Source organism: Nerophis ophidion, linkage group LG13 (assembly GCF_033978795.1).
Source record: "Nerophis ophidion isolate RoL-2023_Sa linkage group LG13, RoL_Noph_v1.0, whole genome shotgun sequence".
NCBI lineage: Eukaryota > Metazoa > Chordata > Actinopteri > Syngnathiformes > Syngnathidae > Nerophis > Nerophis ophidion.
Window position 1 is genome coordinate 47,249,287 of NC_084623.1, and position 72,089 is coordinate 47,321,375.

Genomic DNA, 72,089 nt, shown 5'->3' on the forward strand with positions numbered 1-72,089 from the left:
ACGACACCGTAGTCGATAAGCTTCTTAATTTTCATTATCTTCTTGTTATGGGACAGTTATCCTCCGCTGTTGCCATTTCTAATATAAAGTAGTGTAAAGTTCTTACTTATATCTGCCAGTAAACTCGTCATGAAAGCGCTAAAACATACCGGTGTAGTGAATTTACATTATTCACCCAAGGAACTTTAGTTATTAGAGAGTTTCCGTTGGACGGTTTGTCACGGGACAAATTTCCGGCATAGTTTTTGCACTAGTGAGCCACGGATGAGGAGATGCTGCTCCGTTATTGATTGAATTAAAGTCTGAATGTTATCAAAACAGTTAGCTCCATCTTTTGACACTTCTTCCACTCCTGTCCTTGCACGCTACACCGCTACAACAAAGATGACGGGGAGAAGACGCTGCCGAAGGTGAGCCACGTAAATAAGACCGCCCACAAAACGGCGCATCCTGAAGCGACTGTCAGAAAGCAGCTTGAAGATGCTCAGTAAAACATAATCTATTCAACATTTTGACCAAAGAATATCCATTACATGTTATGTAGACCACAAGGAACTTTAAAATCGTTTAATTTTCTAAAGAATCCACAGTGCGCCTTACAGTACGGTGCGCCTAAAGTACAGATTAATTCTGGTTGTGCTTACCGACCTCCAAGCAATTTTATTTTGTACTTGGTGAAAGGATAAGTGTCATCAGTAGATGGCAGCCACACATAAGATACGTGCAGGCTGCAGGACGACTGTTTAATTAATGACAAGAGCAATTAGCCGTAAGCAAGCAACACCAATACGTTGATGTTTCATTGAGAATATAGAGCAATCTGTCAAAATGTTTTAGTACGACTTTGATAAGTTAAAACAGTTAGCTCCATCTTTTGACACGTCTTCCACTCCAGTCCTTGCACGCTACACCACTACAACAAAGATGACGGGGGAGGAAGGAAACGCTGCGGAAGGTGAGCCACGTAAATAAGACCGCCCACAAAAACGGCGCATCCTAAAGCGACTGTCAGAAAGCAGCTTGAAGATGATCTGTAAAACATAATCTATACAACATTTTGACCAATATACCACCATTACATGTTATGTAGACCACAAGGAAGTTGTTTTACATTTAGAAAAAAAAAAAAATGTTTTGACCGCTTTAGTGGCGCCCTATAATCCGGTGCACGTATGAAAATAGACCTGACTAGACCTATTTAAGAGTAGCTCAAATGTAACACAGTGGTAAAAATGTCCCTGTGCCAACTTTTTTGCAATGTGTTGCTGCCAATAAATTCTAAGTTAATGATTATTTGCCAAAAAAAAAATGTTTCTCAGTTCGAACATTAAATATCATGTCCTTTGCAGTCTATTCAACTGAATATAGGTTGAAAATGATTAGCAAATTATTGTATTCCGTTCTTGTTTGACGATTTACACAATGTGCCAACTTCACTGGGTTTTGGTTTTTGTTTGACACAGGCTCATAACATGCAACCCGGGATATTTCAAGCCTTTTTTTCATATACAATTTTGATGATTGTGGCTTAAAACTTATGAAAACTTTGAATTAAAATGTGGGTTTTTCAAAAACTGTAAGCCATGATCATCAAATGATAACAAATGAAGGATTTGTGTCACGCCCATAGGATCATGTTTTGTTTTGTCATGTTATTTTTTTGACACTTGTATCCTGTTTTGGCACTTCCTTGTTTTCTTTATCTCCATGCCAACTCATTGATTTTCACCTTGCCCTCAAGTCACGCCCTTGTCCTCAGCCCTCACACCTGTTTGTAATGATCACTGGTATTATTTAAACCTGTAGTTGCCAAGTATTCAGCCTGGCAACTTTACCCAGATTCCTCATCTGCTTCATGCCTTGCTATGCTGTTCATTTTGTCCACGCCACGTAAGTTTTGTTATTTATGCCACAGTGCAAGTTTTGTTATTCATGCCACAGTGCAAGTGTTTTTCTTTCATGTTTGTAGTTTGCAGCCTTTATGCTAGTCTTTTGTTTTTTGTAACCAAGTATCGCGTACCTTCCTTGTGAGCGCCCTTTGTTTGCCCGTTTTAGTTTTTAGTGTACAAATAAAAGAATGTACTCACATTCACGTCTCGCTCGTGCCAACTATCCTTTGCATCGAAGAAACAATCCAAGTCCAAGTCCACGTTTGACAATTTGCAAGTAGGGTGTGTATAAAAAAACATTAGTTTCACATTTGAAACGGAACTGATGACATGAATGCACTTTTGATACTCATTTTTTTTGTTTCATCTGAATATAACTTTCCTGGTAGAGTTAAAGTACAATATCAAATATGCATTTTTTGCTTTTGTTAGTCAAATAGATCATTTTTACAATAGAATAGAATAGAATAGAATATATCTTTATTGTCATTGTACATTGAACAACGAAATTGTAAGAAAAAAGGAATTTAGTGCAAATTCATAAGAACATAGATTTTGGCATAGGAACCATGCACGAAAATTGAAATAAAGTTAACGTGGGTGGGCCAATACATTTTTAGTGGTTCAATGTGTGCATTGTTACATTTAGAGTTAAAAAAAGACAGAAATGTAAGTTTATTTTGGGAGTCAGTGGAATTACTATAGTTTAACAAATGTCTAGTAATTTCAAATTGCATAACCTCTCCTTTGTTTTCATTGTGCACATGCAAATGCAAGTCAAATTTAACCCAAATCAACCTCCAGTTGTGACGAACATTTGCAGCAGGGTAATTTCCATCCTACTGTACCGTACGGTTAATTTGACTTTGTATTTATAACTCAACCCAATGAATTGCCTCTAACAAAGTTGTCCTTGGAGGTAATTCATTATGAGTCACACACTGCAAATAAAACAATGAGTCATCCAAAGCACAGTTAATATCAAGTCACTTGAGTTGGAAGATAAAACATAATGTCACAGAAGCAGTTGTGGTATTGAAACGAGTGAGGAAGCCGACAGCAGGTTTTTAATTGTGATAAAAACAGACTTTCCGGAAAAATATGCCAAAGCGGACTTATTGTATCTCACAGCAGGAAGAAGACTATATTGTTCAGCGGCGACGGAGTATGGATGTATTTGGTTTGAAACCTTACGATAAAGTGCTGATCTGCAAGTGGTGCTTTTAAGCATAGCTAGCCAATAGCTAACTAGCGGCTAACGTCTTTCTGTAGTGTTTTAGTCACTTCTGAATCACTACAGTAGGGGGATAAAATAGCTAACCGCCAAACGGGTGGATCTACACAGATATCGATTGTAACGGTGCCAAGTACAAGAGCCGTATCTGGTCGATACTACAATGACTACATAGAGATTTTTTTAGCATCACAAATCTTTTTTCTGGTTAAATTGTTTTCATTATGTTTATAAACTCAGGAAATACGTCCCTGGCCACGAGGACTACTTGGTATCGGATCGATACCCAAATTTATGGTATCACCCAAAATGTATGTGAATTATTCAAACAACAGAAGAGTAAGTCTTATTACACATAGTTGCCAACCTTGAGACCTCCGATTTCGGGAGGTGGGGGGGCGTGGTTAAGAGGGGAGGAGCTAGAATTCACCAAGTCAAGTATTTCATATCTATCTATATATATATAGATAGATAAAAAATACTTGAATTTCAGTGTTCATTTATTTACACATATACACACACATAACACTCATCTACTCATTGTTGAGTTAAGGAATGAATTGTCAATCCTTGTTCTATTCTCCGTCACTATTTTTCTAACCATGCTGAACACCCTCTCTGATGATGCATTGCTGTGTGGCACGCAGAAAAGTGCTTCCATCAAATGCACTAGAGTCTGGAATCTTCCATCTCTCCCTAGCATGGCCCAAAACCGATCAATCTTTGCTTCCTGAGGAAGATCTTCACTGCACTCTCTAAAAGCCGTAGATGTTATTGTCACATATGCATGTACAGTAGATGGCAGTATTGTCCTGTTTAAGAGAGTCACAACATTGCTGTTTACGGCAGACGAACTGCTTAACGGTAGACGAAAACGTGACTGCTGTTGTTGTGTGTTGTTACCGCGCTGGGAGGACGTTTAATGAAACTGCCTAACAATAAACCCAGATAAGAAACCAAGAACTCGCCCTCGATCATTCTACAATTATAATGTCATTGGGCAGACACGCTGTTTATATTGTGGGAAAGCGGATGTGAAAACAGGCTGTCTTCACTCAGGTCCGCATGGAGCTGAAAGGGGCGTGGTCTCCAGCGCCGCCTGAATTTCAGGAGAACATTTTTCGGGAGAGCCGCTGAATTTCGGGAGTCTCCCGGAAAATCCGGGAGGGTTGGCAAGTATGTTATTACATTTTAACATAAGTTTAATTAAAACATGTTAAAACAGAAAATAACCAGATTTTGTATTACATTTTGACAAAATAATGGAATGGGAAATGACACAATAAGTTCCTGCGTATGTCAGCAGCCAAATTAGGAGCTTGTGTAACCTGTTTGCTTACTTACTGAAAGGAGTTGTCTAGTATGTTTTAACAATATTATTTAATGGCAAAATTGTTATTTGATCATGATAAGAAACGTATGTTTAATGTAGATTAATATTTTTGTTATAATAAAACCAAAAATGCAATTTTTTGCAGCCCCCTTTATTGCAAAATAGTGGTATCGAGACAACCCTAGCACACACTTACACATACACACACGCACGCACACACACACAAACACACACACACATACGCACACACACACATACGCACGGTATAGCTCGGTTGGTAGAGCGGCCGTCTCAGCAACTTGAGGGTTGCAGGTTTGATTCCCGCTTCCGCCATCCTAGTCACTGCCGTTGTGTCCTTTAGCAAGACACTTTACCCATGTGCTCCCAGTGCCACCCACACTGGTTTAAAAAAAATGTAACTTAGATATTGGGTTTCACTATGTAAAGTGCTTTGAGTCACTAGAGAAAAGCGCTATAGAAATATAATTCACTTCACACTTCACACACACACACACAACACACACACACACAAGCTTCTTGTTTGATTGCATTATTATCATTTTTATTTACTTTCATTAGGCCATTATTAGTATTGTAAGATTATTGCAAGTTTCAGCAGGGGTCTTCAACATGTGCTTCTTTTCTACGCCAAAAGATTGAGCATGGACCGCCTATTTATATTTCCTGTATCTAATTGTTTTAAATAAATTAATCTAGCGCACTTTTTGCCAGCTGGAAGCTTGCGCCATTAATGGGTAGCTGGCAACTAAAGCAAGCTATTGTAAATGCTAACATGATTATAATATAACCATTTAGATATTAGGGGTTAGTGCGTCTGCCTCACAATACGAAGGTCCTGCAGTACTGGGTTCAAATCCAGGCTCGGAATCTTTCTGTGTGGAGTTTGCATGTTCTCCCCGTGAATGTGTGGGTTCCCTCCGGGTACTCCGGCTTCCTCCCACTTCCAAAGACATGCACCTGGGGATAGGTTGATTGGCAACACTAAAATTGGCCCTAGTGTGTGAATGTGAGTGTGAATGTTGTCTGTCTATCTGTGTTGGCCCTGTGATGAGGTGGCGACTTGTCCAGGGTGTACCCCGCCTTCCGCCCGATTGTAGCTGAGATAGGCGCCAGCGCCCCCCGCGACCCCACAAGGGAATAAGCGGTAGAAAATGGATGGATGGATGGCATTTAGATATGTCAATTATAACCAATTAATTCATGTGATTAATTACAAAAAATATATTTTATTGACACACATTTTTTCCAGGCTTTCTCGGGCCACAGAAAATGAGGTGGCCCATGGGCCTTGAGTTTGACACGTAGCGCTTCCTCAGTCGTTTTGTAAAAAAGCAAAGCGGTTTCGCCTTCAGGTGTGATTGCATCAGATGGTGTGGGCTACTGTAAACAAAATCCTGTGACCACAGGACTTTGATAACAATGTGATATAATACTGACAATAAAAAAAATCCAATTATATCTATTCATACTAATCTTATCTCGTCACATCAAGTGTATTCATCACTATGTATGTACATCACTGTTGCTGTCTTTGTACTGTCACCAAACAAAACATCTGGTCTTACTCACTAGCATTATCTTATAGATAGAGATCGACATAACTTTGTTTTCTAACCATGGGGAGGAAGAAAGTGAGTGTGAAGGACAGTGCTGACAAGAAGAAATAGATGATATTCATTGAATTAAAGAAAGGAATCATCAAAAACATGCCCACTCATGTCATAGTGAAGCAGTTTCAGTGTTTCACTGTTAGTCTGCACCATACTGAAGCAGAATGAGTCTAATACCGGCCAAGAATGTTTAAATTGTATCTAAACGGTGGACATTTATCCATGAAAGTATGGTGAAGCTGTTGATGGTGTGTTTGACAGAGAAGCAGTTGGAAGGAGAAAAAAAAAACATTATTACATTACTTAATAAAACTACTGTGGTTGTTATCCACCTAGAACTGCTACCCTCGGGCAGACGCTATAGGGTGCTAAAAGCGTGCGAAAATAGACTAAAAAAATGTTTTTACCCAAGACCCATAGTAGCATTAAACAGGCATGAGTGAGCACAATGTGTCCGTCATGTCCTCATGTGTTTATGTCTTTTTAATTTTTTTTTGGACTATAATGTGCAATAATGTTGTATGTGTATATGTATATGTATAAATATATGCATATGTATGGATATATGCATGTGTGTGGAAATATACATATATATACATACACATCTTCTTTTGTATCTTTTTTTTTTTTTTACTATTTATATTACTAAATTATTGTGTATGCACCTTAGGGGATCTGCTCCCATTGTGTTGTTCTTTGAACCTGTTCACTGTAATAATGACAAATACAACTATTGTATTCTATTATACGCATACAATACAATGTAATTCATCACATAGTTCCAGTTGTTACATTACGGCACATACGAAAAGGGGTAGGTAGAAGCTTATTTGGGACGGCGCGGCGCGGTGGGAGAGTGCCCGTGCGCAACCCGAGGGTCCCTGGTTCAAATCCCACCTAGTACCAACCTCGTCACGTCCGTTGTGTCCTGAGCAAGACACTTCACCCTTGCTCCTGATGGGTGCTGGTTGGGGCCTTGCATGGCAGCTCCCTCCATCAGTGTGTGAATGTGTGTGTGAATGGGTAAATGTGGAAGTAGTGTCAAAGCGCTTTGAGTACCTTGAAGGTAGAAAAGCGCTATACAAGTATAACCCATTTATCATTTATCATTTATTTAACCCTACCATAGCAATTTTATCCTATTTCCTTGTTCTCTGTAACATATCAGTGAACAAATAATGAAAAAATAATATACCATAGTAAGTAAGCAAATATTACATACATAAATAATCTTTGTTTCAATTTAAAAAAAAAAGGGTTCAAGATGTTCATCATACTGCGATGAGGTGGCGACTTGTCCAGGGTGTACGCCGCCTTCTGCTCGATTGTAGCTGAGATAGGCACCAGCGCCCCCCGCGACCCCAAAGGGAATAAGCGGTAGAAAATGGATGGATGGATGTTCATCATGATTCTTGTTCTGTGTACTTGGTGAACACCTGTAGTTTGAACATTCTCTTAAACCGAATCATATTGGTGCTTTAATTGATTTCTTTGATTAATCCATTCCATAATTTGATTCCACATACTAATATGCTAAAGGTTCTAAGTGTTGTGCGCGCATACAAATGTTTTAAAAGTGATTTTACTCTACATGAGAAAAATATGTAAACATAACAGGTTATTATGAATGTGCCTGTTACTACATTATATATATATACTGACAGCATGTATATAAACAATAATGAAACAACTTTTGGATGCTTTTAGAGCTATTCATAGGCAGCAGAGAGCGAACCCTATTACTTCCATTGTTAGCTGACCTTTGCTAGCGTTTATTTACGAGTTAGAATGCATAAAAAAACAAAAACAAAATATGTATTCTTGTCTTACATAGGAAAGACAAAAATATTTTAAAAAAAGTCCAGTCTTAACCCTCTAAGACACACAGTGATATATTTACAACATTTTTATTTTATATAAAAAATTGTGAAAAGTTTTTTTCATTTTGCCCCCCCCCCTTCCCCAACCACCACATTAACATAGTCATTGGGGTCTATTGTTCAGTCTAACCATGACTTTACATTCTAAATTTGTATTTAAGGACCGCCCACAGGCTATAGAATCTCCCACAACTTGAAAATCTTCACAGACTGACAACCCTTTTCTTTACTGGGCCAAATTGATCAAATCAATGTAAATAGAATGCATCTAATATTTTTTACTGTGATCTTTCATGTACCTATGTTATTATTGTGAAATACCTCCAAAAAATATGATTTAGATGATGTTTTATATTGGTTGTATATGTACAACCATGGGTCAATGTGGTAGCAAATATTCCCTTGTGACTAGTTTACCTACCAGGACACTGTGTAGTCTAAAGAGATATGTTTTGTCAGGAATCTACAATATATTTTATATTATATTACCATGAATTGATTTACGTGGACCCCGACTTAAACAAGTTGAAAAACGTATTCGGGTGTTACCATTTAGTGGTCAATTGTACGGAATATGTACTGAGCTGTGCAATCTACAAATAAAAGTATCAATCAATCAATCAATCAAATTTTAATTTACACACACTTATTCCTTCTGTCTGTGCACATTTGCACTTTAATATTGCAAACTAAAAGTAAAAAAAAAACATTTACTTAGGCAGAAGGCTAAACTAAACTCTGCATATTTGCTAAGTGCTGCTAACTTAGTAAAAGTTTGTTGTTCTACGACAGGAGTCGGGAACCTTCTTGGCTGAGAGAGTCATCCATCCATCCATTTTCTACCGCTTATTCCCTTTCGGGATCGCGGGGGGCGCTGGCGCCTATCTCAGCTACAATCGGGCGGAAGGCAGGGTACACCCTGGACAAGTCGCCACCTCATCGCAGGGCCAACACAGATAGACAGACAACACTCACACTCACATTCACACACTAGGGCCAATTTAGTGTTGCCAATCAACCTATCCCCAGGTGCATGTCTTTGGAGGTGGGAGGAAGCCGGAGTACCCGGAGGGAACCCACGCATTCACGGGGAGAACATGCAAACTCCACACAGAAAGATCCGAGCCTGGATTTGAACCCAGGACTGCAGGAACTTCGTATTGTGAGGCAGACGCACTAACCCCTCTGCCACCGTGAAGCCCTGAGAGAGTCATGAAACCAAATATTTTAAAATGTATTTCCATGAGAGCCACATAATATTTTGGTAACACTTTAGTATGGAGAACATAGTCACCATTAATTAGTTGCTTATTAACATGCAAATTAGTAACATATTTGCTCTTAATTAGTCATTATTAAGGCCTTATTCTGCATGGCCTTATTATACAAGCAGTAAGTCATTAATTAAGAGTCTTCCCTCAATAACTTCAGAATTATTGCCTATTAGTAACCCTAACCCTTATATGTTCCCCTAGTGTCTAATTAAGTCTCTGTTACTTAGAATGTGTTCCCCATACTAAAGTGTTACCAATATTTTTCAACACTGAATACAACTAAATGTGTGCATTTTTAAGTAAGACTAACATTTTTAGAGTATAATAATTTTCTTATTATTTTTAATAACATTGTTATTCTAAAGCTAACTAATAAAAAATAAAAAATAAACTTCTTACCATTAATGTGACTTCTTGGATTGATGGATTAAAACGCATGAGAATGTTTTTAATTTTGAACGTTATTTTTAACACTGATTACCAGTGGAATTATTCATTACTTATTGTGTTAAGCAATGTCAGCTAAGATTTATCCGAGAGCCAGATGCAGTCATCAAAAGAACCTCATCTGGCTCGAAAGTCATAGGTTCCCTACCCCTGTTCTAGGATGATAATGGTATTCATGATAAGCATATAGAAGGGTAGGTTCATGTTTTTCTTCTCTTTGCGCACATTTGTATATTACTTTTGCAAACTAAAAGTTAAGAACAGTTTTTATTAGAAGGCTTCTGCAACTTTAGAAAACAGGTTCTTTTGTTCAATGATGGTGTTGGGAATATAGATTGGTAATTCACCACCAGAACAGGTTCCTTTGTGTACAGGTGAATGAATTCCTTTTAGGATGATAATAAGGTCAGCCAGACAGTATTGTTTGGTTTGTGAATAGGGTACTTGGGTATTAATAGGGTACTAATGGGATATCAGTTTGCCATCCAGCCAACCCCCATGCAATGGTCAATCACTGACTGACTGAAGACGTGACCACACCACGCACACCACTGGAATACTTCCGTCAGTTTGTGTCCACAGACATGATTCAATCTCTGGCATCACAGACGAATGAATACAACCATCAAACAAAGGGGACACCACTAAACACCGTACAGATGCCAGGAAGTCGCATGTACTGTGAGACAGATTCACAGTAACCCCCTGTTGCTGATGTGATGTCCCGCAACAGATTCCAGGCTCTGTTGGCATCCTTACATCTAGTCAACAACTTGACAGTGTCTGAGACAGAGAAGAAGGATCGACTCTGGAAAATCAGACCATGGCTTGATTTATTCAGAGAGAAGTGCCTGAAGGTGGTCCCAGAAGAGCACAACTCAGTGGATGAGATGATGATTGCTTTCAAAGGAAGATACAGCAGCATCAAACAATACATGCGGGGCAAACCACACCCATGGGGCTTCAAAGTATGGGTGAGAACTGGAATCTCTCTATGATGTGTGACTATGATGTGTGACTTTGATATATACCAAGGGAGCAACAATGGCATGACACATTACCAAAATCATACGCAAAGCCAACTTGTATATACAGCATAGAAGTTCCTGAAAATGTGTGTTTTTCATTGATTCAAATAAAATTGACTGTTCATAAAAATGTTGTATTATAATTATTATTTTACAGTGTTCTGAGTCAAGGTGATGAGCAATAAGCATTCAATGAAAGTGAAAACATGTGGAACATGTTCAGAAAATGAATACAAAAGGCTTATGGAAAATGTTGCTAACCTTTTCACCCAACGTTGTATCTTTACAACGGTTCCATAAAACCTTATCAAAATATGAAAAATTTGCCAACACTTCATTTTAATTCCCAAATGCCCCCTACAATGCCCCTTTTTTTCCATAACATGGTTATTACTGCCTACTTTCTCTTGTTATATTCTTATTTTACTGTTAAATTTAAACCCCCATTATTTACTTTTTACTTTATTTTTTTTAATTGATCTCAACTCTGTACACTGCTGCTGGAATTTTTATTTTCCTGAAGGAACTCTCCTGAAGGAATCAATAAAGTACTATCTATCTATCTATCTATCTATCTATCTATCTATCTATCTATCTATCTATCTATCTATCTATCTATCTATCTATCTATCTATCTATCTATCTATCTATCTATCTATCTATCTATCTATCTATCTATCTATCTATCTATCTATCCATCTATCTATCTATCTATCTATCTATCTATCTATCTATCTATCTATCTATCTATCTATCTATCTATCTATCTATCCATCCATCTATCTATCCATCTATCCATCTATCTATCTATCTATCTATCTATCTATATTTTTATTCCCATTGTTGCTTTTTATTTTTTTATTCTTATTGTAATATTTCTTTATTTTGTTTTCATTTAAACCCCCATTATTTACTTTTTACTTTTTTTTAAATTGATCTCAACTCTGTACACTGCTGCTGGAATTTTAATTTTCCTGAAGGAACTCTCTTGAAGGAATCAATAAAGTACTATCTATCTATCTATCTATCTATCTATCTATCTATCTATCTATCTATCTATCTATCTATCTATCTATCTATCTATCTATCTATCTATCTATCTATCTATCTATCTATCTATCTATCTATCTATCTATCTGTCTGTCTGTCTGTCTGTCTGTCTGTCTGTCTGTCTATCTATCTATCTATCTATCTATCTATCTATCTATCTATCTATCTATCTATCTATCTATCTACAACACCATTCATTGTATCATAATATAATTGAAAGAAATATTGGGACGCAAGAAACAGCATTGCTGCTAGTTAGAGTGCAACGTCATCATGGAGGCGGCGGCGGCATCCCCCCAGGGGCGGGGAGCTCCGGGCTTTACGAGGTGTACGTAAATGCATCACAGGGAGGTGTTTCCGCTGAAGCGTCGCCCGTCTGAAGATCCGCGGAGCCGGATTTCTACCGTGTCCCTCCCTCCCTTACACCGCCCACTCCTCCTGCTCTTTTTTCTCGCCGCATCCTCTTTCGACTGCGGGGATGGAGAAGTGCTACAAACTAGACGGGGAACACTGAAGACCCGAGTCGCAAGAAGAACGCGAAGGGGAGAGGACCGTGAAGCGGCCGTGAAGCGGAAGCTCAGTAACCATATGCTCGGTGTAAAAAAAAAAAAAAGCGGCTGCTGACATTTAACTGAAACTTATTTCCAACTAAACCACACCTTCGACGGTTCCTTTTTTTTTATTTTTATTATTTTTTTTTTTAACGGCGTGCCTTCACCTGTTTGGCCAGTTAGTCGCGGACTGCAGCAGCCTGAAGACGCATCACGTGACGCGCTGCAGGTTGGGAGCACAATTCAATTACATTGTCAACTTGTTCAAACAGAAGAACCGCAGTACCGACCTTTCCCCCGATTCCCCCGGTACTCAGCCATGTCTGGACGGACCGTGACCATCCCGGACGACCGGGCGTTCGCCAGCTTCAAGTCGGAGTGTCTGTGCGAGGAGGGCTGGAGTGGGACCTACGACAAGGCGGGCATCACCGTGTGGAGCCAGGCGCTGGAGGAGGGCAAGTCGGTGCACAAAATAAAAGTCAGTATTTACAACTTAAACATTGCCAGAATATAGTAAGTGCTGTCAAAAATACGTGCGATTAATTCATTATGATTAAAGGCCTACTGAAATGAGATTTTCCTACTTAAACAGGGATAGCAGGTCCATTCTATGTGTCATACTTTGATCATTTCGCGATATTGCCATATTTTTGCTGAAAGGATTTAGTAGAGAACATCGACGATAAAGTTCGCAACTTTTGGTCGCCAATAAAAAAGCATTGCCTGTACCGGAAGTAGCAGACGATGTGCGCGTGGCGTCACGGGTTGTGGAGCTCCTCACATCCTCACAGTGTTTACAATCATGGCCACCAGCAGCGAGAGCGATTCGGACAGAGAAAACGACGATTTCCCCATTAATTTGAGCGAGGATGAAAGATTCGTGGATGAGGAAATTTAGAATGAAGGACTAAAAAAAAAAGGCGGTTGCAGTGGAAGCAATTCAGATGTTATTAGACACATTTACAAGGATAATTCTGGAAAATCCCTTTTCTGCCTATTGTGTTGTTAGTGTTTTAGTGAGATTAAATAGTACCTGAAAGTCGGAGGGGTGTGGCCACGGGTGTGGTGACCGCGAGTGTCTCTGAGGGAAGTCACGCAGTCCGCTGATGTCTCCGGTAAGAGCAGATTTACTATCACAATTTTTTCTCACCGAAAACTCCCGGTTGACATGTGGTCGAGATCCATGTTCGCTTGACCGGACCGCTCTGTTCCATAGTAAAGCTTCACCTTCGGGAATTTTAAACATCGAAACACCGGCTGTGTTTGTGTGGCTAAAGGATAAAAGCTTCCCACCTCCATCTTTCTACTTTGACTTCTCCAATATTAATTGAACAAATTGCAAAAAATTCAGCAACACAGATGTCCAGAATACTGTGTAATTATGCTACTGAAACCCACTACTACCGACCACGCAGTCTTATAGTTTATATATCAATGATGAAATATTAACATTGAAACACATGGCAATACGCCCGGGTTAGTTTACTAAATTGTTATTTTAAATTTCGCGCGAAGTATCCTGTTGAAAACGTTGCGGTATGATGACGCTTGCGCGTGATGTCACAGATTGTAGCAGACATTTTGATCCAGCACCGATCACAGCTATAAGTGTCTACTTTAAAGGCCTACTGAAATTAGATTTTCTTATTTAAACGGGGATAGCAGGTCCATTCTATGTGTCATACCTGATCATTTCGCAATATTGCCATATTTTTGCTGAAAGGATTAAGTAGAGAACATCGACGATAAAGTTCGCAACTTTTGGTCGTTAATAAAAAAGCCTTGCCTGTACCGGAAGTAGCAGACGATGTGCGCGTGACGTCACGGGTTGTGGAGCTCCTCACATCCTCACATTGTTGACTGTGGCTCCGAAATGACAACACAGGCTCGGCTTCCTAAACACAGGCTCTTTACTTTGGGTTTATGCCGTGAAAACTACAGGACAAGACATGAAATACAATAGTTTTAGACATAGTTCAGTCACAGGCAAATAAAGTGCTAAACAAAATAGCTACCTCGTGGCCGCCTGCCACTTCGGAGGTTCTTGGGCAGCAAATATTTCAGTCTTGTGCAACTAAATGAGCGTACAATAATTAAACCAATGCTCTTCACGAATATACAGAACAATTCGACACAATATGACAAATACCTTGTTCAGCTTGCCAAATGTTCTTGCTGCTGCTGATGGCTCAAAGTCTTTTGCATGTCAGGGCGAATGCAGATCTCGCAACCCCTAATACTACACCAAAACCTCGCGCGAATAGCGGTGTAACAAAGGAAATGAATTGCCCTTTTAATAGTAAACAAAATGTGTCTTATTTACAAGAAATGTAACATGAATTCACAACCATAATAATTTTCAACAAAAAATATTAACTCTTAAAACAAAAAATATTAAGTGTAAGTTTCAACCACACTTACATTGACAATCATGGCCACCAGCAGCGAGAGCTATTCGGACTGAGAAAGCGACGAGTTCCCCATTAATTTGAGAGAGGATGAAAGATTCTTGGATGAGGAAAGTGAGAGTGAAGGACTAGAAAAGAAAGAAAAAAAGACGAGGGCAGTGGGAGCGATTCAGATGTTATTAGACACATTTACTAGGATAATTCTGGAAAATCCCTCATCTTCTTATTGTGTTGCTAGTGTTTGAGTGAGATTAAATAGTACCTGAGGCGAGTGTCTCTGAGGGAAGTCACGCAGCTGCAGCAGGACGGAAGCTCCGCTGATGTCTCCGGTAAGAGCAGAATTATTACCACAATTTTCTCACCGAAAAGTCCCGGTTGACATGTGGTCGAGATCCATGTTCGCTTGACCGGACCGCTCTGTTCCATAGTAAAGCTTCACCTTCGGGAATTTTAAACAACGAAACACCGGCTGTGTTTGTGTGGCTAAACGCTAAAAGCTTCCCACCTCCATCTTTCTACTTTGACTTCTCCAATATTAATTGAACAAATTGCAAAAGATTCAGCAACACAGATGTCCAGAATACTGTGTAATTATGCGATTAAAGGCCTACGGAAACCCACTACTACCGACCACGCAGTCTTATAGTTTATACATCAATAATGAACTCTTAACATTGCAACACATGCCAATACGGCCTGGTTAGTTCACTAAATTGCAATTTTAAATTTTGCGCGAAGTATCCTGTTGAAAACGTTGCGGTATGATGACGCTTGTGCGTGACGTCACGGATTGTAGCGGACATTTTGATCCAGCACCGATCACAGCTATAAGTGGTCTGCTTTGAAGGCCTACTGAAATGAGATTTTCTTATTTAAACGGGGATAGCAGGTCCATTCTATGTGTCATACTTGATCATTTCGCTATATTGCCATATTTTTGCTGAAAGGATTTAGTAAAGAACATCGACGATAAAGTTCGCAACTTTTGGTCGCAAATAAAAAAGCCTTGCTTGTACCGGAAGTAGCAGACAATGTGCGCGTGACGTCACGGGTTGTGGAGCTCCTCACATCCTCACATTGTTTACAATCCTGGCCACCGGCAGCGAGAGCGATTCGGACCGAGAAAGTGACAATTTCCCCATTAATTGGAGCGAGGATGAAAGATTCGTGGATGAGGAAAGTGAGAGTGAAGGACTAGAGCAGTGTTTTTCAACCACTGTTTGCCGTGGAACGCAGTCTGGTGTGCCGTGGGTGATTATCTAGTTTCACCTATTTGGGTTAAAAATATTTTTGCAAACCAGTGATTATAGTCTGCAAATTATGTGTTGTTGTGTGGTCGGTGCTGTCTCGAGCTCGGGAGAGTAACCGTGTATCAGTAGGTGGCAGCAGGTAGATAATTGCTTTGTAGATGTCGGAAACAGCGGGAGGCAGCGTCCAGGTTAAAAGGTGTCTTATGCTTAAACCAAAAATGGCGTAGTGGGTAGAGCGGCCGTGCCAGAAACCTGAGGGTTGCAGGTTCGCTTCCCACCTATTGACATCCAAATCGCTGCCGTTGTGTCCTTGGGCAGGACACTTCACCCTTTGCCCCCGGTGCCGCTCACACCGGTGAATGAATGATGAATGAATGATTGGTGGTGGTCGGAGGGGCCGTAGGCGCAAACTGGCAGCCACGCTTCCGTCAGTCTACCCCAGGGCAGCTGTGGCTACAGATGTAGCTTACCACCACCAGGTGTGAATGAATGATGGGTTCCCACTTCTCTGTGAGCGCTTTGAGTATATAACAATAGAAAAGCGCGATATAAATCTAATCCATTATTATTATTATTATTATTATTATTATTATTATAAAAGGCGAGTGAGAAGCTTAGGGAAGGCTATGAAGAACGAAACTAAGAATGAACTGGCTACAAAGTAAACAAAAACAGAATGCTGGACGACAGCAAAGACTTACTGTGGAGCAAAGGTGGCGTCCACAATATATATCCGAACATGACATGACAATGAACAATGTCCCCACAAAGAAGGATAAAAACAATAAAATATTCTTAATTGCTAAAATCAAGTAAATGCTGGAAATATTGCTAAAGGAAGACATGAAACTGCTACAGGAAAATACCAAAAAAAGAAAAAAAGCCACCAAAATAGGAGCGCAAGACAAAAACTAAAACACTACACACAGGAAAACAGCAAACAACTCAAAATAAGTCACGGCGTGATGTGACAGGTGGTGACAGTCCACCTACTTTGAGACAAGAGCTATATTGATGCATGGTTGGTTAAGGTTTAAAATCATCCAACAATTGCAACAACAACTTTTTACTGTCAACTTAGTTTCGTTTTTTAATGATTTCTGCTGGTGGTGTGCCTCCGGATTTTTTCAACGCAAAAAATGTGCTTTGGCTCAAAAAAGTTGAAAAACACTGATCTAGAAGGCCTCACAGACAACAACGCATGATCTGATTGGCTATTGCAATTGTCGATCACTGTTTGTCTTGCTGAATCTAAAGGCTTCTGGCAGATTTGGTACAGCATGGCAACATAAGCGAGCTGAATTCTGATTGGATAAACACTATAAGCTAAAAACAACAGCTGGAAGGAGCATTATATGACATGAAGAAAACATGAATACTTTTAGATATTTAGGGAAAGTAAATTAAAAATTTCATTTATGTTTAATTATGATTATGATTTATGGTTATGTTAGGCCATAGGGATGCGCGGTTTGCGGTCTCATCCGCGGTGTTCGCTGATAAACCGCGGGTCGGACGGTTGACATGACGAAAACATAGACGTTAATTAGATTCGGGCGGGTGGCGGTTAAACCATCTGGAAATATTTGATATACATGCTTCTAGGATCGGTGTTATTTGCCATTCAAAGAGCCATTTAAGACCCGTGTCATAAAGCGAAGAAGACAATAGGAGAGGCTATTATTCTCTTAAATGACTGCCGGCAGTCACGCAGATAATAAGAATTAGGGCGTGCTATGAAGCTATTGGCTGTGTCGCCTTATACAACATGTACGATCTGTTTGTCAGTCCGGCATCATGTTGTTTGTGGCTTCCGCAGCAACAGGCACACGACTGCAAGGCATACTGGGTGACACAGAGTACACTAATGGTTGTGATATAAACAATTTTAACACTCTTAGTAATATGCACCACGCTGTGAAGCCACACCAATTAAGAACGACAAACACATTTCGGGAGAACATCCTCACAGTAACACAACATAAACGCAACACAACAAATACCCAGAATCCTTTGTATTCATGAGATTTCCTGACTATTTTATACACCCCGCTAACAGCAAACCCTGCCACCCCCGTGCGCCGGTAAGGTGGGCGGAGTTGCGGGCGCGGGGGTGTAAAATATATTCAGGAATTATCACGGATACAAAGAATTCTGGGTATTTGTTGTGTTGCGTTTATGTTGTGTTACTGTGAGGATGTTGTCCCGAAATATGTTTGTCAATCTTGTATTGTGTGGCTTCACAGCGTGGCGCATATTAGTAAGTGTTAAAGTTGTTTATATCACAACCATCAGTGTACTCTGTATCACCCAGTATGCCTTTCAATCTTGTTCGTGCAATTGCGGAAGCTGCACACAACATGTTGCCGGACCAACAATCGGTTCGCACATGTTGTTGAAGGTGTTTAAGGCAATGGTTTCACAACACGCCCATATTCTTGTCATCAGGATGAACGCTATTGGATAGTCGCCAATTGTTTTCATTACTCTGTGAAACAGGTTTAAATAGCTCTGTGAGTGGTAAAGACGGCCGACATCTTATATATATCAGTGGGCGGTTGGCGGGCGGGTACGGTCCTGATAAAATGTTGGTTTGGGTGGACGGCGGGTGGATGATATAATTGCCTATCCGCGCATCTCTATTAGGCCAGCACAGAATGCCTTGCAAACACACAGCTAGAATGTGTCATCAGCATGCATTATCATCATATAATGATAGTATTAAAAGCTCTATTTTCGGCCACAATTATATCATCCGTATCGCGCAACCCAAGTATAAAGTTAGTTTAATGCGGGTCACGACACACCCGGAAGTGACGCCATTTCTCTACAGCTCGTGTTATATATAATCGGCAAATCGTGGCTAAAAGCAAGGCATCATTCCAACTAATACAAAACCATAAACACACTTCTAAAAGGTCTTTAAGTCACTCACATTCACCCTCCCCCACTACTTAAAGCTGCTAACATCAGTCTCGTGACAGAGTGAGTCCTTCTTTTCACCGTTACTTTGTATGATCTTTGCTACTGTTGTTGCTTTCAGTCAAGCACAAACAGTGACATTTACTGTTTACTGTAGCCTAGCGAGGTGGGGCAGGGTTATTTATAGAGCACAATTGGTACGCACGGGAATCTAAAGTGCTTTACAGATGCATTCAATTACAAGAAGGGGAATACAAATAAAATAATAAACAAAATCATTAATTAATTCAACTAAAATCAAATAATGTCGATAAATACTTGAATGTGCTCAGAAAGAATCATTATACACACTTAAGAGCTTTATCAAATAAATAGACACACTATATACTTTCTAAGGAGACATTGAATTATGTTACAAAATGAGGATAGGAAGTAATAATGTGCTACTAAATTGCTATGAATTGGAAAAGTGGTAGGATTAAATAAGCTTGGCTTCTTCCTACTCCTTTTCGAGAACATGTTTTAAAGAGATCTAAATGTGTAAACTATATGACATATCATGCATTCATGTTCGAAATCAATTTAAACCAACCAACTTTATAAGTTAGAGTGTTCAAATATCTATATTTTTTCTTGACCCCGTAAGGGACAAGCGGTAGAAAATGGATTTTGTAAATCTGATTTCTTATTGACTTCCTGTTGTTGACACCTTTGCGTTTTGCTCACACGTTAATGTGTTTTTTGTACAAGTTTAGATTGGGTTAGGGCAGGGGTGTCAAACTCAAATGCAGAGTGGGCCAAAATTTAAAACTGAACAAAGCCGCAGGCCAAAGTTGAACAAATTAACCTTTTTTTTTGGGACCCAAACAAGTTTTGCATTGAAAATTGAACAAGCAAGGCTTATATAACTATAGTGACATGCAAAATCGAGCTTCTAATAATAAATAAAAATCAATGGCATATCAAATAAAACTTGAATGCCTCTTTTCTTTTTAGAGCCTTCTGAGGTAAATATCAAAATTAACTTTTTCCAGGGATAATAATATTGAAAATAAAATAACAACAAATGAATCAAACATTCAAGCCTTGAGATAGTGCATGAATTAAACTTTAATTATTGCTCAGTCTGTCTATCTGTGTTGGCCCTGCGATAAGGTGGCGACTTGTCCAGGGTGTACGCTGCCTTCCGCCCGATTGTAGCTGAGATAGGCGCCAGCGCCCCCCGTGACCCCAAAAGGGAGTAAGCGGTAGGAAATGGATGGATGGATGGATATTGCTCAGTTTGCTACACTGATTTGCTTTAACACTGAATATGGAACAAGCAACGCTTATATAACTTAATAGTGCAAAATCAACTTTCAAAAAACAAACGAAAAAACATCAATGGTATATTAAATAATTTTTTAATAAAAACATGTAATGCCTCTTTTCTATTTACAGCCTTCTGAGGTAAATATCAACATTAACTTTTTCCACAGGCTGATACATTTGAAAATAAAATAATGAAGTGGGCGGGGTTCGGTGGTAGCAGGGGTGTATATTGTAGCATCCCGGAAGAGTTAGTGCTGCAAGGTTCTGGGTATTTATTCTGTTTGTTGTGGTTACGGTGCGGATGTTCTCCCGAAATGTGTTTGTCATTCTTGTTTGGGGTGGGTTCACAGTGTGGCGCATATTTGTAACGGTGTTAAAGTTGTTTATACGGCCACCCCTCAGTGTGACCTGTATGGCTGTTGACCAAGTATGCGTTGCATCCACTTGTGTGTGTCTGTGTGTGTGTGTGTTAAAGCCCATATATTATGTGACTTGGCCGGCACGCTGTTAATAAGCAGGAAAAGCGGACGTGACGACAGGTTGTAGAGGACGTTAAAGGCAGTGCCTTTAAGGCACGCCCCTAATATTGTTGTCCGGATGGAAATCGGGAGAAATTCGGGCTAATGGTTGCCCCGGGAGATTTACGGGAGGGGCACTGAACTTCAGGAGTCTCCCAGGAAAATCGGGAGGGTTGGCAAGTATGAGTATTAGCGGTGAATGCCGCTGTATAATACCGGCGGGCCAGCTCTAATGTTAATTTTATATTGCCTCAAGGGCCACATTTAATTACACGGCGGGCCAGAGTTTGACATCCATGGGTTAGGGTGTTTGTAATGGGGAAAGACGTTAATGTCTCACAATAACATTTAAGATAGCTAGTCATTAGCCCATTAGCTTGTTACTCAAATAAATGGGTTGTATTAGCGGGCCGTGAGTTTTTGGAGGTATGGTTATCCATCACGGTTTAAAGGCCTACTGAAATGAGATTTTCTTATTCAAACGGGGATAGCAGGTCCATTCTATGTGTCATACTTGATCATTTTGCGATATTGCCATATTTCTGCTGAAAGGATTTAGTAGAGAACATCGACGATAAAGTTTGCAACTGTCGGTGTTAAGAGAAAAAACCTGCCTCTACTGGAAGTCGCAGACGATGACGTCGCAAGTGTGGGGGCTCCTCACATATTCACATTGTTTATAATGGGAGCCTCCAACAAAAAGTGCTATTCGGACTGAGAAAACGACAATTTCCCCATTCATTTGAGCAATGATGAAAGATTCGTGTTTGAGGATATTGATAGCGACGGACTAGAAAAGAAAAAAAAAAGAGTTAAAAAAAAAGCGCAAATGCATTGGGACGGATTCCGATGTTTTTAAACACATTTACTGGGATAATTCTGAGAAATCCCTTAACTTTCTATTGTGTTGCTAGTGTTTTAGTGAGTTTAATAGTACCTGATAGTCGGAAGGGTGTCTCCACGGGTGTGTTGACGCCAATGTCTCAGGGAAGTCGACGGCAGCTTCATGGACGGCCCAAGCTCATCTTTTCTCCGGTAAGAAGCGACTTTTTAACCACAATTTTCTCACCGAAACCTGCTGGTTGACATTCGGTAGGATCCATGTTCGCTTGACCGCGCTCTGATCCATAGGAAATTTTCACCTCCGGGAATTTTAAACAAGGAATCACCGTGTGTTTGTGTGGCTTAAGCTTCCCAAGTCCATCTTTCTACTTTGACTTCTCCAATATTAATTGAACAAATTGCAAAAGATTCAGCAACACAGATCTCCAAAATTCTGTGTAATTATGCCGTTAAAGCAGACGACATTTAGCTGTGTGTGTGCGTAGCGCTCATACTTCCTAAAAACGCGTGACGTCTTGCGTACACGTCATCATTACACGACGTTTTCAAGACGTAACTACCGGGAAATTTAAAATTGTAATAAGTAAACTAAAAAGGCCGTATTGGCATGTGTTGCAATGTTAATATTTCATCATTGATATATAAACTATCAGACTGCGTGGTGGGTAGTAGTGGGTTTCAGTAAACCTTTAATGATCATTTTTATTTAAAACAGTTACCCCAGTTTATCATTAATGCCGCTAATCGTTAAATTTCTTGTTGTTACGAGCAATTGGGGTGTTTATGATAACTTTTACGAAACTCCAGACGGTTAGTATTACCGTTTTAAATTTAAAATGACCAAAAAAACATGATCGTAATCTGAGCTTTAACTAAATCAGACTGACTTGCGCTAGCTCGCTAGTAAAAATGCTAACATGAAAACAAGAGACACTAATATCTTTCCCCATTAAGAATCTACATACCCCAATCCAAATGTATATAAGCACATTGCTATTTGAGCAAGTAAGCTGTTCATTTGTGCACCTTTAACCTACAAGAATACAGGCCAAGTTGTTTTTACGGTACGTTCAGGGACTGCTGAACAGGATGCCACAATGCCTGCCAGAAAGAACAAATAATAATAATATATAAATATTTTTTTTACACACTTCTCATTTAAGTTTATAATAATGCTACAGAACAAACCAATATTTAAAACAATAAAAGCCATTGAAACATAAGATACTGAGACTAAAATACTATCAGTGAAGCAAAAGAAACCCAAAATATGCAATGTAGTTTTTTCTAACAGTGTGTCGATTTGTTTTAGTTATTTAAAAAAACTCGGTCAAAATATTTTAGTGTGTGTATAAGTGTCAGGTTTAAACACTGATGACATCTATTAAACAAGAATTAAACAGAGACAGAATTAAATTTGGCTCAATGGAGGAGAGACGTCTGGGCTGTACTCTTGTACAGTCTCCATCACGCTCTGGCGAAAGATTGTACGCCACCTCTTTTATTTGGACTTTCCCTGATTACATGGCAACAGCTGTTTCTAAAGGTACATGGGTCGTAAACAGCCATCGCCTTGGGTTACAGAAGAGTTCAAAGAAAAGGTCGGGGACGTGGGTCGTAAACAGCCATCGCTTTTTGGTTACAGAACAGTTAAAATAGTCGAAAAAACGGAAAATAACAGAGCTGAGACCCGGTGTTTGTAATGTGTTGAAAATGAAAATGGCGGCTGTATTACCTCAAAGACGTCACGTTCTGACGTCATCACCACATGAGTGATAAACAGAAAGGCGTTTAATTCGCCAAAATTCACCCATTTAGAGTTCGGAAATCGGTTAAAAAAATATATGGTCTTTTTTCTGCACCATCAAGGTATATATTGACGCTTACATAGGTCTGGTGATAATGTTCCCCTTTAAGCGATTCAACAGATTACGCATGTATTGAAACAGATGGTCGGAGTATGGAGGCAGATAGCGAAAACGAAATTGAAGAAGAAATTGAAGCTATTGAGCGAATAGCTATTGACGCTATTTGGCCATAGCGTGGGTGTACCTAATGAAGTGGCCCATAGCATGGCTGCCTTAATAGCATCGCCAGTAAAATGTGCACACCAAACGATCAGGACTTTCGCATCTTGTGACACTGGAGCAACTTAAATCCGTCGATTGGTAAGTGTTTGTTTCGCATTAAATGTGGGTATCTAGTTTCAAATGTACATACAGCTAGCGTAAATAGCATGTTAGCATCGATTAGTGTAGCATGTTAGCATCGATTAGCTAGCAGTCATGCCGTGACCAAATATGTCTGATTAGCACATAAGTCAACAACATCAACAAAACTCACCTTTGTGATTTCGTTGACTTAATCGTTGCAAATGCATCTGCAGGTTATCCATACATCTCTGTGCCATGTCTGTCTTAGCATCGCCGGTAAAATGTGAAGACACTCTAGTACATTCTATGGGGGTCTGGCGGCAGATTTTTTGCCAGTGGTGCAACTTGAATCCCTCCCTGTTAGTGTTGTTACACCCTCCGACAACACACCGACGAGGCATGATGGTTCCAAAAAATAGTCGAAAAAACGGAAATTAACAGAGCTGAGACCCGGTGTTTGTAATGTGTAAATGAATATGGCGGGTGTGTTACCTCGGTGACGTCACGTTCTGACGTCATCGCGAAAAGAACGATAAGCAGAAAGGCGTTTAATTTGCCAAAATTCACCCATTTAGAGATCGGAAATCGGTTAAAAAAATACATGGTCTTTTTTCTGCAACATCAAGGTATATATTGACGCTTGCATAGGTTTGTTGATAATGTTCCCCTTTAAAAGAAATGGTCGTAAAACATTTCGAAAAAGAGGTCGCCCTGAGGGGAGTCAGGCCCTGCTTCCTCTCCGCTTTGTAGTTCTTGGGTCATGCAAATATCTTTCTGTGGATTACAATACATGAAAGAAACAGAACACCTTCATGTTGCTTACCAGTCTACACAGTGGAGTAGGTTCAAAGACAGCTTTTGTCTTCTCGCCGGGAACTTATTGACACACAAAGTTTTGTGACAACTTAGATACAATTATTCTGACAATAAGTACTTTATGAGCACTTTCAATAATACTGCAATCATAATGATAACACAATACCTGTGATTTGAAATATTCATACCAAGAGAGGTACCTGGGGTACCATTTTATCTGTTAAGAAAACTGAAAGTTTATTTAATAGTAGCGTCATTTTGGAGCAATTCTTCAGTCTGTGTTCCTTTTTTAATACAGACGTGTTTAAAACCAAGTCACAACAAACACACAAGGTGGCACGGTTTTATGACCATGATCCTCCATAGTAAGGAAATGATGTAACAAACTGCATCTAATAAATAAATCCTCTTATCTGGTAAAATAAGTGAGTTGTGATGTGTCTAAAGCACAAATGTTCGTTTTGGGAGGCGATGTGACAAATTGTGATGCCACTCCAAATGATTGTAGCAACTGTAAGGCGCCATCTGACACATTATTTTAGAACTCACTTATTACCATTTCGTTCTAAGAGAACAACCCAAATGATGCAAAATAGTTAGATGGAGATAGAGCTGTGAACAGGTTAGACAGGACTCACATACTGGCTTACTTGATGAAAACGTCACACACTCATTAGTGTTGGATTTAAGGTTAAATACCGCGTGCACTTTCTTATGGGTGTATCCGGGTGTGAACTCGTTTACCTTGTTAAATAAAGTGTGTGTGCACGCAGGGGCGTGTGTTTGTGTGCAAGGGTGTTATCTATGTGTGCAAGGGCAGGATTTTCCCAGCGTCCTCTTTCCTTCTAGAATCTGCAGTGTAAGAGCCAGTCAGGGTTGTATAGTGTTCTCATTAGCCTTGATGATTCCTCCAGGTACTGTACATCCTGATGGTGCTTCAGCTGAATCTTGTTTGCATCAGGACTGTGTGTGCGTGAGAGAGAGTGTACTGTAAGCAGAGGTCGGTAGTGACGCGCTACATTTACTCCGTTACATCTACTTGAGTAACTTTTGGGATAAATTGAACTTCTAAGAGTAGTTTTAATGCAACATACTTTTACTTGAGTATATTTATTTATAGAGAAGAAACGCAACTTTTACTCCGCTCCATTTATCTACATTCAGCTCGCTACTCGCTACTGATTTTTATTGATCTGTTACTGCACACTTTGTTTTGTTTTGTCAGAAGGACCTTCAAAGTAGGCTCTTATCACATGCCTGCATTTCACCAATCAAATGCAGTCACTGGTGACGTTTGACTCCCGTTTCACCAATCAAATGCAGTCACTGGTGACGTTTGACTACGTTTCACCAATCAAATGCAGTCACTGGTGACGTTTGACAATCAAACAGAGCCAGGCGGTCACATGATTAACCGCACCTTTTTTTTTATTATAAACCTTTATTTATAAATCTCAACATTTACAAACAGTTGAAAATAATAATCAAAGTAAGTACAAAAACAGTATAAAAACCGTACAAAACAGCGCCAGGGGGTTGTATATTCAAAGTAACTAAAATAGAATGCAAAAAAAAAAAAAAAAAAAATATATATATATATATATATATCTATTAAATAAACAAAGTGCAAAGCCATAGGCTCACTCAATCTCAGTAAATAACTCACATTTGGAACACAGCATCATCATTTTCACAGCTTTTTGGTTGTTAGGGTTAGAGTGTTTTAAGGGTTAGAGTGTTTTAATGTAGAGTTCAAAATCTTTTTTAAAGGCACAAAAAACAAGTCGGTATTGAGAAACTTACATTTATGAATATAAAAGTTAGACAATAGTATAATGAGGTTGCAAAGGTAAAATTTATTTTCAATTTTGTTTTCAATCCATGTAAAACCAAATATATATTATTTAATGTATATTATTGTTTTAGTTGCTTAAGAGATATTCATTGCTATTTTTATGTTTTTGTGCATTTCTTGTTGCCGTCATCATTAAACAAACAGGTTACTCATCAGTTACTCAGTACTTGAGTAGTTTTTTCACAACGTACTTTTTACTTTTACTCAAGTAAATATTTGGGTCCCTACTCCTTACTTTCACTTGAGTAATACATCTCTAAAGTAACAGTGCTCTTACTTGAGTACAATATCTGGCTACTCTACCCACCTCTGACTGTAAGGTGCTATTTATCCATACTTTTATAGAGGACAGGCTCAGCAAACAAAGAGAAGCATAAAGTACATTAAAAGTGCAAACAAAGGCACATGGGCAGTGTTTCTATTGTTAACTGGCACTTTAATGAAAGCTTGCATTTTTCAAGATCACTCAATCTGCTGTTTGTTTTGCCATCACAAAGATGAGCTTAACTCCGTCGCTGGTTGTATTGTTTACCTTACGTTTATACACAATCCATCGTGTGATGCTACTGTTTGTTGTCTTCCAGAAGGAACGGATGTACAAGTAAATGTGAATTAATTTGTTCCGGGCTGTGGTCAGGGTAATCGTTAGGGCTGCAACGATTAGTTGATTAAATCGATAAATTTTATTATAAAAAAGCTCTGAGTTGTATTTTATTGCGTTTATTAACAAAATAAAATAAAATCATGCCTGCATTAAGGAGGGTAAAACAAGCTAATGGAAGGTAAAAAATTATAAAACCATGTCCAATGTAGATAGAAGTTTAAATAACTGTAAAAGAGGATAACAATGAAAATACAAGGTCATTAAAATGGAAATAAAAGGTGAAGAAAAGGTAAAAGTAAGTACCAAAAAGTAAAATAGAAGATACAAAGGTAAAACTATATTGAAGGTAAAAAAAAAAAAAAAGGTTAAGAGAAGGTAAATACATGGTGAAATGAAGTAAAATGTAAATAGAAAGTAAATAAAATGTAAATGGAGCTAAAACAAGTTAAAGAGAGGGTAAACAAGTTAAATAAAAGGTAAATAAGGCAGAAAAAAGAAGGTAAAATCAAGATAAATAGAAGCTAAAACAAGGTAAATTAGATAAATACAGGTACAGCAATTCAAATTTAAGTTAATAAAAGCCAGAATATGGTATACAAAAGGTAATAGAAGGTAAAACAAGTTAAATAGAAGGTAAATTAAGTTATACGGTACAATAAGGTGAATGGAAGATAATGAAGGTTAAGGCAGGGAGAAAAATATTTGTATTTCAAGTTTTTACACCTGAATACACATTGAGGCTATATAATCAGTTTGATCCGGTTACTCGATTAATCAAACAATTAATTAGTTGAATTACATTAATCAATTATTAAAAAAATTGATAGTAGCAGCCCTAGTTATCGTAAATAATCATATTCATCATGTTTAACATTATACTGTGTTTATTGTCTGACATTCCAGTGTGTAGTTAAGGTTGTTGGCACACTACCAAAAAAAAGTAAAAAAAAAAAAAAAAGTTTTTTGTTACATTGTACAGTGCATCTGGATAGTATTCACAGCGCTTTAGTTTTTCCCCATTTTATGATACAGTCTTATTCCAAATTGGAATACATTCATTTTTGTCCTTAACAGTCTGCAGACAATACCCTGTAATGACAACGTGAAAGTTTTTTTTTTTTTAATTAAAAATGTTTTTAAGCGGTAAGAACTGGGACACTTGCCAGGATAGAGGGCAAGATGAATGCAGCAATGTGCAGAGACATTTTGGAAGAAAACCAACGCTTCCCATCCAACTTGATGTACCTTGAGAAGTGCTGCAAAGAGGAATTGGCGAAACTGCTCAAAGATAGGTGTGCCAAGCTTGCGGCATCGTATTCAAAAAGACTTGAGGGTGTAATTGCTGATAAAGATGCATCAACAAAGTACTGAGAAAAAGTTGTGAATAATTATGGATATGCGATTTTTTTAAATTTTATTTTTTTTAATAAATTAGCAAACATTTGTACTTTTCACATTGTCATTATGGGGTATTGTCTGTAGAATTTTGAGGACGAAAATGTATTCTTTCAATTTTGGAAGAAGACAAAACAAAATGTGGAAAAAGTGCAGCGCTGTTATTACTTCCTTAATATAGTATTTTGCTCCAACAATACATCGATTGAAGGTGACAGAGATCTTTTTGCATCTAAAAAGCAAATTTGAACAGTATTAGGATTATGAATACAATTTTTAGTTAAAAATGTTGATATGTTTCATTTATAATGCGAAGGAAAGTAAAAGTGAAGAACGTATACAGTGATAGTGACTTTGTAGGTACTACTTGAATGAATAAGCCTTGAATTATGACTAAAGACTCGCACCGAAACTACCATAAATACAAAGTACCGTAATGGCAGAAATGCCGACATAAAAATGAGATATAGTCACCGCTGTGTCAACTGTCATGACGGCATTACTCTGGATGTTAATTACCGGCATGAAATTCCATAAAGATAAAAAAGGAACACTTTTGGACAACGTATTTAAGTTTTCCTTTTTAAAAAAAATATCAGTTGAGGCAACATTCAAGCCCTGGTGCTGTTTCAAAATACTATGTAAATGATACCCAAGCCTAATCATGACAACCCTAAGATTAATTTAACTTTTAAGTCTAGTTTTCTACAGAAAATGTGTTTTGAACATTAAATTGTTGAACTTTTTGGTCATTCATTTGCATCAGTTTTAGCTTGCAACACCACACTCATAGTGTTTATGTAAACATGAAAGTGCTTAAAGGGACAAGGGGTGTTGTCATGACTTTTATCGCCCAGGCCAGGCCTTGTGTTGGTTTTGTGGGTGTTTTCCGTAAGTTTAGTGTTAGTTCCTGTCCAGCGCTCTTATTTCAATCAAGTCTATTAAGGCAATGGTTCTCAACCTTTTTTCAGTGCTGAAACTGAAAAATGTCAACATTTTTTTAATTCAAGTACCCCCTAATCAGAGCAAAGTATTTTTGGTTGAAAAAAAGAGATAAAAACATAAAATACAGCACTATGTCATCAGTTTCTGATTAATTGAATTGTATAACAGTGCAAAATATCGCTCATTTGTAGTGGTCTTTCTTGAACTATTTGGAAAAAAAGATGTAAAAATAACTAAAAACTTGTTGAAAAATAAACAAGTGATTCAATTATAAATAAAGATTTCTACACATTGAAGTAATCATCAACTTAAAGTGCCCTCTTTGGGGATTGTAATAGAGATCCAGCTGGATTCATGAACTTAATTCTAAACATCCATCCATTTTCTACCGCTTATTCCCTTTTGGGGTCGCGGGGGGCGCTACAATCGGGCGGAAAGCGGGGTACACCCTGGACAAGTCGCCACCTCATCGCAGGGCCAACACAGATAGACAAACATTCACACTCACATTCACACACTAGGGCCAATTTTAGTGTTGCCAATCAACCTATCCCCAGGTGCATGTCTTTGGAAGTGGGAGGAAGCCGGAGTACCCGGAGGGAACCCACGCATTCACGGGGAGAACATGCAAACTCCACACAGAAAGATCCCGAGCCTGGATTTGAACCCAGGACTGCAGGAACTTCGTATTGTGAGGCAGACGCACTAACCCATCTGCCACCGTGATGCCCTAATTCTAAACATTCCTTCACAAAAAAATTAATCTTTAACATCAATATTTATGGAACATGTCCACAAAAAAATCTGGCTGTCAACACTGAATATTGCATTGTTGCGTTTTTTTTTCTCAGTTTATGAACTTACATTCATATTTTGTTGAAGTATTATTCAATAAATATATCTATAATGGATTTTTGAATTGTTGATATATTTTTTTAAAATCTCACATACCCCTTGGCATACCTTCAAGTACCCCCAGGGGTACGTGTACCCCCATTTGAGAACCAATGACATAGTGCACTCTCAGCTGCACTAGCTCTTTATTTTTGTAACTGAATTCTTGCCTGCACGCTGCCTCCTGCTGTCCTCTACGTTTTCGATCACGACAACTACCGCTACCATGCGTCACAGAAGAAATTATATGAGAATTTTAATATTGCAGTAATTAAAATGACCGCAGTAGTCATTATTGTGGGTTTTGTTGAATATGCTCCAAAAGTACTTAAACACCAATGTTTTGACCCAGTTTTTTAAATAACTAAAATAAATAGACACACTGTTACAAAAAGTACCGTCTTGTTCTGTAGTTTTGGTTCTGTCTATTAAGAATGTGGCAAAATCATAGTGATTCCAGAGAACTTTTTGTCTTTAACTATGAGAATGTGTGAAGAATGCACTACCGACCTAATAAGACCTGCTATGTCCGAAAGGGAAAGAGATGATACGGTATTTTCTGCTCAGTGCTTGTTTGAGTCATCCAGTCACACACAGGATTCTCACAGGAATGAGGCAAACATACAACTTTAACTGCTGTATTAAGCTGTTTCACCTGGTTATTTTTTCCCATGTGGGAATTACTATTTATTAATTTAATGATTGATGTGTCGATGCAAATTTTTATTTAACCTGCCCACAAAAAAACTTGAGTATTCCTGTGTGGACAGGGCCTTAGTGTCAGGAAACTGACTTGTCACTTGTCTAAAATCCCTGGAGACTCCCAGGGTTGCCCCCGCTGACACAGAGGGGAGCTTCTGATTTACTACTGGCTGGCTGACTGGATAGATTTTTCTCTCCCCGTTTTGTTGTTGCTCACAAGTGTGTTGTCAGCACCCAAGGGAGCAAGTGATGAGAGATGACGGTTTGGAGAGAGGGAAAGAAGAACATGTGCGAGTGAGCAGACTGGAGTGGATGTGCAAGGGTCAAATGTCGTTTGATATAATGTCTGTGGGTAGTGGGTGAACAAAAGGGGCCATGTTATCCAACACCAACTATTTTTACCTCTTGGTACCTGTTTTTGAGTATTTGGTATTCCGATAAGTCCTGAAAATGTAAAATAAAACCATGGTTGCATGGTGGAGATATTAGTAAAATAATTTTGCACAAAAGTGCACTTTATTTGATTTAACAATTGTAGTGGCGTTCTGTACAAAAAGTACACTTTAATTTAGTGTTGTTTTGATAAGTCACCTTGGTGACATCATTCACCAAAGTGCACTTATAGCTTGTTTTAAAATGTCTCTGACAATCTTGCACTTTCTGTTGTGGAAATGACATAAAGGTTTGTGCCACTGCTTAATAACTGTTTGATAAATACAGTTTTGGTAGATGGACTTAGTTGTGATTTCCCTCTCTGCTTGAAAGTTTAAAATGAGCATATTTTAATGCAGTATGAACAAGAATGTTTTAAAGTAGACACATAGAATCATCATACTGGTGTGATTATATGCATCAAGTGTTAATTCAAGGCTAAGGCAAAATATCGAGATATATATGGTGTATCGTGACATGGCCTAAAAATATCGAGAAATTAATAAAAGGCCATAACGCCCAGCCCTAGTTACTGTACAAACTATTATTTTAAACAATAAATTCTTAGCCATTAAAACAAGAAATACAAAGACTAAAATACTATTAGTGAAGCATAAGAAACACAAACATACAAAATAGTGGCTTTTCTAACAGTGTCTATTTATTTTAGTTATTTAAAAAAAAACTTGTTCAAAAGATTCCAGTGTGTAAGAACTTTTTGAACAGTCATCAATCGGCTTAAAGATGTTCTATAAAACAAAATCTACGCACAATTTTGACCAAAGCTCCACCGTTATATGTTACATAGATGATGATACATATGATGACCCCTTTTCACATACTTTTTTAAAAAACCTGGGCAAATAATATTGTTTATCAAATACCAAAAACTGCTGTACAGGTTTACTGAGACAGTATCAACAAATATGGAAGCAGTCTTCATTAATAAAAAATAGTGAAAAATATATCTATGTATATACTGTATGTATGTATGTATGTATATATATATATATATATATATATATATATACTACTGTTTAAGACTTGACAAACCTAAACACATGTTAGTTTTCCGTCCGTCTGTCTTTGGTTTGTCTTACTTTAACTTTCTCCTCGGCTTCTCTATTTCCTACTTGTTGTTCCAGCCGTGGAGTTAACTGAATTAAAATGTAACGAAATTAAGCTGGTGTACTTGGCGGGCTGTTTGTCTCCACTTTGACCAGGATTCTCTCAAGCTCCTCCTGTTTCATTGAGCCTGTGAAGCGAATACAAACATCCATTATTCTCTTTTCGGATACAGTCAACTTGCGCTGTAGCCCCTCTTGTTTTGAATGAAACAACTGACTAGACCAGGGGTAGGGAACCTATGGCTCTAGAGCCAGATGTGGCTCTTTTGATGACTGCATCTGGCTCCCAGATTAATCTTAGCTAACATTGCTTAACACAATAAGTAATGAATAATTCCACTGGTAATCAGTGTTAAAAATAACATTCAAAATATGCATTTTTATCCATCCATCCGTTTTCTACCTCACCTGTTCAAGAAGTCAAGAATGCTAAGAAGTATTTTATTCATTATTAGTTAGTTTCAGAATAAAAATGTTATTGAAAAGAATAACAGACGTCTTATACCCTAATGTTGGTTTTACATACAAATGCACACATTTAGTTGTATTCAGTGTTAAAAAAATATTATATGGCTCTCACGGAAATACATTTTAAAATATTTGACTTCCATGGCTCTCTCAGCCAAAAAGGTTCCCGACCCCTGGACTAGACTAATAATTCGAAATGATACGTCCAGATCCTTTTTCTTGCGTGACTTCAGCAGCCCAAAATGCCTGAATCCGCGAGAGTTTATTTTAAAGTTGTGGCAAAAGTCGTGACGTTTTGAGGCTTAATTTACTTTCAATAAAACCAAAACAATATCCTAGGTATACTGTCTGTACCAGAGGTCTTTAACAGTTGGTCTGTGACACCCAGGGGGTCTGCAAAGTTAGTGCAGATTTATAATAAACACACAAACAAATAATCACATAATTAATGTGAGTATTTAAATATAGCTAGCAATTAGTGCTCTAGTTATCACCTAGCAATCAGCACACCCGTTGTCAGACAGCGATTTACGTACCAGTTGTCAGCTAGTGATTAGCTCTCGTGAAAACTTGTGAACCGATAGGGTACCGTTTATCTGGTAAAAGATACTGGTGGTCAAAGGCATATATTTTCTTTGTTAATACTGTAAATGTTAATTGTTTTTTTTAAATAAATCAAATTTTGTAAAACGTTTGAAATGAGCTTATTAGGATAACTACTCTGCAGCTGTTTTATTTAGAAAATTTTGAGTCTCAATTAGAGTTCCAAGTCAAGACGTTGGATCACAGTAGTGAATAGTTTATGTTGTGTTGGCGAGTCAGTTCAGTCTTTGCTAGTTAGTCTTTTTTTGTGCCCTAAATAGTGTTAATACAGTAAGTATTGTACTTATTACGCACTATCTGTTTGAGTGTGATGTGCCTCTTTGTTGTAGTTTCCATTAACAAATTTGGAGGTGTTGAAATCGCCATGTAAAATCGCCAATGCTAATCAGTAGCATATCAATAGCAAAGCCAATATACATTAAAATCAAGTTAGCACATTTTTGGAAAAGTGGAACCTACCTTAACTTACATTGGAGCGGGTGGAAGTTCCCTCCAAGTGGGTTCTGCTGATCACACACGTGAGCTGGGTTTAACAAGATTTTATTCGTCATCAAGTTTATCGCATGATATTCGACTTTTCAGTCCAACTCCTCCGTGTTCCGCGTGCTTCCGTCTCTCCAGGTCCTCCTGCTACCGGCCGCTACTGGTAAAAATAACAGGTAATTAGACAACTAGTCCCAGCTGGGCAATCTAATCACCTGTCAGCTGTGTCCACACCCCGCTCCTGCAGCAAGCGCGCTGACCACGCCCCCCTCCACAGAGCATTTGTGAGCCAATTACTTTATAGACATTGAAAATTGCAACATTACCTACAGGTAGTTTGGCTGAGTCCGTTCTCACTGCGGCTGGAGTGATTGCTAAGTGCCGAAGTGCGATACACTGACGGAGTTGGCAACCAGGCGTGACCAAGGTACCATTACATGGCACGATTGGATTTTACGTCAATCGGTGCCCCGTAGTACCGGCGGGATTCGGTCGGTGCCACAAATGTACCGGATTCAGTACTCATCCCTAGTTAGCTACTCATTAGCGGCACTACACTATATTATTTGAATCTTTTATTATTTATCAATAACCACTAGGAACAGTTTGAATTATCAATCAATCAATCAATGTTTACTTATATAGCCCTAAATCAATAGTGTCTCAAAGGGCTGCACAAACCACCACGACATCCTCGGTAGGCCCACATAAGGGCAAGGAAAACTCACACCCAGTGGGACGTCGGTGACAATAATGACTATGAGAACCTTAGAGAGGAGGAAAGCAATGGATGTCGAGCGGGTCTAACATGATACTGTGAAAGTTCAATCCACAATGGATCCAACACAGTCGCGAGAGTCCAGTCCAAAGCGGATCCAACACAGCAGCGAGAGTCCCGTTCACAGCGGAGCCAGCAGGAAACCATCCCAAGCGGAGGCGGATCAGCAGCGCAGAGATGTCCCCAGCCGATACACAGGCAAGCAGTACATGTCCACCGGATCGGACCGGACCCCCTCCACAAGGGAGAGTGGGACATAGAAGAAAAAGAAAAGAAACGGCAGATCAACTGGTCTAAAAAGGGAGTCTATTTAAAGGCTAGAGTATACAAATGAGTTTTAGGGTGAGACTTAAATGCTTCTACTGAGGTGGCATCTCGAACTGTTACCGGGAGGGCATTCCAGAGTACTGGAGCCCGAACGGAAAACGCTCTATAGCCCGCAGACTTTTTTTGGGCTTTGGGAATCACTAACAAGCCGGAGTCCTTTGAACGCAGATTTCTTGCCGGGACATATGGTACAATACAATCGGCAAGATAGGATGGAGCTAGACCGTGTAGTATTTTATACGTAAGTAGTAAAACCTTAAAGTCACATCTTAAGTGCACAGGAAGCCAGTGCAGGTGAGCCAGTACAGGCGTAATGTGATCAAACTTTCTTGTTCTTGTCAAAAGTCTAGCAGCCGCATTTTGTACCAACTGTAATCTTTTAATGCTAGACATGGGGAGACCCGAAAATAATACGTTACAGTAGTCGAGGCGAGACGTAACAAACGCATGGATAATGATCTCAGTGTCTTTAGTGGACAGAATGGAGCGAATTTTAGCGATATTACGGAGATGAAAGAAGGCCGTTTTAGTAACGCTTTTAATGTGTGCCTCAAAGGAGAGAGTTGGGTCGAAGATAATACCCAGATCCTTTACCGTGTCGCCTTGTTTAATTGTTTGGTTGTCAAATGTTAGAGTTGTATTATTAAATAGAGTTCGGTGTCTAGCAGGACCGATATTCAGCATTTCCGTTTTTTTGGCGTTGAGTTGCAAAAAGTTAGCGGACATCCATTGTTTAATTTCATTAAGACACGCCTCCAGCTGACTACAATCCGGCGTGTTGGTCAGCTTTAGGGGCATGTAGAGTTGGGTGTCATCAGCATAACAGTGAAAGCTAATTAAATTAAGCTAATTAAAACAAATGTTTATGTGATATAGGGGTCCCTGGCCTGGAAAACACTGAAGACCCCTGGTCTTTACCTAACAGGTGTTTTCTATTCAGCTACGGTTTTAATGAATGGGAAGGGAGAAAATCTCAATTTCAAATAACTTAATTGTAGAATATAATGATTGAAAATTGAGACATTTTCTCCTCGCTTTAATCCACCAGGGAGACAAATGAGAGTTGAATGTTCTTCAAACCCCTCTGGGCTGATTTTTAATTTCTGTCACTTGGCAGTTAAAAGTGCCATTAATCCATTTTCCTATTTGTTCTTTACAATGTTTCACTTACCTCATCTTCTACTCTCCTTTTACTTCTTGGACTCTTGATATGTATATGTATCCTTGTCTTAAGTGCGTGTTTGCTTTTTCTTTTGCCTATTATTAACATGAAATCCCTCTGGTGCTTGTAACTGTGGTAACAGCTCCACTCTTAGCTTGCGTTTGTATTTATTGCATGTGTTGTAAGCCTGACAGAGGTAGAACTCCCCAGTGGTTTTCAGACACACCCTGCCAGACATGTTCTGCATGTAGCTTTTCAGATCTGACTCCTACTCCACAGTGTTTAATGTTCGAAGGTTTGATGACGTTCACAGAAATCTTTTGTTGTTAAGACATTAAGACATAGGTAACTCTGCTCATTAGGTTGTCGCTGTTTTCGGATCTGGACAATCCCTTATGGTCCAAAATATTAACTTGGGTTTTGTTGTCCAAGAGCCTTGGTGCTGCCAGAATGGTGGCTATAATCAGTGATGGGCAAACTACCGTATTTTTCGGATTATTAGTCACAGTTTTTTTCATAGTTTGGAAGGGGGTGCGACTTATACTCTTGAGCGACTTATGTGTGAAATTATTAACACATTACCGTAAAATATCAAATGATAATATTTATCTCATTCACGTAAGACAGTGGTTCTCAAATGGGGGTACGCGTTAGAGATGCGCGGATAGGCAATTATATCATCCGCAACCACATCACCAAAGTCGTCATCCACCCGCCGTACACCCGAACCAACATTTTATCAGAACCACAACCGCCCGCCACCCGCCCGTTGAAATACATCAGAGGTCGGCCACCTTTACCACTCAAAGAGCTACTTAAACCCGTTTCACAGAGTAAAGAAGACAATGGGAGCGCGAATATCCAATGGTGTTCATCCTGATGACAAGAATAAGGGCGTGCTGTGAAGCCATTGCCTTCGACACCTTCAAAAACATGTACTAACCGATTGTTAGTCACAGTAACACAACATAAACAAAACACAACAAATACCCAGAATCCTTTGCATCCGTGACACTTCCTGAATATGTTTTACACCCCTGTGCCCCCAACCCCGCCCATCTTACCGACGCACGGGGTGGGGGTGCTGCTAACAGGGTGTATAAAATTGTCAGGAATGTACCCTGCCTTCCGCCCGATTGTAGCTGAGATAGGCGCCAGCGCCCCCCGCGACCCCGAAAGGGAATAAGCGGTAGAAAATGGATGGATGGGTCATGGATGCAAAGGATTCAGGGTATTTGTTGTGTTGCGTTTATGTTGTGTTACTGGGAGGATGTTCTCCCGAATGTGTTTGTCATTCTTGTTTGGTGTGGCTTCACAGCGTGGCGCATATTACTAAGAGTGTTAAAATTGTTTATATCACAACCATTAGTGTACTCTGTGTCACCCAGTATGCCTTGTAGTCGTGTACTTGTGTATGCGGAAGCCACACAGAACATGTTGCTGGACTGGCAAACAGATCGTACATGCTGTAGAAGGCGACAAAGCCAATGGCTTCATAGCACGCCCTAATACTTATTAACTGGGTGATTGCCGGCAGTCATTCTAGAGAATGTTTGCGTCTCCTATTGTCTTCTTCGCTTTGTGACACGGGTCCTAAATGGCTCTTTGAATAGTAAAGGATACCGAACCCTGAACCATGTATATCAAATATTTCCGAATAGTTCAACCGACACCCGCCCGAATCTAATTAAAATCTATTTTTTCGTCATGTCACCCGCCCGACCCGCGGTTTATCCGCGGACTCCGCGGATGAGACCGCAAAGCGCGCATCTATAGTACGCGTGGCATGGCAGCTCCCTCCCGCCATCAGTGTGTGAATGTGTGTGTGAATGGGTGAATGTGGAAATAGTTTCAAAGCGCTTTGAGTACCTTGAAGGTAGAAAAGCGCTATACAAGTATAACCCATTTACCATTTAATACTAACCGTCCGGAGTTTTACCGCGGTTATCATCATTACCGTTTATCGTTACATCCCTGCTAAGCACTTATTTCTTGGTGTTAGGGCTGCACCATTATTCGACATCAAGGTTCTAATTAGTGCAATTACGTAACCACAAGAAACTGTTGTTTTTTTGTTTATTTTCTTCGCCGCCATCGGAAATGTCCATTAAAAAAAAACAGTTCCTTTTATCCACCCCGATTACACTTCCTCCTTTTCTCTCCTTTCCTGCGTTCCAGTGGTTTCACGCCCCCATCTTCTGGTCCCGCTCTCGGGTCACACGCTGCGCTGAGGATTTTGGAAGATGTAGTTTATTATTAGACTGGTCAATGCAAAAAGCGCCAGAAAAAAAAAACTACACTCATTCCATCAGCTGTCACAGCATTATTGTAAGGATTTGGAAACCGCAATACCGCGGTATCTGCAATACTGTTACAGCCCGTATGTATAGTTTTAATTGTTTTGTTTTTCGTCAGTTTAATATGAAATATTAAATAATATAATATTAATATATAATAATGATAATAGGCTTCACGGTGGCAGAGGGGTTAGTGCGTCTGCCTCACAATACGAAGTTCCTGCAGTCCTGGGTTCAAATCCAGGCTCGGGATCTTTCTGTGTGGAGTTTGCATGTTCTCCCCGTGAATGCGTGGGTTCCCTCCGGGTACTCCGGCTTCCTCCCACTTCCAAAGACATGCACCTGGGGATAGGCTGATTGGCAACACTAAAATTGGCCCTAGTGTGTGAATGTGAGTGTGAATGTTGTCTGTCTATCTGTGTTGGCCCTGCGATGAGGTGGCGACTTGTCCAGGGTGTACCCTGCCTTCCGCCCGATTGTAGCTGAGATAGGCGCCAGCGCCCCCCGCGACCCCGAAAGGGAATAAGCGGTAGAAAATGGATGGATGGATAATGATAATATGAAATAATATATATATAATAATAATAATATGAAATAATATGGAAAGTTTGTCTGCATAAAGCAAAATATTTTCGAAAGTAAATGATGGCTTATTTCACTAATGTGTGGCACCTTGAAACAGGAATACTGTATGTTGATTGACAGTGTAAAAGTAACAGGTCTTCTGTCATTGTTCAGTGTTTTATCGTGCATCGAAAAATTATAAAATTCCATTACGTTTTTTTAAGGTGGTCTGTCATAACGTGTATAACATTCAATCAGACGTTATTGTGAGGTTTTGTATTAGTGTTCATAAAGATAGATATACGGGCCCCCAGACAAATAGTTTTCTCTAAATGTGGCCCCCAAGTCAAAATAATTGCCCAAGCCTGGCGTATAGCTACTCATGATTAGCTGTTTGTCAGCTGGAGGACTAAAAATATAATAATGTGTGTCAGCAGTTGTGATTGGCATTAAAAGGCATATTTTTTCACAAAACTTGTCAATGTTTTCTTGCCTAATTTTTCTTTTCTATTGTCTCTCATTCTGATGCAGTGTCGGATGATCTGTAAGGAGGTGTCAGCCGAGACAATGTATGACGTCCTGCATGACGTTGAATACAGAAGGAAATGGGACACAAACGTCATTGAGACCTTCGATATCGGCAAACTTACGGTCAACGCGGACGTTGGTTATTACTCGTGTACGTTTCAAAGTTGCTTTTTACGTCCAATCTAATTTAATTGGCATAAAAAATTAATACTCCTTGTGTTTGCCAACAGGGAAGTGTCCAAATCCACTCCGTAACAGAGACTTCATCACGCTTCGCTCCTGGTTGCCAATAGGGAAGGATTACATCATCATGAACTACTCGGTGAAACATGCGGTACGTTCACGCACCGACACACACGTCCCGATAAGGTTGGCCTCGGCTTTGCAGCTTGTGTGTGTGCAGAGATAGCAGTGCAGCCAGATGCAACAAATGAACGCACATGGGCCAAACTGGTTTAAGGTTGATGTAGTTCAATAAGCTTTATGCCGCATGAAACGTCCTATAATATAAGGAACATGTTATGTGTGCATTAGGGTTGTACGATACACCGGTATTAGTATAGTACCGCGATACTAAGGAATCATTTTCGGTACTATACCGCCTCTGAAAATTACCAGTCCGGCACCCCAAAATGTAAACAAACGCCATTGGTGGACCTACACCTAACATCCACTGTAATGATACCAAGTACAGTAGCGTATCTAGTCGATACTCATATGATTAAACATCTTTCGTTTTTAAAAAATGTATATTATGTTTATAAACTCAGGAAATATGTCCCTGGACACATGGGGACTTTGAATATGACCAATGTATGATCCTGTAACTACTGGGTATCGAATTAATACCCAAATTTGTGGTATCATCCAAAACTAATGTAAAGTATCAAACAACAGAAGAAAAAGTGATTATGACATTTTAACAGAAGTGTAGATGGAACCTGTTAAGAGAGAAAATAAGCAAATAATGACAGTAAATGAACAAGTAGATTAATAATTCATTTTCTACCACTCAAAACACACCTATTCCTGACTACTTATTCACTGTAAATCTTATCGATCTTTGTTGTTGTTGTTGTTGTTTTTTTGTTATCCAATTTGATTTCATTGTTTTAGTTCTGTGCGGTGTCCTTGAGAGCCCAGAAAGGCACCTTATAAGTAAAATTTATTATTATAATTATTACTTGTCATTAATAATTTTGACAAAATAATAGAATGGAAAATGACACAATATGTTACTGCATATGTCTGCAGCTAAATTAGGAGCCTTTGTTTGCTTACATACTAATAAAAGACAAGTTGTCTTGTATGTTCACTATTTTATTTAAGGACAAACATGCAATAAGAAACATATGTTTAATGTACCGTAAGATTTTTTGTTAAAATAAAGCCAATAATGCATTTTTTTGTGATCCCCATTATTTAGAAAAGTACCAAAAAGTATCGAGATAATTTTGGTACGGGTGCCAAAATGTCGGTATCAGGACAACACTAGTGCGCGTGTATATATGCATAGCTGCCAACTAGGGGTGTAACGGTACACAAAAATGTTGGTTCGGTACGTACCTCGGTTTAGAGGTCACGGTTCGGTTCATTTTCGGTACAGGAAGAAAACAACAAAATATAAATTTGTTGGTTATTTATTTACCAAATTTGTAAACAATGGCTTTATCCTTTTAACATTGGGAACATTATATAATAATTATGCCTACGTTAATCCACATTAAACTGCCTCAAGTTGTTGCCCAGATTAAAAAAAGTGCAATATTAAACAGTTTCAAGTCAACTCATCATGCTTAATTTATCACAGCATTTGGGAAGCCTCTAGTTGATTTTTATTATGTAAATGTTATATTTGTATCAACATGTGATAGCAGGGACCCTGCCATTCAAAACTAGGCTGCTATATTACTAATGAATAATGTGACTATTGCTGAAAAAATAGTACAAAAGCAATAGGAGAGACTATTCATCCCTGAACACCATGGAGTTCATGTAGGCTTAATGATGCACCTACATTATTATATACACTGTCAGAGACAGAAACTCTTCATTTAACACAATGTCCTTTTTTGTTGCTTTAACACAGCTCAATCAACACACACACATACACACACACACCGCAAAATTAGCTAACGTTACGCTAAAAGCTAGTTAGCCTTCACCTCAAGCCAGGACTTCGAGTGAGCTGAGCTGCAGTTTGTTTCTAGAACGTCAACGGGCTCATAGTGATGATACTAGTAGTTGACTGGGAAGTGTTTATTATCATTTGGGGAGAGTACGCTGCTTTATGCTCACCTGCTAATCACCAATCTGCTCGACGCTGAAGCGCTGACTAAATGCGCTCTGAATACGCACTGCTGATTGTTTTTCACCACTCTGAATACGCACTGCTGATTGGCTGTTACCGCTATGGTTGTAACCAATCAAATGGTTGTGTGGGTGGGACAATGCTGGGTGCTGTGTAGGAGATATAGGCAGAAAGCAGAGCAGCTTGTTAAGACTTTAGCTTATGCTGCTACTTCATATGTTCGTGTGGAAACTTGTTCGGTACACCCCCGCACCGAACTGAAACAGTTCAATACAAATACACGTACCGTTACACTCCTACTGCCAACTCTTCCGGAAATTGCCTTTGTCAACAATCCCGATTCAATTAAAAATCTCCCGGACTGCGAGGTTATTGTGTGGAAATAAAATAGTCGGTTTTGTCAATCAAATTGTGAAAATAATACATAAATATTGTGTGAATGTTATATTAGACTTTGCAAGCTTGATATAATGTCGGGAGATCTCCTGGATTGTGAACACCAAATGTCAGTGACTGTATAATACATGTATGTACTTTTGGAACTAATTTCTCCAGGATGTGATCGCGAAAACTAACATTAAACGGATTACTTTTATAAGCCTTTTAACCAGAATATATTTTTTTGCTGATATTAAATTGATATTTATTATTAGACCTTTTGGTTCTTTTGGCTGGCCCTAGACTTGTGTGTCTTGAATGTACAGAGAGAAGATTAGGTGGACTCTATAACGTCCACAATGCTTCAGTTGTTCTACTTTCAAAAGCCATTCTCATGTACAAGCAGAATGATTATCTGCGACCACGTGAGGTGAAACAAGAAAGGAACCTCCCTTGAGTTTCATTTTCAGACGTGGACGATAATTATTTAGTGCATGTGCAACAGTTATCGATCCCTGCCCCTGTGTAGGTACGCAACAGAACCAATTATTGCCAAATGTCTGAATTATTCTTGCAACTCCAAATGTGTGGCTGTGACATGCTCAGCAAATAATCAAATCAATTGATTACAATGTTTGTGGACTACAAAACAATCATTCCTTGTGACCCTTAGACCACTATAGTTAATCTTTTCTTTTATTTTCTGTTCTTCCTATTTGCCGTTCTGTTTTCTCTCCCACTTCTATGCAGTTTAACTCACTAATGCAATGTTTACAGAAGGATAAGACCGCTCATGTGACTATTAGCTGTTGACTTCCACCTTGCCTTCCGCATTCCTGCATGGAAAAATGCAAAAGTCGGAGAGCGTGAATGTACTGTATCACGTGGTCTTTTAGGCTGGAGTTCCAGAACCACATTTGGGACGGTCGACACCAAATGATGGTGTTCAGAGCGGGTCATCAGATATTTGAGAGAGAGTGAAGTTATAGAAATGCAATTCACACGTTAAAGCGTTCTGAAGATCAAGAACAACTTGTTCCATTTGGGGGCAAAAGTCGAGTTCCATATGGGAACAAACATCCATCCATCCATTATCTACCGCTTTTTCAACCATTTGTGTTACCTTTTGTCTTCTCAGGGTACTGTACTATAATAGAGATAAAACTTGGAACAGTGAAACCTCGGTTTACAAACTGATATTGGTTCTTGAACTTGGTTCGCAAACCGAAACGTTTGTATACTGAAACAGTTTCCCATAATAAATAAGGTAAACATTAATAATTGTTTCTAGCCTCAACAAGTCTCTATTTAAATAAAAAAATTGCACACTTTGCAGACATATATATATATATGTATATATATATTTCTATATGTATGTATATATATATATATATATATATATATATATATATATATATATTAGGATTGTATATAGTATATATATATATATATATTAGGATTGTATATAGTGTATATATATATATATATATATATATATATATATATATATATATATATATGTATTAGGATTGTACGTTATACCGGAATTAGTATAGTACCGCGATAATAACGAATCATATTTGGATTCTGATGCGTCATCTATGTTGCTGCTCCTCGATCTTAGCGCTGCTTTCGATACCGTCGATCATAATATTTTATTAGAACGTATCAAAACACGAATTGGTATGTCAGACTTAGCCCTGTCTTGGTTTAACTCTTATCTTACTGATAGGATGCAGTGTGTCTCCCATAACAATGTGACCTCGGACTACGTTAAGGTAACGTGTGGAGTTCCCCAGGGTTCGGTCCTTGGCCCTGCACTCTTCAGCATCTACATGCTGCCGCTAGGTGACATCATACGCAAATACGGTGTTAGCTTTCACTGTTATGCTGATGACACCCAACTCTACATGCCCCTAAAGCTGACCAACACGCCGGATTGTAGTCAGCTGGAGGCGTGTCTTAATGAAATTAAACAATGGATGTCCGCTAACTTTTTGCAACTCAACGCCAAAAAAACGGAAATGCTGATTATCGGTCCTGCTAGACACCGAACTCTATTTAATAATACAACTCTAACATTTGACAACCAAACAATTAAACAAGGCGACACGGTAAAGAATCTTCGACCCAACTCTCTCCTTTGAGTCACACATTAAAAGCGTTACTAAAACGGCCTTCTTTCATCTCCGTAATATCGCTAAAATTCGCTCCATTCTGTCCACTAAAGACGCTGAGATCATTATCCATGCATTTGTTACGTCTCGCCTCGACTACTGTAACGTATTATTTTCGGGTCTCCCCATGTCTAGCATTAAAAGATTACAGTTGGTACAAAATGCGGCTGCTAGACTTTTGACAAGAACAAGAAAGTTTGATCACATTACGCCTGTACTGGCTCACCTGCACTGGCTTCCTGTGCACTTAAGATGTGACTTTAAGGTTTTACTACTTACGTATAAAATACTACACGGTCTAGCTCCATCCTATCTTGCCGATTGTATTGTACCATATGTCCCGGCAAGAAATCTGCGTTCAAAGGACTCCGGCTTGTTAGTGATTCCCAAAGCCCAGAAAAAGTCTGCGGGCTATAGAGCATTTTCCGTTCGGGCTCCAGTACTCTGGAATGCCCTCCCGGTAACAGTTCGAGGTGCCACCTCAGTAGAAGCATTTAAGTCTCACCTTAAAACTCATTTGTATACTCTAGCCTTTAAATAGACTCCCTTTTTAGACCAGTTGATCTGCCGTTTCTTTTCTTTTTCTTCTATGTCCCACTCTCCCTTGTGGAGGGGGTCCGGTCCGATCCGGTGACCATGTACTGCTTGCCTGTGTATCGGCTGGGGACATCTCTGCGCTGCTGATCCGCCTCCGCTTGGGATGGTTTCCTGCTGGCTCCGCTGTGAACGGGACTCTCGCTGCTGTGTTGGATCCGCTTTGGACTGGACTCTCGCGACTGTGTTGGATCCATTGTGGATTGAACTTTCACAGTATCGTGTTAGACCCGCTCGACATCCATTGCTTTCCTCCTCTCTAAGGTTCTCATAGTCATTATTGTCACCGATGTCCCACTGGGTGTGAGTTTTCCTTGCCCTTATGTGGGCCTACCGAGGATGTCGTGGTGGTTTGTGCAGCCCTTTGAGACACTAGTGATTTAGGGCTATATAAGTAAACATTGATTGATTGATTGATTGAACTATATCTTTTGAAAAGTACCGGTCCCCCCCCATCATTTAAAGTATCAAACAACAGAAGAATAAGTGGTTATTACATTTTAACTGAAGTGTAGATGGAACATGTTAAAAGATAAATTAAGCAGATATTAACAGTAAATGAACATGTAGATTAATAATTTATTTTCTACCACTTGCCATTAATAATTTTGACAAAATAATAGAATTGAAAATGACACAATATATCAGCAGCTTCATTAGGATCCTTCGTTTGCTTACTTACTACTAAAAGACAAGTTGTCTTGTATGTTGACTATTTTTATTTAAAGCCAATAATGCAATTTTTTTGTGGTCCCCTTTATTTAGAAAAGTACCAAAAAGTATCGAAAAATAATTTTGGAACAGGTACCAAAATATCGGTATCGGGACAACACTAATATATGTTAAGATATATACATGTATATAAATAAATATATACTGTGTGTGTATATATGTATATCAATTTATGTGGATATATGTATGTTTACATATATCGGTGTATATATATATATACATATGTATGTACAGTATATTTAAATATATATAATCAAACCAACATAACAGGGGGGTAATTATCCAAACAACACAACATTAGAGCAACCTTAAACGTCAACACACTTACACACAGACAAAAATCTCGTTGGTGTGCATCAAAACGTTAACCACCATGTTGCTCCGAAAAAAAAAAAAGGAATCATTTTACCTAGTGTCTGCAAATATTTGTGCCATTGTTAAATACTCTGGGAGTTTCTGAGAAGTGACTTCACCTTACAGTTACGGCTAGGGGTTAGCACAAACCAGCAGTGTGGGGCGATCCCTCATCGGCTTGTGTCCCGGTAGTGCCTTTTCCTTTCCAACTACTTAAAACGTTAGCTCAAACTTACACAGCGCTGCTGGTCACTGAGAAAAACTGGAAAAAAAAATAGAAGGCAAAAACTAATCAAATGATGTTTATTACATGAACGTAGCAAACATTCTGTACCTGCAGATGAGAGTCGTCTCTTTCCAACCTTCAAAATGACCATTGTTAAGTAGATGATTGATGACTGATAGAAGTTCATTACACGGCCACCAGCAACTCCCCGCAATGAGCAGAAGACCAAAACAAATGGTCATTGATGGTCAAGCGTCCTCTTTGGTCGGTGCTTCTAGATGCATCCATACGTTCTTACAACTAAGTAGGATAAGTGTTTTCATCCATATTTGCAGAAGTCTGACAAGAAAGCTTTCTTTTGAAAGACTGTAGGGGGAAAAACCATGTAAGAAGATGTCTAAGATTGTCAATCAATCAATCAATCAATCAATCAATGTTTATTTATATAGCCCTAAATCACAAGTGTCTCAAAGGGCTTCACAAGCCACAACGTCATCCTTGGTTCAGATCCCACATCAGGACAAGGAAAAACTCAACCCTGTGGGATGACGATGAGAAACGTTGGAGAGGACCGCAGATGTGGGTGAACTGCCCCCTCTAGGGTGACCGGTGCAATGGATATTGAGTGGATCTAGCATAATATTGTGAAAGTCCAGTCCATAGTGGATCTAACATAATAGTGAGAGTCCAGTCCATAGTGGGGCCAGCAGGGGACCATCCTGAGGGGAGACAGATCAGCAGCGCAGAGAGGCTACCAACTGATGCACAGACGAGCGGTCCACCCCGGGTCCCGACTCTGGACAGCCAGCACGTCATCCATGGCCACCGAACCTGTATGCCCCCCCCCCCCAGATCAACGGCAGATCAACTGGTCAATGCATCAATATCATGTTAGACCCGCTCGACATCCATTGCCTTCGGTCCCCTAGGAGTGGGGGGTTGCCCATATATGCGGTCCTCCCAAAGGTTTCTCATAGTCAGCATTGTCACCGTCACCGACGTCCCAATGGGTGTGAGTTTTTCCTTGCCCTTATGTGGGCTCTGTACCGAGGATGTCGTTGTGGTTTGTCCAGCCCTTTGAGACACTTGTGATTTAGGGCTATTAAAATAATTATTAATATTGATTGATTGAAGTAGCCCTGCGATGAGGTGGCGACTTGTCCAGGGTCTACCCCGCCTTCCGCCCGATTGTAGCTGAGATAGGCGCCAGCGCCCCCCGCGGCCCCAAAAGGGAATAAGCAGTAAAAAATGGATGGATGGATGGATGATTGATTGAAGTAATTTGGGGTGACTCAGACGGCAGAGGAACCACCCAGAAACTTGAGTGTTCCTGGTCCTGGTCCGAAGACACTTCACCTTGCTGCCAGTGCCACACACACTGGTTTAAATGTAGTGTAATGTGGACCATGCGTTTCACAAAGTAAAGCGCTTTGAGTCACTGGAGAAAAAATGCTATTTAACGAATTTTCTGGACTATAAAGCGCACCTTTTAATAAGCCGCACCCACTAAATTTAGGATTTTTTTATTTACATACCCTGGTTGGCAAACTTGTACAAAAGATGGCGCCGTAGCACAAACAATAACACACCATTTCAGTCTCTTTGCAAATGTGTAATGAAAACTACGTCCATTATGGCCATCAGCGAATAAAAATTCATAAATTAGCCGCACCTTTTTATAAGCCGCGGGGTTCAAAGCGTAGGAAAAAAGTAGTGGCATGTAGTCTGGAAATGACAGTAAATATAATTCACAATTCACCTAATTCAACGACAAATGAAAAGGAACTCGATAACTTTTGCACTAACACAGACATTCGTAAACGTGTTAACATTATAGCTATTGCTAACCACGCTAGCTTCATTACATTAAGATCGCACATGCAAATATTCAGACATCACACAAGGGAGGGTTTAGTAAGTATGAATTGTTTTAGTTACATTGTAAAACTTACAGATGTTGCTTGGAGTGATGAATGAAGAAGCCATACGACTACAGATGCTATGGATGATTAGAAGATGGAACAGCACTTGCACTTCTGGTTCAAAGCTTTGAACAGCAGTAAATGCGGTAGGCATTTACCCAGTAGCACCTGCAGTCGGCAAACTTGTCCAAAAGATGGCGCCGTAGCACAAACAATAACACACCATTTCAGTCTCTTTGCAAATGTGTAATGAAAACTATGTGCATTATGGCCATCAGCGAATAAAAATTCCTAAATTAGCCGCACCTTTTTATAAGCCGCGGGGTTCAAAGCGTAGGAAAAAAGTAGTGGCATGTAGTCTGGAAATGACAGTAAATATAATTCACAATTCAGCTAATTCAGCGACAAATGAAAAGGAACTCAATAACTTTTTGCACTAACACAGACACTTGTAAACGTGTTAGCATTATAGCTAATGCTAACCACGCTAGCTTCATTACATTACGATCGTACGTGCAATTATTCAGACATCACACATGGGACGGTTTAGTAAGTATGAATTGTTTTAGTTACATTGGAAAACTTACAGATGTTGCTTGGAGTGATGAAAGAAGAAGCCATACGAGTAGAGATGCTATGGATGATTAGAAGCTGGAACGGCACTTGCACTTCTGGTTCAAAGCTTTGAACAGCAGTACATGTGGTAGGCATTTACCCAGTCGTGTTATGATCCTCTGTCAGAATATATTCTGTTTGGGTTTTTTCGGGTAACTTGTGTTTTTCTGTTAGTGTTGGACTCCGTTTGTTTGTTTCTGTTGCCATGACTGCAGATTGCGAACAGCTGCGTCTGGTTAGTGTTCGAGACACTCACCTGTTGTCCGTGCACCAATCAGAGGGCTATTTAGTGTTTGTCCTGGCCTCACTCGGTCTTGCTTCCTAATTTTCTTTATGCTACAGATGACGACGTTTGATTCCTGCTTAATACCTGCTAGTTTCCTCGCTAGGCTATTTTGCTAGCTCACACGCTAGCCCCATGTGGTTTGTTGCCTTAAGTGCTATTAGCACGTTTTTCTTTGTTCTGTCTGATTTATTACTTAATAAATAATTTTCCTACCTGCGCGCTGTGTCCGAAGCCCGTCTGCATTTCTGGGAGAACGAGCCCCGCACCACGATGTCACAAGTAGCACCGGCAGTCGGCAAACTCATCCAAATGATGGCGCCGTAGCACAAACAATAACACACCATTTCAGTCTCTTTGCATGTGTTTAGTAAAAACTATGTACATTACAGCCGTCAGCGAATAAAAATCCATAAATTTGCCGCACGGTTTTATAAGCCCCAGGGTTCAAAGCGTAGGGAAAAAGTAGTCTGGCAATGACAGTAAATATAATTCACAATTCACCTAGTTTAATGATGACACATTTTGTATAGTTGTCGTACTGAAAGGTGCATATTTTGTAGGTTGTGCTTCATTTCATTAATGTGTGTTGCAGAATGTTTCTCAAATGGAGTGTTCCTATTTTGTGTGTGTGTGTGTGTGTGTGTGTGTGTGTGTTCAAGGGTTAGGGACGTGAATGAAAGGCCACTTTGCAATATGTTCAGTCGTGATCTGATCTTAATTGTATCTTTTTGTCTTTTTCTTTTTGCCAAGAATCCCACCACTTCTATTTAATGTGTATTAAAGAACATAAAAAGGGAAAAAAATAAAATAAAAATTAAAAAAAAGATAAATGAAATGGAACTCGCTAGGTGGAAGCAACAAAATTAGGGGGAAAAAGATCATAAAGCCAAATATCCCTGAGTGGCTAGATTACCGCTTCCAACCCAAATGGGCAACATTAACCCATCAACACTGACCAACGAGCCAGGCTGCCAAAAATGTTGGAAAGTTTGCTTGCATTCTTGCCTGCAAGACCCAAACACACTTCCAATTGTCAGAGAGCCAAACATGTCTTGTTAGTTTAGCTAAAAGCAAGTAATCATTAACCAGGACGCAGCAAAACTGAGGAGGTGCTCTTATTCTTAATCGCTATCAGCATGAATTCCTACTCTGTCACCCATTAGATGAGCGAATGAACCTAAAATAGATGTGAAAAGATAAAGTACGAGATTCTTGTTTCCGGGGTTCTGATTGCTTCTCCAGGGCCTCGCTGTGGGCTTGTTACAGTTGGGCCAAGTTATTAGTAGTCTCCTTCATCATCCTGATGAATCACATGTATGAAATATTAAATATAGTTACAGGGGATATTTAATTATTTTAATGCCTAGTGGCCTAGATTAGGACCAGTCCTCATTGACTGACAGTTTACACCACGGGTGTCAAACTCAAATACAGAGTGGGCCAAAATGTAAAACAAATGAACCTTTTAATAGGGACCCAAATAAGTTTTGCATTGAATATTGAACAGGCAAGGCTTATATAACTTTATAGTGACATGCAAAATTGAGTTTCAAATAATAATAATAATTTAAAAATATCAATGACATATCAAATATTATTTAAATTAAAGCTGCAAGCAGCAATGGAAGGGACCGACTTTTGCTGGTGTTTCCTGCCTTGACCCATTCAACATATCTTTACCTGCACATTACCTACCTTCCCTGCATGCTGGGGTCACACTGGTGCTTCTTTCTGTGCTTCCTGCCATCTCCCTGACAACATATCTTTACCTGCACATTACCTACCTTCTCTGTATCCTAGAGTCAAACTGGTGCCTCCTTCTTTCACCCAGTCAACATATCTTTACCCGCACAGTACCTACCTTCTCTGCATTGTGTGGTCACGCTGGTGTTTCCTGCTTTTAAGCGGCCATCTTGAGACGGCAGGAGCGCAGCAGCATCAGCATAGCGGTTCTTTGAAGGCTTGTAAAATCAAAACCGGAGCACTTATTGGGGTGGTATAGCTCGGTTGGTAGAGCGGCCGTGCCAGCAACTTGAGGGTTGCAGGTTCGATCCCCGCTTCCGCCATCCTAGTCACTGCCGTTGTGTCCTTGGGCAAGACACTTTACCCACCTGCTCCCAGTGCCACCCACACTGGTTTAAATGTAAAAATTAGATATTGGGTTTCACTATGTAAAGCGCTTTGAGTAATTGGAGAAAAAGCGCTATATAAATATAATTCACTTCACTTATTAAAACTCTTTTTGCAACTTTTAATCAGAAGAGTTCACTCTCTCTCCTGTGTGAGTTTGAAGCCGACACAACAAACGCGCTCAGAGGAGATAATGTTTGGAAAAAAGGTGACGGGTTTTTACAAAACTTTTGTTTAGAAGGGGTAATTGCCAACTTCCTGTTGATTTTTGCTGAAGGATGTAAATTAATGAAATGTAGGTCTAAGTGAGACCTACACGGATGTTTTTGTTTCATGTCTGTACGGCATTCCTACCGGAAGTTACAAGCAGTTTTGTCTGTGTTTTCTTCCTAGGAGCAGTTTTGTCTGTGTTTTATTCCTAGGGGAGGCTAGAGCGCAATTTTAAGTTTTGGGGTTTGTTGTTTTTATTCGCAATTTTCGCCAGTCCTGATGTGTGTGTCCAGTTTGGTGAATTTTGAAGCATTTTAAGGGGGTCAAATTACAGCTCAAAGAGGCAAAAATGAACTTTTTTAGGAACATTTTGTTTTTAAGGGGTTTTTGCCAACTTCCTGTAGATTTTTGGTGAAGGATGTCACTTTATGAAATCTAGGTCTAAGTCAGACCTACATAGAGGTTTTTGTTTCATGTCTCTACGACATTCCTAATTGAAGTTACACGCAGTTTTGTCAGTGTTTTTTCCTAGGGGGTGCTAGAGCGCAATTTTGAGTTTTGGGGTTTGGTTTTTTTATTAGATGTCAATTTTCGCCAGTCCTGATGTGTGTGTAAAATTTGGTGAGTTTTGAAGCATGTTAAGGGGGTCGAATTTCAGCTCAAAGAGGCGGCGGTATACTAATAGGAAAACCTTAGAAATACAATAGGGTCCTCTGTCCCAAGGGGACATTCAGTCCCTAATTAAAATTGAATGCCTCTTTTCTATTTGCAGCCTTCTGAGGTAAATATCAACATTAACTTTTTCCACAGGCTAATAAATTTGAAAATAAAATAACAATGAGGTGGGCGGGGTTTGGTGTTAGCGGGGGTAAGGGGGAGTGTATATTGCAGTGTCTCGGAAGAGTTAGTGCTGCAACGGATTCTGGGTACTTGTTCTGTTGTGGTTACGGTGCGGATGTTCTCCCGAAATGTGTTTGTCATTCTTGTTTGGTGTGGGTTCACAGTGTGGCGCATATTTGTAACAGTGTCAAAGTTTTTTATACGGCCACCCTCAGTGTGACCTGTATGACTGTTGGCCAAGTATGCGTTGCATTCAATTGTGTGTGCGTACAAGCCGCTTATATTGTGAGCGTGGACGGCACGATGTTCGTATGGAGGAAAAGCGGACGTGACGACAGGTTGTAGAGGACGCTCAAGGCAGTGCCTTTATGCCACGCCGCCAATGTTGTTGTCCGGGTGGGAATCGGGAGGATGGTAGCCCCGGGAGATTTTTGGGAGGGGCACTGATATTCGGGAGTCTACCAGGAAAATTGGGAGGGTGGGCAAGTATGAGTTTAAGCTCCTCACGCAGTAAGTTGAATGATGCGGCCATGTGTTACTGGATACTTTCCAACACTCTACTGCAGGGGTCACCAATGCGGTGCCCGCGGGCACCAGGTAGCCCGTAAGGACCAGATGAGTCGCCCGCGGGCCTGTTCTTAAAATAGCTCAAATAGCAGCACTTACCAGTGAGCTGCCTCTATTTTTAAAATGTTATTTATTTACTAGCAAGCTGGTCTTGCTTTGCTCGACATTAATTCTGAGAGAGACAAAACTCAAATAGAATTTGAAAATATAAGAAAATATTTTAAAGACTTGGTGTTGACTTGTTTAAATAAATTTTTTTTTTTTTTTACTTTGCTGCTTATAACTTTCAGAAATTTTTTAGAGAAAAAAATACAACCTTAAAAATGATTTTAGGATTTTTAAACACATATATCTTTTTACCTTTTAAATTCCTTCCTCTTCTTTCCTGACCATTTAAATCAATGTTCAAGTATTTTTTTTTTTTTATTGTAAAAAATAATAAAAATGTTTTAATTTAATTCTTCATTTTAGCTTCTGTTTTTTCAACGAAGAATATTTGTGAAATATTTCTTCAAACTTATTATGATTAAAATTCATAAAAAATATTCTGGCAAATCTAGAATTTCTGTAGAATCAAATTTAAATCCTATTTCAAAGTCTTGAATTTCTTTTAAAGTTTTTGTTTTGGAAAATCTAGAAGAAATAATGATTTGTCTTTGCTATAAATATAGCTTGATCCAATTGGTTATGTATTCAAACAAAATGCAGACTGGATTTTAACCTATTTAAAACATGTCATCAAAATTCAAAAATTAATCTTAATCAGGAAAAATTACTAATGATGTTCCATAAATATTTTTTTTAATTTTTTCAAAAAGACTCAAATTAACAATTTTTTTCTTCATTTTTTTTCAGTTGAATTTTGAATTTTAAAGAGTCGAAATTGAAGATAAACTATCTTTCAAAATTTAATTTGTTTTTTTCGTGTTTTCTCCTCTTTTAAACCGTTCAATTAAGTGTTTTTTTCATCATTTTTTTTCTACAAAAAACCTTACGTAAAAGGAAAAAAAGTGTACGACGGAATGACAGACAGAAATACGCATTTATATATATATATATATATATATATATATGTATATGTATATGTATATGTATATATATATATATTAAAAGTTAATTGAACAAATCGGCTATTTCTGGCAATTTATTTAAGTGTGTATCAAACTGGTAGCCCTCCGCATTAATCAGTACCCAAGAAGTAGCTTTTGGTTTCAAAAAGGTTGGTGACCCCTGCTCTACTGCATTGGAGACTTTGTATGTGGAAGTAATATGCAACTCTGTTTTTTAGGTATTTGTTTATTATATTGACAAATGTGTTTTAGATTGCAATATTCAATTAAGGACACGTACTGCGTATGTCTAGCTTGCCTGCTAACGTGTGCTTAGCTGTTGTGTAGCTGCTAGCTTTTAGTCGCCGATAGCCTACCATGTCTACATTTTGTAAATATTTTTGACTGAAATACAAAAAAGACCAACTTTGTGTGCTTATTGCAGGGCGTTTAGATGTTGACTGGCTGTCCAGCTTTGCACAAGTAAACCCCCCTGATTATAGTTATATGGATATCAATCAAACCGATATCTGATATCAATATCAGAACCTATTGATTTGTGCTTATCTCTGATTAGTTCATTAGGTCGGGATATGTGTCAGATGAGCGCCCTCTACAGGTGGGATACCCCATACTACTTATGCAAATTGGATAAAAAAAAAAATCTTGTAGCAAGCTTGGGTGACACCAGAAATTGTCAGAAGCAAATTCTGCTTGAAAATGTGCTATTTTAGTTGCTATTAACATTTTAGCAAACATGCATGAAAAACAGGGTCATCAGCTTGAACCACTATCTCCTTCTCAATCAACACAAACGCAACACGCTACACAGTATGTCATCACTGGGAGAATCGTGAGTGAGTATGAGTTTAGTCTTGACTGTTAGTCGGAGCCTTGACTCGCTACAACCACCATGGCTTGACAGAGAACGAGGTAGTCAAGACAAATCCCTTTGAACGCGTCTGGAAAATGTGGGATTTTGTGTTTGTGTCTTGCAGAAATATCCGCCTAAAAAGGACATGGTCAGAGCTGTATCCATCCACACCGGCTACATGATCCAGAGCCAGGGACCCAACCACTGTGTCCTCACGTACATGGCACAGGTAGATCCACGAGGTAATTATCGATCGTCACACATTTCTGTATTCATGCGGTCACCTTTTAGTTCGGGCCTCAGCGTGCTCGGGTGTAATACACTTTTCTACCACTTGTGACAGTAATGACTATATCAAACAAACAGAAGAAGTCTGAAATCCAAGATAAATTTCTCAAGCGCAAAAATTATAACTACATTTTAATTGAATTGACATTTTAGTGAATAAAAAAATATATGTTTTTTTTAAATTATTAATTTAGTTAGATTTTGTTTATTTTAGCACAGCGGAACTGTAAGTAAATGTTTTTGTTCATCGGTGATGTACTTTTTGAATATGCCTCACCTAAGCCCAAGGTTTATCTTGGGCTAAAATCCAAGATAATTTTCTCAAGTGCAAAAAATATGACTACATTTTAATTTAATTGACATTTTAGTGAAGAAACAAATGTATAATATGATTTTTTATTATTAATTTAGTTAGATTTTGCTTATTTTAGCACTGCGTAACTGTATGTATTTTTTTTATTTTTCAAATACGCCTCATCTAAGCCCAGGGTTTATCTGTTAAATAAATTAGAAATATTTGTGATTAATCATTTGAAAAGTTTGTAAACCATAAGTACTGTATTTCCTTGAATTGCTGCAGGGCATATAGTATGCGCCTGTCTTGAATTACTGCGGGGTCAAACTCGCTTCGCAAAATAATTAGCGCATGCTTAGTATTACCGCCTGGTCAAACTCGTGACATCACGAGTGACACTTCCCCTGTCATCATTTTCAAAATGGAGGAGGCTGATTTCAATACCGGTAATTTGAAATCGCATAAAGGGAAGAAGATTAAGAGCTATTCAGTAGGATTTAAGGTCCAAGCTTACATCACATTCACATTTTTACTGCATACCTTTGGTAAGTGCAGGAGTGCGAAGAGGTTTTAAAATAATTAGCGCCCCGGTTGCAATTCAAGGAAATACGGTAGTTTAAATATAATTATTTAATAATTTGTGTTAACATTTGAGTGGGCCCCGGGCCCCTCTGTCGTACAAGTAAGTTGGGTCCTGGGGTCTAAAAGGTTAAGAACCCCTGCTCTAAACTCACTATTTTGGATGTGTTGGTATTTTACACTCACTCATTGGTTCTGTTCCGTTCTTACTTTGTCTCTCTTTCCAGGTTCTTTACCCAAGTGGGTTGTCAACAAGTCTTCCCACTTCTTTGCTCCTCGCGTAAGTTATTCACACGCTAATACAGATGTGGAAATAAGTGTTTTATTGACTCGTGTGGAAGTTTTAGCCGTTGTAGAAGCGATACTCTCTCTTCCTCTCCCCGAAAGCCTCTTTTTTTAAAGCCTCTTCACATAGGAAAAATTGCACATTTGATCCTGTGTAAACTACATAGACAGAATGGCACGGCGTATAAGCGACAGATGGGGCTGTTGGAAGCGACAAGGAAGGATGCACGTTCCGTATGCTAATCATAGTGGCATCGACTTAATACGCTCTTGTACTTGGTGTCATTACAGTGGATGTTAGGTGTAGATCTACCAATGGCGTTTGTTTACATTTTGACGCCGGTGAGCTACGGTTTGTAGTGAGGTGGTATAGTACCGACTATGATTCATTCAGGTGCTGAGAGCGAGCCACAAATTAAGACGTCTTTTTTCCTGTTTTAAGCCAGAAACAAACACGAGGATCTACAATTCTGATTGCCCAACATGTATGTCACTCAAATGCATTATCTGTCACGGCGTGGGCTCAAACCCGCTTTTCCCTGGCAGCTTGTTCTGCCAGAACCTCCGCTAGCAGCGCGTCGAGACAAATGATAGAGCTTTTGCTGCCCCCTTGTGTCTGTGCCGTCAACTCCACCTATATTCATAACATTAACAAAAAAAAATGTAAACCTATTGCGGTTATTACCTGCACTAATTAAACCTTGAAGTCGATTTCGATTAATAGTGCAGCCTTGGGGTCGCTGGTGCCTATATCAGCTACAATCAGGCGGAAGGCTGGATGGATGGATGTAGCGCAGCGATGACTGTAATCACTTCAGAGACCATATGGGAAAAAAAGGTAGTCTTAAGCCTCCATTTCCATTTTCTACCACTTATTCCCTTTTGGGGTCACGGGGGGCGCTGGCGCCTTTCTCAGCTACAATCGGGCGGAAGGCGGGGTACACCCTGGACAAGTCGCCACCTCATCGCAGGGCCAACACAGATAGACAAACAACATTCACACTCACATTCACACACTAGGGTCAATTTAGTGTTCCCAATCAACCTATCCCCAGGTGCATGTCTTAAGCCTATCCATCCAAAAAAATCAGGAAATACTTTAAACCAAAGTCCGAATAATGTCTGACACATTTTGGGTTTGTGGGTTGTATCATGCCTCGTTGTTACAGACGGACTGTGAAAATCCAACAGCACAAATGAAAAAAAAAAAAAAAATCCAGCTCGAGTTGTGTTAATCTTTCATTATCAGTTTTTTTTTTTTTTTCCACAAAATACAGTCCCGTCCTTTTTCAGCTGTGTGTCGCGTTACAAGGGATGGTTACCGCTCACGTTTGGACCGATACAGTACCAATTCCCGGTACCTAGGAATCGATACAAACAAACTTAAGGGTTTAATGCAGTGGTCCCCAACCACCGGCTTGATTGGTACCGGGCCACAGAATAATGTTTTCTTAATAAAATTTTTTTTTTTAGAAAACACAAGATACACTTACAATTAGTGCACCAACGCAAAAAAAACTCCCTTTTTCATGACAAAAAAATAAAATAAATAAAAAGAATCTCCCCCCCCCCCATGCTCTCTCAGGGAGAGCATGTCCCAAATTCCAAGCTGCTGTTTTGAGGCATGTTAAAACAATTAATGCACTTTGTGACTTCAATAATAAATATGGCAGTGCCATGTTTGCATTTTTTCTACAACTTGAGTTTATTTATTTAGGAAAACCTTGTTACATTGTTTAATGCATCCAGCGGGGCATCACAACAAAATTAGGCATAATAATGTGTTAATTCCACGACCGTAAATATTGGAATCGGTAACTAAGAGTCGGACAATAGCAGAATATAGGATATCGGCAAAAAAGCCATTATCGCACATCTCTAGTTTATTTACATACTTTAATTGTTTCCAAATGGTGTCTGTCACCGGCAGTAAAACGGCTGATCAAACAAAACCAAAGTCATGTAACCATTAGCTGTAGAAGCTAGCTCTACAATTAGCTAAACAGACTCAATAACTCCACGGTGACATTTGGGTTAATATACGATACTCAAAAAATACAAAAAAGGCCATTGTACGTTAATAATATTAACACAGACACTTGTTACACGTATTAATTAATGCTAATGATGCTACTTGATTACATTACAATAGCAGATACAAATAGGCATACTCCTACAGACATCACACATGGGACAATTTAGTAAGTATGAATAGTTTTAGTTGTATTGTAAAAATCCCAAACGTTGCTTGGAGTGATGAATGAAGAATCTTTTCGAGCACAAACGCTATGGAAAACTAGTAGACGAAAAGTGACAAAACAGGGAGTACATTTTAAACCTGCAGTGAGCAAACTCGTCCAAAAGATGGCGCCACAGCACAAACAACAACACACCTTTTCAGTATCTGTTGGTGTTGAAAACAAAACATTGCGGCATTCAGGCAAGAAAAATACCCAAATTAGCCGCAGGGATCAAAGCGTCGGAAATAAGTTAAGGCTTATAGTCTGATAAGTACGGTACATCTTAAAGTGTTACAGTACAAACAAATATTTAAAACAATTAAAGCTCAGCCATCAAAACAGATAAAATACCAAGACTAAAACACTATCAGTGAGGCATTAAAACACGAACAATGCACAATATTATCTATATCTATTTTAGTCATTTTAAAAAATGAACTTTGTCAAAAGATTTCATTGTGGAAATAAGTAACGGTGATATGAAATTTTCATATCGTTACATCCCTAACTGTATGTATCGTCGTCTTTGCAGGCAATGAAGAAGATCAACAAAGCATGTTTGAAGTACTCCGAGTGGAAGCAGAAACACAACCCAGGATTCAAACCTTGGCTCTACCCTGAACAGACTACATTACCCAGCATCCCGCTGTCGGAGCTTAGCATTCAGCATGCCGAGAGCCTGGAAAATATTGACGAAAGCTCTCTGGCTGAGGCCCATGAGAGGGATGACAGTGACTAGCGCACTGAAGTCAAACCCGGGTCATGTATTGACACACACACACACACACACACACACACACACACACACACACACACACACACACACACACACACACACACACACACACACACACACACACACTGATGCAGGGATGCATGCATGCCTGTTACACAATTACATGTAGATGTGGTTCATTTCACACACGCATAGACACCCTGTACTTTTAAATATATATCTTCTCATACTCTCAAAACGTGTATGGAAGCGTTCATGCAAACACGCTCCATATGGGTTTTACATACTGCATGCACCCACTGTAAGTACTTTTGTCTTCTACAGCTGGGTAAATGTTTGTGAAAAGAGTTAAAACAAAAGTCTGCAAACAAGATCCTAAAATCTATTGTTAGGGGAAGGAATGTTTTCTGCAACATTTACTGTTCAAATGTTTACACACTCTACCTTTCATTCAAAGCGAAGCCAAAACTATGTATTCCACATTGTTTTTGATTCATACACAGTACATTTATACACTCAAAAAGGCATATGTATCATTTTTACCCTTCAGTGTACAACCCCTGGCAATAATTATGGAGTCTTAGGGGATGTTCATTCAGTTTTTTATTTTGTTAAAAAACAGCAGATAACATATATATATATATATCTATATATATATCTATATATATATCTATATATATATAGATATATATCTATATATATAGATATATATATAGATATATATATATATATATATATATATAAGTAAAAATATTATGTAATCACTCAATTCTGAAGTGTAATTTTGGAATCATTAAAAATAAAACAAAAAAATACTAAATGGCGCTTAGTTGCACCACTTCTGGTGTTTATAACCAATCGATATCCTTTATTTGGTATATGGTTTCCTTTTCGGTGCCATTTTTGTTCAGCCCTTCTCAGTTTTTACAAGTTACCACCAATGTTGAAATGATCCATTTTAATAGCTACGGCGGTAGCATACAGCATATAGCCTCCCATGACCCACAATGCAATTCTGCCATGACCCTCCCCCGCCGAATTCTTATTGGTTGACGTGTGTGACGATTGCTGACATTTTCTTCATCTCTTCCACGAATTAGATAAATAATATAATTAAATTTTTTACGGTAATGTGTTAATAATTTCAAACATAAGTCGCTCCGAAGTATATGTCGCACCCCCGACCAAACTATGAAAAAAACTGCGACTTATAATCCGGAAAAAAAAAAATATGTATATATTAATCAATCAATCAATCAATCAATCAATGTTTACTTAAATAGCCCTAAATCACTAGTGTCTCAAAGGGCTGCACAAACCACAACACAAACCACTACGACATCCTCGGCAGGCCCACATAAGAGCAAGGAAAACTCACTCCCAGTATATATATATATATATATATATATATATATATATATATATATATATATATATATATATATATATATATATATATATATATATATATATATATATATATATATATATATATATATATATATACGTGTCTGTCATGCATACAATCATACATATATAAATAGAATTTATAAATAATTAATATAATTAGATAATAAGAGTTTGGGAAAGTTCGACTCTTACTTTGTTTACTTCCGTGACGACCTCCATTAACGCTTTATAATCAGTGACAAATATTAAGCAGCAAAAATGCACCAAACATGGATAGATGTGGAAAGAGTGCTTGGGATTTTCCCCATCATGCATTGCAGGGCATTTAAATTGGTGTAGTGTTTTTTGTGTTAATTTATCCGCGCCATGAGTGGGAAAGGTTGTTTTGGATGTGAACTGAAGTGAATTATATTTATATAGCGCTTTTCTCTAGTGACTCAAAGCGCTTTACATAGGGAAACCCAATATCTAAGTTACATTTAAACCAGTGTGGGTGGCACTGGGAGCACGTGGGTAAAGTGTCTTGCCCAAGGACACAACAGCAGTGACTAGGATGGCAGAAGCGGGAATCGAACCTGCAACCCTCAAGTTGCTGGCACGGCCACTCTACCAACCGAGCTATACCGGCCCAATGGATTGGGTCACACATACACCTCCCTGCTTGGCACTCAGCATCCAGGGTTGAAATTGGGGCTTAAATCACCAAAAATGATTCTCGGGCGTGGCACCGCTGCTGCCCACAGCTCCCCTCACCTCCCAGGGAGTGAACAAGGGGATGATGGGTCAAATGCAGAGGACACATTTCACCACACCTAGTGTGTGTGTGTGTGAGACAATCATTGGTACTTTAACTCTAATTTTACTTAAAATTCCTTAAAGAATTTTGATAATCCTCCTTATTTCACTTAACGTCTCTTGTTGGAGGCGTGATTCATGTCAATCCACCTGGTGCAACAGCTCTCCAAGTTGTGAACACATCTTTTTAACTGCAGACAAATGAACAGATCTAAACTGATGCCTTAGAAATTCAAATTTGCAGGCTGATTCTATATTTATTGCCAGTGGTTGTAGTTGTTTGTAAGCACATGATAAATATGCAGGCAGCTGTTAATCCAAGACAAACCTTTAAAAACATACATTCTATACTTGTGAGGATTTATCCACTCAATGCCTTATCCCAAAGCTTAATCTTTGCTCGACCACAACCAAAAAACCTGAACAGAGCACTCTGGACTGATAGGTGAAGGACATGTGCAAGAGCCTAAATTCTTTCCGAACGCATCAAAGTGATGCAAAGTAATCCAATGTATTAGTGCTCAACTATGCTTTTAATATGGGAAGCCAAATGATTCCTTGAAATATTCTTACGAGCGGTTTGAAATCCGAGTCCTCACAAAGATAGAAACACACGCACTCACACAGCTGTAACATAACACATGCATTCTTTCTTTCTCTACTCAAGTGATGTATGAATGTATGTTTAGAAATTTAATACAGATTCCTATTGAGGTTTTCAAACTTCCACTGAGATTTGAGTCATTTTTTGAAAATATACCTATGTCAAGTGGGAGTGTTTCCCAATGGTACTGTTTCAATTAGAAGTTTACACTCATCATGGGAATGATTTTCATTTTGTACCCCAAATTATTTGTGTTCTTTTTCCAAGGCGGAATGATGATACAAGCACATTTTCAATTATTTTTTCAAAGCAATTGCTTGTTTTAAACCGATCAAAGCAATTTTCTATACACATATGTATAGTGTATAGTATATATCTATGTGTATATATACATGCGTGTATATATGTGTATATGAATATATGTGTGTGTATATATATGTATATATATATATTTTTTTCTATATATGCATGTGTATATACTTGTGTGCATATACATACATGAATACATACATGTATATAAATACTGTATGTATGTGTATATATATATATATATATATATATATGTATATGTATATATTTATATATGTATATGTATATATTATACGTTAGTTCAAGAATAAACACGGAGGCTGTTACATCCCAACAAGCCTGTTTCACAGGTTTCCCTGCTCTTCAGGGGAGTTGTATGTGTGTGTATATATATATATACTTTTATATATATACATACATACATATATATACACATACATATATACTTTTATATACATACATACATATATATATATACATACATACATATATATATACATACATACATATGTATATACATTCATACACACATATGTATAGAAACACATATACAAACACGCACACAGACATATATATATATATATATATATATGTGTATGTACATATATATATATATGTATGTATGCATATATATATATATATATATATATATATATGTATGTACATATATGTATGTATATATATATATATATATATATATATATGTATATGAAAACAGCAAGAATGTAATGTAAGTCGGTTCTATTATTAAAACACATCAACAACGGCAAGCTAATTTTTCAACCTGCGCACCCTTTGGTGCTTTCAAAGATGCTTACAACCATGTTGCTGCAATATTAAAAAAATTAATATTTATTTTACTCTGCCTTCAGCGAATGTTTGTGGCATGCAACCGAGAAGGGGAGACTCGGCAGAGACACGAGGCGGAGAAGGGACAGAAGGCAGAGAGAAGGGTGGGCGGGGAGTAGGGGCAATGTGTGTGTGGGTTCCCCTCTCTTTTCTATGTCTAAGTCCACAGCGACTCCCTGCTTTCCAAGCTGGTTTGTTGGCTTTTTTGGACCCATATTGAGTAAGTAAAATAGAAAAAACTTGGTGAATAACCAGAAAAGAAACACACGTTGAAGCACTGAGAAGTGGTAAAACAGTAATGGACTGCGTGAACAGAAAGTGATGTCGGGGGTTCGTGTGTTCTGTACTGCACATGAAGTGACATCCCCAAGATGGCTGCTACTTACTGTAAGTGTAATGAAACACTAAGCATCATGTAGCAGTTTTGCTAAGTGCTAAACAAGAAACACAAAATACAAACACAATAAAACAATCACTTCCTGTACAATGTCTGCTCTCACTGGGATGCTGACTGATGGGAGGTTTATATATTTCAGCATTAGACCTGTAGTTTCGTTTGGATGATGCTTTCATCAAAATCCTCACACCGGTAAAAAAAAAAATTAGGGTGGCCACAAACAAGCATCTTTTCGTGTCTTTTGCATTTTTTTGAGGACTGAATTAAATAAAAAAATTGAACAATCCCTCAGTTTACGACCACAACATTCTACTGTACTAGTGAGAGTCATGATTTCTAACACAAAACGCCACTAAAAGTATATATATATATATATATATATATATATGAATAAGCGGTAGAAAATGGATGGATGGATGGATATATATATTCTAGCCTTTAAATAGACACCCCCTTTAGACCAGTTGATCTGCCATTTCTTTTCTTTTCTCTACTCCCCCCCTCTCCTTTGTGGAGGGGGGGGTCACAGGTTTGGAGGCCATGGATATAGGGCTGGCTGTCCAGAGTCGGGACCCTGGGTGGACCGCTCGTCTGTGCATCGGTTGGAGACGTCACTGAGATGCTAACCCGTCTCCGCTCGGGATGGTCCCCTGCTGGCCTCACTATGGACTGGACTGTAACTATTATGTTAGATCCACTATGGACTGGACTCTCACAATATTATGTTAGACCCACTCGACGACCATTGCATCCAATCCCCCCTAGATGAGGGCTGGGGGGGGCGGGGGGGGTCACCCACATCTGCGGTCCTCTCCAAGGTTTCTCATAGTCATTCACATTGACATCCCACTGGGTTGTGAGTTTTTCCTTGTCCTTATGTGGGCTCTGAACCGAGTATGTCGCTGGGGCTTGTGCAGCCCTTTGAGACACCTGTGATTTAGGGCTATATAAACAAACATTGATTGATTGATAAACATTGATTATTTTGAGTTTGTTGACATTTTCCTGTGTTTGATGATTCAGTTCCGATCTAGCGCTCTTATTTTGGTTTCTCTTCCTGTTTTGGTTTGTCCTTCCTGAAGCGACTGAAATGAGTTGAGCAAATTTATCATCACACTTCAACATGTCGAACATGTAAATGCTGGTCAGCATTGTAAATGAAAATCTGTTCTCAATTGCCTTCCCTTTGATAAATATTTACTGATACTTCTTTCCTACGCTTTTGAACCCTGTGCCTTATAAAAGGTCTGATGCATACCGTATGTTTCCTCCTGAGAACCATCGTCCTCTGTAGTGGACATTTGCTGCTATATATCCTCCGGAAAACCAACCTTGTATGCGGTGGACGTTGCTGCTATATCCTCAGAAGAATTAGCGTCCCCTGCAGTGGACATTTGCTGCTATATCCACCCTGAGAACCAGTGTCCTCTGCACAACATGCCTATTTTTGTTCTTTTGCAAAAGCAATGTCCACTGCACAGGACGCTGGTTCTAAGACGGATATAGCAGCAAATGTCCACTACAGAGGACGCTGGTTCTCAGGAGGATATAGCAGCAAATGTCCACTGCAGAGGACATTAGTTCTCCGGAGGATATAGCAGAAAATGTCCACTGCAAATTACATTAATTTTCCGGAGGATATAGCAGCAAATGCCCACTGTAGAGGACACTGGTTCTCAGGATGATATATATAAAGCAGAAAATGTCCACTGTAGAGGACACTGCTTCTCAGGAGGCTATATATAGCAGAAAATGTCCACTGCAGAGGACAGTGGTTTTCCCGAAGATATAGCAGCAAATGTCCACTGTATAGGACACTGGTTCTCCGGAGTATTGTGTATATTAGCAAATGTCCACCACAGAGGATGTTTGTTCTCAGGAGGATATAGCAGCAAATGTCCACTGCAGAGGACATTAGTTCTCCGGAGGATATAGCAGAAAATGTCCACTGCAAATTACATTAATTTTCCGGAGGATATAGCAGCAAATGTCCACTGTAGAGGACACTGGTTCTCAGGATGATATATATAAAGCAGAAATGTCCACTGTAGAGGACATTGGTTCTCAGGAGGCTATATATAGCAGAAAATGTCCACTGCAGAGGACATCAGTTCTCAGCGGGATATAGCAGCAAATGTCCACTGTATAGGACACTGGTTCTCCGGAGTATTGTGTATATTAGCTAATGTCCACCACAGAGGACGTTTGTTCTCAGGAGGATATAGCAGCAAACGTCCACTACAGAGGACACTGATTCTTTGGAGGATATAGCAGCAAATGTCCACTGCAGAGGACAGTGGCTCTTCCGAGGATATAGCAGCCAACGTCCAATGCAGAGGACACTGGTTCGCAGAAGTATATAACAGAAAATGTCCACTGCAAAGGACACTGGTTCTCAGGAGGATATAGCAGCAAATGTCCACTGCAGAGGGCATTAGATGTCAGGTTATAGCAGCAAATGTCCTCCACAAAAGACTTCAGATGTCAGAAGGTTAAGGCACCAAATGTCCATCGTCGAGTACACTGGTGCTTAGGACGAAATAGCAGCAAATGTCCACTGCAGAGGACATTAGATGTCCGGTTATAGCAGCAAATGTCCTCCACAAAAGACTTCAGATGTCAGAAGGTTAAGGCACCAAATGTCCATCGTCGAGTACACTGGTGCTCAGGACGAAATAGCAGCAAATGTCCACTGCAGAGGACATTAGATGTCAGGTTATAGCAGCAAATGTCCTCCACAAAAGACTTCAGATGTCAGAAGGTTAAGGCACCAAATGTCCATCGTCGAGTACACTGGTGCTCAGGACGAAATAGCAGCAAATGTCCACTGCAGAGGACATTAGATGTCCGGTTATAGCAGCAAATGTCCTCCACAAAGGACATTAAATGTCAGATGGCTAAGGTGGCTAATGTCCATTGCAGAGGACACTGGTTCTCAGTAGGATATAGCAACACATGTCCATTACAGAGGACATTAGGTCTCAGGAGGATATAGCGGCAAATGTCCACTGCGGTGGACATTAGTTCTTAGGAGGATATAGCACAACATGTCCACTGCAGAGGACATTAGTTCTCAGGAGGATATAACAGAACATGTCCACTGCAGAGGACATTAGTTTTCAGGAGTATATAGCCGAACATGTCCACTGCAGGGAACATTAGTTCTCAGGAGGATATAGCAGCAAATGTCCACTGCGGTGGACACTGGTTCTTAGGAGGATATAGCAGCAAATGTCCACTGCAGAGGACACTAGTTCTCAGGAGGATATAGCAGAACATGTCCACTGCAGAGGACAGTTCTCAGGAGGATATAACATAACATGTCCACTGCAGGGAACATTAGTTCTCAGGAGGTTATAGCAGCAAATGTCCACTGCAGAGGACACTGGTTCTCAGGAGGATATAGCACAACATGTCCACTGCAGAGGACATTAGTTTTCAGGAGTATATAGCCGAACATGTCCACTGCAGGGAACATTAGTTCTCAGGAGGATATAGCAGCAAATGTCCACAGCAGAGGACACTGGTTCTCAGGAGGATATAGCAGAACTGTCCACTGCAGGGGACATTAGTTCTCAGCAGGATATAGCAGCAAATGTCCACTACAGAGGACATTAGTTCTCAGGATGATATAGCACAACATGTCCACTGCATAGGACAATAGTTCTCAGGAGGGTATATCAGCAAATGTCCACTGCAGAGGACAATAGTTCTCATGAGGATAAAGCAGCAAATGTCCACTGCAGAGGACATTAGTTCTCAGGAGGATATAGCAGCAAATGTCCACTGCAGAGGACATTAGTTCTCAGGAGGATATAGCAGCAAATGTCCACTGCAGAGGACAATAGTTCTCAGGAGAATATAGCAGAACATGTCCACTGCAGAGGACATTGGTTCTCAGGAGGATATAACAGAACATGTCCACTGCAGAGGACAATAGTTCTCAGGAGGATATAGCAGAACATGTCCACCACAGAGGACATTAGTTGTCAGGAGGATATAACAGAGCATGTCCACTGCAGAGGACATTAGGTCTCATTATGATATAGCAAAACATGTCAACTGCTGAGGACATTAGTTCTCAGGAGGATATAACAGAACATGTCCACTGCAGTGGACATTAGTTCTCAGGAGGATATAACAGAACATGTCCACTGCAGTGGACATTAGTTCTCAGGAGGATATAGCAGCAAATGTCCACTGCAGAGGACATTAGTTCTCTGGAGGATATAGCAGCAAATGTCCACTGCAGGGGACACTGGTTCTCAGGAGAATATAGCACAACATGTCCACTGCAGAGGACATTAGTTCTCAGGAGGATATAGCAGAACATGTCCACTGCAGAGGACATTAGTTCTCAGGGGGATATAACAGAACATGTCCACTGCAGAGGACATTAGGTCTCATGATGATACAGCAAAACATGTCAACTGCTGAGGACATTAGTTCTCAGGAGGATATAACAGAACATGTCCACTGCAGTGGACATTAGTTCTCAGGATGATATAGCAGCAAATGTCCACTGCAGAGGACATTAGTTCTCAGGAGGATATAGCAGCAAATGTCCACTGCAGAGGACACTGGTTCTCAGGAGGATATAGCACAACATTTCCACTGCAGAGGACATTAGTTCTCAGGAGGATATAAAAACACATGTCCACTGCAGAGGACATTTGTTCTCAGGAGGATATAGCAGCAAATGTCCACTGCAGAGGACATTAATTCTCAGGAGGATATAGCAGCAAATGTCCACTGCAGAGGACATTAGTTCTCAGGAGGATATAGCAGCAAATGTCCACTGCAGAGGACATTAATTCTCAGGAGGATATAGCAGCAAATGTCCACTGCAGAGGACATTAGTTCTCAGGAGGATATAGCAGCAAATGTCCACTGCAGAGGACAGTAGTCCTCAGGAGGATATAGCAGAACATGTCCACTGCAGAGGACATTAGTTCTCAGGAGGATATAGCAGCAAATGGCCACGACAGAGGACATTAGTTCTTCATTAGTGAGTGATGATAACCCTAAACCCTAACCCACTATTTCACCCTCCATCCAAGTGGAATACAACCATTCTGTCTTGTGGCTTTAAATGTTTTTTCCCCCCAGCTGCCTTGTTCCCAGGCCAGCATATTCACCGCCTAATAAAGTATGGATGAGGTGTGTGCAGACGCACGAGTGCTGGCTTCGTGTGTCAGCAGCCAGCCTTCCTCACTGCATTCATGAAGCCCCTCCCCCCATCTTCATCTTCATCCTCATGTTGTGGCATCCCCATGTTGTCTCCCAGTCGCCTCCGCAGGAGGAGGAGATGGAGAAGGAGCGTGACAGCCAGCATCCCTCTCTCTCTGTGTGTGTGTGTGTGTGTGTGTGTGTGTGTGTGTGTGTGTGTCTCATGCAGTATCCTGGCCCACCAGAGCTGATGTGTGTGATGACTCATAACCACCCCACCTCCATCTCCACCCCCCACCCTTGCTTCTCCATCTCCCCTTATTTCTTTATCATCGTCTCTACTTACACCTTGTCTTATTTAAGTCCACATCTCAATCACTTTCTCTCCATTTTATCATTTTTTATACATGTATGAAATACTTGACTTTCAATGAATTGTAGCTATATATATTTATTTTATTATATATAAATAAAATAAATAGTTGCATTTCAAACGGCACCTATCAACATAGCAGAAAAGTAATAAAAACACAGTTGTTCTACTAACTGTACTGTGCTTGCTGGTTACTAAAAAAACAAAAACAACAACACTTACCTTTCACTGTTTGAGTAACCTTTGTTCTGCCATTTGCTTACTGGCGAAGGTCACTTGCCGTCAGGTGCACAACACCACGTAAATCGTTGGCCAATCAAAAAGCAACCCCATAACGCTATAGCCAACATTCACCAGGAGATGGCAACAGACAACATAGAATCACTCTATTACAGACTGCGTCGCCATGGCTGTAACTTCCTCGTTCTTTTGCTTCGTCTCCTTGTGTGTGAAGTTTTTTATTAAAATCCGTAGATGTTGTAACGTGATTGGGCAGGCAAGCTGTTTGTATAACAGCAAAGCGGACGTGAAAACAGGCGGTCCCCACTCATGTCCGCATGGAGCTGGAGAGGGCGTGAATTTCGGGGGAAAATTTCTTCCGGGAGGGCGCTGAATTTCGGGAGTCTCCTGGAAAATCGGGGAGGGTTGGCAAGTCTGATATATATATGTATATGTATAGGGAAGAAGATTAAGAGCTATTCGGTAGGATTTAAAGTCGAAGCTATTGAATACCGTTATGCTAAAAAGAACAGCAAGCAGCTATGTTTTATTAATATACCTGTGGAGAGGTGGAGCCGACGGTCCAACAGACAGGCAGGGCACGCTGGAGCCCGACCCAAGATGGCGGCGAGGAGATGGCGAGCAAGCGGAGAGGAGGAGCGGAAAAGCGACCTGGACTGAGGTTTTACTGAAAAATAAAGTCAACTGCTCAAGCCATGTCCTTCCTTGGTGGTCCTGGGAACCCGCAAGACGACGGCTTGAGACCGTCACAATACCGTAGCTGCGTGTGTCAAATATGAGTCATTAAATGACTCCCGATATGTGCTGGGATGGATATGACGGACCTTTTAGGATGTAACACTCCTATGTTGGCCATGTAAACAACCGGGCTGAAATAAAGCATGTTCCAGTACGAAATACCCAGTGTATTATTTATACAATAACACTTCCTGGTGGCAGCGGTGGGATAAAGAGATCACCCACTGAGCAGAACAAGAGGGGAAGTTGTCCGAGGATAATTCTGTCGTCGCCCGTGAGGAACCAAGCTAATTGATAGCAGCGGTCTGCACGTCGGGAGCAACCCAGACGAGAGCGCACAATGGCTACACACCTACCCACCATGAACTGGACCAGCAAGAGTGAGCAGCGTGTGTTTATTAAAAGAAACAGTTTTCTAAACTGGAATTTCAAACGAAGCAGGAGGTAATAAAGGAAGATCTCCATCGAGACAGAGAGACTTGTAAAACTGAAGAAAGATAAGGAAGACTTCTATAAACAAGTTATCAATTCTTTTGATCAGAAGGAGCTGGCATGGACTATATAAGTAAAGGTAAGACTATAATAACGTTTGTTTTTTTTCATTCAATATGCTTTTCATGATGATATCCTTACATCAGAGTCAAAATTTTACTGCATGCCTTTGGTAAGTGCCGGAGTGAGAAGAAGTTTTGAAATAATTAGCGCATGCTTACTTTTACCACATACCTTTGGTAAGCGGAGGAGTAGGAGAGGTTTTAAATTAATTAGCGCCCCGGCGGCAATTCAAGGAAATACGGTATATATATATATATGTATATATATATATATATATATATATATATATATATATATATATATATATATATATATGTGTGTGTGTATATACATATGTATATATAGATTAGTGTATGTATTGTTTAAAATGTTTAAAGTCTGAATATTGTATGATTGTTAATCCCACTGCGAATATGCAAATATGACAATTAATTTGCTCTGTGTCAGAACTACATGTATGAAGTTTGCATAAAAAAAACTTTGTGAAAATCAGAGAAGCAAGGAAAAAGTTATGATGGATTCAATGTGTTGACACTTCATTGATCCTGCCACTAGAGGGAGATGTTGACCGGCCTAAAATGGCGGCCTCACGGCTCGTCAGCACCCAATAGGCAGTAGCGGTTTATGCGGCATTTATATAAAATATATCTGTGGTTAGACTCATCATATCTTATGTGTTCTTGCCCATTTTCGGTTCATTTAGATCATACAACTGAATAAAAAAAAAACGCTGTCACTTTTCAAAGATTTTTGAACAAAAGTTTGGTGTTTGTTGTACTGATATCAGCGAAATCATTCGTTGTATTATGAATTGAAAAAATACATACAATAACATGTAGACCTATACCTGGTTCAAAATATACGGTTAGCGGGTCAAAGCAAAATGATATTTACCGTACATTACAATAATTGTCTCCTTTTAAATGTCCATGAATGAAAAAGACTAACTTTTAGAAGTCTTAACTCACTTTTTTTGGTTTGAGTCTTCATGGTTTGGTGTTTCGTCGTTTCGCCGGTCATGTGACCGCAAAGCAATGAGCGCGGACAAAAGTGCACTTGACGTTTCTTTCAAAATAAAAGCAACAACCGCACCTGCACGAGGGACAGCTTTAAATCTGGAGGATGTATACAGGAAATTGTATCGTCGCCTTTGTTCCAGCTTGGCCAGTGTTTTGTTGCTTTTTGGTTTGAACATGTCTTAGTCCTTGTTTGGCGTCGTGGTCGGGGATGCTAAGTTGACACGCCACGGACAAGTTTGGT

General features: G+C 39.4%; 2 protein-coding genes across 8 annotated transcripts in view; both read left to right on the forward strand.

The window, feature by feature from the left end:
* Positions 1-12,107: 12,107 nt before the first annotated feature.
* stard10 (StAR related lipid transfer domain containing 10) lies at positions 12,108-59,903 on the forward strand. 2 transcript variants are annotated; one of them, XM_061919124.1, is made up of 7 exons: positions 12,108-12,546; positions 12,635-12,795; positions 39,706-39,853; positions 39,933-40,036; positions 55,092-55,209; positions 56,357-56,409; positions 59,187-59,903. In XM_061919124.1, exons 2-7 carry the CDS (start codon positions 12,637-12,639, stop codon positions 59,391-59,393), a joined length of 789 nt encoding a protein of 262 aa, XP_061775108.1. In that variant the 5' UTR covers positions 12,108-12,546; positions 12,635-12,636; the 3' UTR covers positions 59,394-59,903. The 2 variants fall into 2 exon arrangements, with proteins under 2 accessions (XP_061775108.1, XP_061775107.1); XM_061919123.1 differs by having other exon boundaries at positions 12,108-12,795.
* Positions 59,904-71,960: 12,057 nt separating this feature from the next.
* Positions 71,961-72,089, forward strand: part of LOC133564665 (arf-GAP with Rho-GAP domain, ANK repeat and PH domain-containing protein 1-like) — a 180,233-nt gene continuing 180,104 nt past the window's right edge. For all 6 annotated transcript variants that reach the window (XM_061919125.1, XM_061919126.1, XM_061919127.1 and 3 more), the window contains exon 1: positions 71,961-72,089. This exon is cut by the window's right edge and continues 26 nt beyond it. The gene's annotated coding sequence lies outside the window, so the exon portion shown is untranslated.

Excerpts from the sequence above, each read along its gene's own strand:
- stard10 (XM_061919123.1), top strand. The coding sequence starts at position 12,637 with ATGTCTGGACGGACCGTGACCATCCCGGACGACCGGGCGTTCGCCAGC. Across the intron at positions 12,796-39,705 it reads AGTCGGTGCACAAAATAAAA|TGTCGGATGATCTGTAAGGA; the intron begins GTCAGTATTTAC and ends ATTCTGATGCAG. Across the intron at positions 56,410-59,186 it reads CCCACTTCTTTGCTCCTCGC|GCAATGAAGAAGATCAACAA; the intron begins GTAAGTTATTCA and ends TCGTCTTTGCAG.